The sequence below is a fragment of the Nuphar pumila genome, chromosome 2, assembly GCF_984573655.1.
Source record: "Nuphar pumila chromosome 2, dmNupPumi1.hap1.1, whole genome shotgun sequence".
In the NCBI taxonomy this organism is placed as follows: Eukaryota; Viridiplantae; Streptophyta; class Magnoliopsida; order Nymphaeales; family Nymphaeaceae; genus Nuphar; species Nuphar pumila.
This window is the reverse complement of record NC_143250.1, coordinates 42,899,933-42,972,021: the sequence shown is the minus strand read 5'-3', so window position 1 is coordinate 42,972,021 and position 72,089 is coordinate 42,899,933. Positions and strand designations below refer to the sequence as shown.

Sequence of the window (72,089 nt, the reverse complement as noted above, 5' to 3'; positions counted from 1 at the left end):
AAAATTTGTGTCTCTAAGGCTCTCTATAGAATGTCACCAGTGGAACTTACAAAATTGAAAAAATAATTACTCGAATTAATGGAGTTGAGATTTATTAGACCAAGTATGTACCCCTAAAAAGCATCAATATTGTTTGTAAAGAAAAAAGATAGGTCATTAAGATTATGTATAGATTACATACTACTTAATCAAGTTATAATAAAGAATAAATATTCATTGCCGCGCATTGAAGATTTCAAAGATTGACCTTGTTTCATGAAGTTACGTAGACTTGTAACTGAGTCTAACTTCATGGTGCAGCATTTTAGGAAAAAATTTTGTTTGGAATCCTCTTAAGGCATGACAGAAAGTCATCTCCACTTAGAGACAAAATATAGGGAAGAAAAGAATGCTGCAGTGCCAATGATACATGTAGGAGCGAGAGTATACCCACAGATAGAATAGAGCATTCAGTTCATGTAGTCTCTGTTTTCTTTCTATGCAGTAGCTTCTTTGTATAGATAGTTGGAAATCCTATGAATTGTTCCACGTAAAGATTTAGAATGCAGTGTTTTGAGTATCAACACTTGAACTAATTAATTGTCATCTTCATTGCAACAACTTTAGTGATATTAAGTACCTCCTGCAATTGAAATTTTTTTGCACTCTAAACCAGAGCAGTAAGTTGTGACTTTTCAGCTAAGAACCAGTTATAACTTACGAATAGAAAGTTTTATGGTTGTCTTTTATTATTATTTTTTTTATTAAGAAAATTTTGTGGTTGTCACCATGATGATGTTGCACTTGCTTAGGAATTGTAAATAATATAAAACTTCAGTCTTTGTAGTGCAGTTGTTTGAGTGAAAAATGGACCTGTTTTGGCATATTCATCAATCATTGGCAGCCTTTCTTGCACTGGAAAAGTGTGTTTCATGTGCCTAAATGATCTATAATTTTTTGTTGCTTGCTCACCGTTTCCTGCTATGGTGGTGAAGAATTTACTCACTAAAAACAATTACTTGTAGGGGGTGTTCTAGTGCACAATGCATTACAAATCTTTTCCTCTTTTCTTCAAAGATTATGCTTACCTCCTTGTTAAATCCTATAACACTCGGGCTTTTTTGTATACATGGCAGCATTAATTAATACCATCTTGATTTTAAGATTATTTCTTACCTTATCAGTTATCGCTACCCTTATTTTGGTACAAAACGCAGTATTCCCAAGGGTTTATATATGTCTTCATGTTCGGTAGTGTCTTCTCTTTCATTGTTGTTTTGAATTTTATGTAAAACGCTAAAAGTGTAGGCTTGCTATTGATGACAAAACAAGGACAAATTTTCTTTCTAATAAAGAGACACAAGTTTATTTACTATTTATGCTCAAGATATAGGATCCACAGATTTCTGTACTAGTTGCACTCAGAGATATATATCCAGTTTTAGTCAATGCTCTCAATATACTTTGTAGGCAGATTTCCAAGATGTGCTCAAGTATTTAAAAAAAAAAACAAGCCAGTAAAAGTTTATCTTTACTGGTGCAGAACTGCGCCAGTAAAAGATCTTTTTAATTTTGTGAAAGATCTTTTAACAGCGATGTCTTTTCTGGCGCATTTGTGCCCCAGCAAAGGTTTTCGTTGGTGCTATTTGTGCGCCGGTTTTTCTTTGTAGTTAAATAAGTTAGTTGGGGCTTGGTTCAGCGGCTTTACGGTGCAATTCTATTAGCTTCAGCATTGGGTACTCCCTCGGAGTTTACGCTGACAGGACAGCGACCGTAAGTACGGCAGGCTGAGCCAGCACGGCCAGGTCTCTCTGCCTGCGGCGGTTTCTGTGAGTAAAAAAAACGTATTCTTTTTTTGTAAACGAGTCAGCTCCTGCTTGGCTCATTTAGCTTGTGCTTATCATTTTCTTAAGTTGAGCTCAGGTAGGCTCAAGAATGAACCAAGCTTGAATACCCTTTGTTCAATTCATTCGGCTTGTTTACCAACCCCACCCCGCCTCACGTGGCCTACCTTTGAAAGCTAGCACCAAGGGGGTTTGATCTGCTGATGCCTTCATCTCAGCATCCTCACAACAAGCGAAACTAGGCCATTTATTTTTCTTCTACAAGCAAGTTGGGGGCACAAACGCAAACTAAGCTCTCTCTTTTTTTTTAAAGTAATTCTGCTATTAGATCTAAACTTAATATATCAACAATAGTTGGGTAATTGATAAATTATCTTTTCCCAAAAAAAAAAATGATAAATTATCATTTCGCAACTGAATTTTTGCAAGGATAGATAAATTAGATAAGGCACTTTTTTTTCCTTTTTTGCATTTAGAAAATCCCATGGTATATATTAAATGTGTCGATGAACCCTTACTTATCAAAGGATGACAATGGCTTGGCTAGGTAATTAAGACATATCTATGGGTGTAAATGAGCTGTCCCAAACTGTGGGTTATCAGGTTTGGGGAGCTTGTCTCAAACCTAGCAACTCCTGCTTGGTCTTCGTTTGGTTTTGTTCGCCAAGCCCTTGCCATGGGAATTAATGGATACATATTTCTAAAAAAAAAAACTGTCAGAGTTTTTTGCGAGGAGAACATATGAATGGATTTACATATAAAAAGTAGTAGGTGTGACTAAAAAAATAGGTTTCACTTGTGCTAGCCCAGCACTTTTTCATGTAAGTTGCATGAAACAAACTGGGCTTAAGTTTTATATTGGTTCAATGTTGTTAAAAATTGAATCACAAGGTGAATCGGTTTCTTTAAAAAAAAAAACTGAATCAAATCGAATTGGAAACTTTTTACCACCAGATTGACGTGTTATTAAACAATAAAAAGTATTTAAACAATGTTTTTAAACTATTAAAAATTTAAAAAATTAGATTGAAGTGACAGGTGAATCCCCCCTTCTGAATTGGCTAAGGACCTGTTTGATCTGAATCGGCCGATTCTGACAACATTGCATTGATTAACTAAAGCTTGAAAATTAATGGCGAACCAAATTAAAGGAAGCAAAAGATTTTGACAATTGAATAATGGCTGAGTGGCTGGCTTTAAAGAATAAACATGTCCACGAGCAAAGGATACAGGCTAACATGCCTTAATAACCAGAAAATCCCAAAAGGTCTGTACAGGTAGAGGGAATCCAGGATCTCTTAAGTGATAGAAACCGATCACATGACATCATTCGTTGAGTTCCACAGCAAAGTCACGTGATCGGCCGTGGCATATAAGGGATCAGTTAAGAACCCTTGATCTCAAGTGCTCCAAAGGAGGGTTTAATACTTGATAGGTCAACCTCACATCATTATTTGGTAGAAACAGTCTATTTTTCAAAGTTTTCCTTGTTTACTGGTGAATCAAGCCCAATGGACATATTGATAGAGTTTATTTTAGTCAAATATGATTGTATTGCATAAGTTTTTATGAGGTTCAAAAATCAGTTGTCCAAAATGCACGAAAATTTCAAGTTTTACGAAAGCATACTTTCACGTTGAGAACATGATACATGCTGAACACATCAGTGAGGTCAGATTGATTGGATAAAGATTGCAACCACGACTTCCTACTAGAGAGTACGTACATGAGTGCACTAAGTATAATCACTTAAATGGATATGCGCCATTAATATCAAAAATTCATAATGCAACACTATTTGTACTTCTTGTTCCCAAGTGATTGTCATAGACATGCATCACTTCTATCGAAAGCCAAAAGGTTCATCAATATTTGTCCTCCATTATATGAAATTCCTAAAATTTCATGTTTTTAGTTTTAGATAGCACCTTCAAGCATTTCATGAATATATAAAACAGAAAATGATCGTACTATACGACAAAAATGATATGTTTTTCGAAATGCTCTACAATTTTTGAAATTTGCCTGATGTTTAAGTTCATAAATTTTTAGTTTTAAAAAGACTTTGTTACCCTTCACACGAATGAATTTCCTCCCAAATATGTGAGCTTTTTTTAATTTGCGAATATGCAAATTTTTTTCCAAATATGTGAGTTTCCTCCTAAATATGTGATTTCCTTATAAATATATAATTTTCTCCCGAATTTTGTGTGATATGTCACTCCGCTCTATAGTTCACAACCTCTCACTAAAAACTATATTTGCATGATGTTTTCACAGAATTCCTAAATTTCGTATAAACTATATTAAGTATATGAACTAATAAATTTTTAATAAAAGTAAATTTATAAATAGAGTTAATATATATATATATATATGTGTGTGTGTGTGTGTGCATTATCAACTCCTTGAGGCCCATCTTTATCATGGAATGATTTGGCAACTGTTGGGTGTCCGTAAGTACATTCTCATGGTGATGGATTCTCATGGAATACAAGTTGATGTCTTTGTAATCATTGTGTCAGTTTTTCAGTTCAAAGGAGAAAAAATATAGGGTATTCATTGGACCTATCCTTTAAATAAGAATTGCTTCTGCTAATGATGGGAGGGTGACGAGGTTGTTGTTGAGTATATCCAAAATTATTGGACAACTCAATTAGTCATTTGTCATTCAACTTCATTCATGTTGTGCAACCAAATATTTTTCCTTGCAAGGTCCATGGCTTAAATAATTATACAGGTGCAGAGCAGGTTCATGATCACCCAAGAGACTCTAATCCAGGTATGCTTGATTCAACTCTGTTAGAGGATGGTAGGTCCAATTTTCAAGTGAACTAAGTTACTGATCGAGAAACCAATCGAGGTGAGGGCACTCCTTGGAGGTCTGTCCAGAGCCCGACAGAACGATAGAGGCTTGTCTATAGTCTGTCGGCCTAGCCTAGTTACTTGGGGCCAAGATAGTGGTCCAATCAGATCAGATCCATAAGCTTACATGGAGATCCATGTCAGATCCATACTCAAATCCATTAGATTTAGCTTTTCTTTATAAATAGATGGTTTGAGAGTGAGAGGGACAATTATTGATGAAACCTGATTATGATTTTTGTTTCTATTATTTTTCTTGTGTTCCTCCTACATTATTTACATTATTAAATTTCAAGTTGCTTTCATGTTCCTTTGTTTGCAAGTAACATAATTTATTTGTAGTTGTATAGATTTTTTATAAATTATGATTTCTTGATTTACATCAATTGGTATCAAAGCCAAAGTCTTGATGATGATTACGATGTCAAGAAGTGAAAGTGAATAAAACATGAAAGAGATCAAGGTTGAAAGCAAAGATCGATCAAAAAAATGTTTGATGTCATTGGAGGTGATGGTTTCCCAAATGAACAACGATTTTTCATTGATTGTTCAGTCATTGCAGGCTGAAAGAGGGTTAAAACACAATGAATCATCAATATAAGGAGATAGATTAACGAATTAAGGGTTTTGAGCGACGTCTAGAGAAGCGATCAATGGAAGAGGAGAACCACCCAAAAGAGATCGATGATGTGATATCAATGTTTATTCGTCTGCAGCCAGTGTTCAGCAGGGAGGGAGCTCTGGTGAACAATGACTTTGTGTCATCGACCGTCACTGTGCCAAGTGCAAACTTGTTATCCTTTGTGGTGCAAGAGACCAGAGGAGGAGGGTCTCAACCCTTCCTCCCCTTGTTCCTTCCCCAACCATCTATCCAACACGGTCCAGCCTCCTCTGACCAACCTGGCACCTCACTGCCAGTGGGCGCAGGCCAGCAGGGACCCGCCCCACCATCGAGGGTGGTGGACGGTGGACCTTAGTTTGTGGTTCTACCAGCTTTAGGGATGATGGATGGAACTTCCATGGGAGACCCCATCGATGGCCAACCACCATCCGTCAGGTTTTTGTCGGACATGCAGGTAGGCCGGCAAGGGGCACTCCTTCTCGAAAATCCAACTGGGTCAACGACGGTGGATGGGAGCCATTGTCAGACTGGCTGATTTCAAAAAATGGTAGGGCTCCACGTGATCCAGCAACCTAACGAACCAGTTATCATAACCAATTAATCTCAGGAACTTGTAATCAACCTGGTTTTTTAGTAAAGAATCTGGTTTCAGGCATTTTGGGTCTAGATTCAGGTCCGACAAATCATTATGTCCCCGATCTGGGAGCGATCCAACCAGAACCTTACAAAGTCTATTATCATGGCTACCCAAACCCATTTCAACTTACAAACCAAACCAAACCCATACCCAAACTCACCACAACAACCCTTAGACTACCTGCACCCACCTGTTTGTCTCATGATTCCCCCACCTAAGCCTACCTAAATCAACCCAAACCTCATTTTTGGACCCAACCAGAACCATCATGCTCACATCCCATCATGGTGCTCTTCCGCGACCCATTTTACAAGGGGTTCATTTGGACCAGCATGCTCACATCCCAGCAAGTGTACATCGAGATCAAAGGCAGGTAGATATTCCTTATGGCCATGTACTTGAGAGGCTGCCCCAAGACACGTAGTTTGAGGAGATCTACCATATCAATTTTTGGATTTCGATGATGATGAAGATTTTTGGTACGATCACCCTCCAAGACCAGTTATGTGTCAACAGGGGCATATGACTAGGTAGGTAGACACTTGCAGGACCAGGTTGGATCTCCCTGAGTTTGCAGGCCAACTTGACCCCGGCGCTTTCTTTGATTGGAGGTTGGTCGTGGACGTGTCCTTTTCTACTCGCCGTGTTCCAAATCACTAGCAGGTAGAGCTTGCAACAACTCATCTATGAGGACTAACCTTATTGTGGTGGAAGAATCTATTGCAGGTTTGAGAGGGACAAGGTCTTGGACCCATTGGGACGTGAGAAGAGATGTGGCAGGCCATGGAGAACAAGTTCATTCCCCTTAGCTACTCACAGCAGGCATATCACTGGTGCTTCTTACTTTGACATGGTTCGAAGTTTGTGACCGAATACACCTCAGAATTCTATCACCTAAAACTACAGAGTGGACATCAAGAGATCGTGGATCAACGCATTACCAGGTATGTTACTGGCATTTGTTATGTAATTTATGATGAATTGGCTTGTTTTTCGATATTGGATATAGATCAAGCAACACAACATGCCTTGACTATTGAGCAAAAATTAAAGCAAAAAAGTAAGTCATGATTTCCTATGCAAGAAGCATCTGAGTGACCTAGAGGTGCCCCTCCAGTCAGGGGAGCAACCTCTTCTAGTGTGGGCAGTGACAAGTCTATTAAGGCAAACCCGAAGGCCAAAGCACGTCCTATGACTGATTGGCCTATAGCCCATACTAGGTCAAAGACCCGTGTAGCAGAAGAGGCAACTCGTTTTTGTTGTCATGGACTCGGCCACTTGGCAGCTCAATGCCTGAGCAAGAGTGTAAATTTTGTAGACGCGGATTCTGAGCCCGAAGAGTCTTGTCATATAGAGTTGTTTGGAAATGGGGAGATAGACGGGTATGTTCACGATGATGAAGAAACCATTGAGATCAGTCCTAACGATGTCAAAACATGCTTATCGATTCAACATGCTATGCTTTCTCCTAAATCTTTCTGAACCTAAAAGTGGTTCAAGAACAATATTTTTTGCACACAATGCACTTATGAGGGTTACTTATGTAATGTTATTATTGATAGTTGTGCATACGAAAATATGGTTTCCTCTGTGGTTGTAGGCTTGCTCAAGTTAAAGACCGAAAAACATCATCACCTTTACCAAGTGTCTTGGTTCAAGAAAGAAAATAAAATCCCAATTACTACATGTTGCCTAGTCAAATTTAATATGAAACAACATTACCACCAAGATGAGGTGCGGTGTGATGTCACCCACATGAATGCTTGTCATATCCTGTTCGGCCACCCTTGGCAGTTTGATATAAAGACATTGTATCTTGGTGACAAAAAGACTTACACATTTAGGTTCAATGATAAAAACATGAAACTCCTCCCACCTTAGAGAGACTTTCCAATATAGTGTTTCTTAGTCAGTTAAGTAGACTGTATTAATTGGCCTCTCTTACAAGAAGTTTCAATAGTCTTGTCATGAGGATGGTTACTGCTTAGCCCTTGTGGTTAAAGAGTTTTGGATTGAACCCAACCCATGATGGGTGTGAGTTAGGTTGGAAACAAATATGTGTATGAGAGGGTGGGGGTTAGGATTTAAACCCTCAACCTCTCATAAGAAGGGAACTTGTTCTAACCAGTAGGCCAACCTAGCTCTGTTGGCTAGAAGTAAATTAATTCTACATATACCTATTTTTGAATGAATCTATGAGATGCTGATCAGGGTTGGATCAGATCTAGAACTGAAAAAAACAGACTATAAGGGCTGAATGGAACCTTCGTAGTTTTTTTTATCTAGATTTAGACCATTGAATAGGTGAAAAGGCTATTTTGCCCTTGATATGCCCAAACGATAAATTAGGCATAACTCTTCACCCCAATATCAAATTCAGATGATTTTTGGACCCCTAACTTCTCTTCTTGAGAGGGATCCATTGGCATAGTGCAAGATAGAAAACTCTGAGAGTGTGAGACCAGAGTCTGGCAAAGAGGCTTAGGGGTATTTTTATAATTTTTTATAAGCAGGGATTGTAATAATATTTTTAATGATTATTGATATTTTTGTATATTTCAAATCAGGATTTACAAGAAGACTAATGTTGAACTTTAATTGAGATTTGGGTAATTTGAGGTAAGTTTACATTTATAAATAACTCTTTAGATAAATAAGATACAAGTTTGTTTATAAATGCATCATGTTATGTGATTCCATGTGCTTTAGAAGTATGTAGATTATTTCATGTATATAAAGAGATTGACTGAATTTCATGCTTAGTAATCTATATTTTTTATGTTTTCAATAAAATGCATGAAGATTGTGGCATATATTACATGTTTATTTTTAGTACTTGATCATGTCGTGTAAATGTTAATAGATGATATGACTTGTATCATGTTTATGCTTATTATGAAAATGAGGATATTGGTTGGATATATGTAATATGTTGTGGAAAGTGGAAATGAATGATAGGCTTTAAGAAAAAGAAATTAGAGTTTCAGAGTTCTCAAAAAAATGAATTATTTTGAGAATGTCACACTTATACCTTAGGAGGGGTATTGTAAGTGTCATGGCATAAGTAATTGATGATGTGTATTTGTGATGGATTGTTATCCCTAGAACTATAACAAGTATATGTGATTACTTGCCGAACATTATTTAGTGATTATATATTTAAAACTATATAATACACTAACACTGTAAAAGAAAAGTAAAGGAAAAAAATAATGCACCTAGGATAACAACATAGAGAGTGATAAATAACTCTATTATAAAGGATATGGTCTAAGACTTTGTTAGAGGTGTGTGTACCTCGTTTATGCCTGGGATTTTTTGAGGAATTCTTAGGTAACCCTTAGGGATTAAAAATAGAGCCTGTTAGACACATGTAGGAAGCAACATGAACCACAAACGTTGTACGAAGGTATAGCATATCAACCTCTTTGGCTAGCTATCGATAGACATATTGGGCTTTTTGGCTTGCAATTGATGAGCAAAGCTGTAGAAATTGAAAGTTCATAGTTTAGATCGATTTGGACTATGTTGTTGTAGAGTGGTTCATATGTTTGGCCAATAGTCATTGTAAGACCCATGAATTTTTAGGTATTTTAATACAATATTGAGAAATTTTTAAATATAAAAATATTGATTCTATATGATTGCTTATATTTCTAGGATATAAAATTTTATATTAATTAAATAGAATTATTGATTTAGTATTTATTTGTTAAATCTAACCTAATTAGTTTAGAAAAGCTAGTTATTTCTAAATTATGCCTTAAACCATGCTTTTATTTAATCACAATATTTAGGTAAAGTTTTTAACTTAGCAGACTAGAACAAGCTAGAAGGTCTTAAGTAGAAATAAAGACTTGAAATAGAATTTTAGAAAAATATAGACTTAAAATGAAATTTTAGAAAAATATAGACTTAAAATGGAATTTTAGAAAAATATAGACTTAAAATGAAATTTAAAAAAAATAAAGACTTAAAATGGAATTTCAAGAAATAAAGACTTAAAATAGAATTTCAAAAAAATAAAGACTTAAAATAGAATTTCAAAAAAATAAAGACTTAAAATAGAATTTCTGAAAAATAAAGACTCAAAATAAAATTTCTGAAAAATTAAAGACTTGATATGGAATTTTGAAGAAAATAAGATCTAATATGGGATTAGCATTAATTGAGGTTGCTAAATGAAATATCTAAGAAATAATAAAATAATAATTAGTTAAAAGACAACTAAGTAGTAATGATAGTTTGAATCTAACTAAATAAAATATCTAAAAAATAATAAAATAATAAATAGTTAAAGTAAAGAGAAAAGACAAATAAGTAGTAATGATAAGTTTGAATCTAACTAAATAAAAGTATAACTAAAGGGGAGAGATTTTTTATAATGATTAGATTTGTATTTTTAAATCCAAGTGATATACACCCAATCTCAAGGTGAATCTCCAAAATATCATAGGTAGGACAAATAAAGTAGAGAAGCTAGAATCTCTAGCTTGAAATAAGTTTCCATATTAGAAAAATTCTACATGTGATATAGAGGTCAAGGGTTATGCTTGAAAGAAAAATTTTGAGAATTGAGTTGATTAGATCTATCTCTTGATTCCTTGTAATTGATCTCAATCATACATCTTGGATGTAATCATTACCTTCATCCTATAAATACCTCGTCAATTTGTGAAGGAGAGACATCCAAGAGCTCATAAATTCTTTCTCTCTCTTGTTTTTCTCTTTATTCATGATTTTTGTGTTTTCCTTTTCCTTTACTTAAGAGTGGTGAAGGGTGTCTATTTGGAACTCTTCTCTACCCTCCTAGTCACTTCAGAGATTCAAGAGAAGAAGAAGATCAATGCCTAAGTTCACAAGTCAAGGTAAGTGAATTTATTATTTATGCATCATGATATTTATTCATTCTCAAATCTTTCTTCTTCTATCATCTCTTTCTCTTTCTTCAAACTATATAAACATGTGTTTGCATAACATATGTGGATATGGCAAAGGAATATTCACATTACTATTTTTTCCCTCTTATATCTCTTTCTTGATCTGCACGATTTTGACAATGTTCATGTTTAAAAGAGAGAAGCACCAATTTCAATGGTGTTTTCTCATTTCAAGAACCATGATCAACCTAAAAAATTAGTTGATTTCATAGAGTTCTCATTTTTAAAAGTTTAGGCATCTCACGATTTTTCAATTTCACCTAAGCCTACTTAAGAAAATCATACTACTCTCTAATTTGGAAGATTCTTAGAAATTCATGTGAATATGGAAATTAAAAACTTGATTTCATGAAAATTCATGTGAAGATGATGAGATTTGTTTATGAGAAATGCTTTCTTGAAAATAAGGAATGTGAATGTGAAAATGGGGTTTGTGAATCTCAAAATTCATATAAAAAGGATGAAACTCATGTGAGGAAAGTGAATTAATGAAAATCCATATAAGTATGATTGAATTTATATATATTAAAAGATGATGCTTTGAGTAATTCGTGTGAGTGGATTAGATTTGCATTTAGTTTCTCAAAATCTTTAGATAAATATGATGTGAAAAAGTAATTCTTGAAGATTAATAATTTGGAAAGCTTTCTTGAAGAATTTACAAAAAAAGGGAAATGTTATTTTTAAAGACCTTGAGGATCGCTTGAGAATATAGTAGGATTAGAATATGTTTCACTCAATGAAAATGAATCTAAAAAATTTGGAGGATTATGATTCAATCAATGAAAAATGAATTTAGAAAAAATTGGATGATTATGCTTCAATCAATGAAAAATGAATTTGAAAAAAAATGGATGATTATGCTTCAATCAAAGAAAATGAATTTGAAAAATTTGGATGATTATGATTCACTCAATAAAAATGGATTTGGGAATTTGAATGATTGTGATTCACTCAAATGAAAAATGAGTTATAGAAATTCGGATGAATGTGATTCACTAATCAGAAAATAAATTTGGAAATATAGATGAATATGATTCACTCAAGAGCAAATGAATTTGATGAATATAGATTTCCAAAATGAGAAGTGGTGGTTTAGAAATTAGCTACTCGTATTTCAAAATTCAAGTTAAATAAAAAATGAAGGTTTCAAGAGATGGAAAAAGTATTCAATATATTGTTCACAAGACTAAACTTAAGTTCTTATCTTTGAGATTGCAAATATGCAAATAACTCTTCAAAGGCTTGGACGATTTTCGAAAACACCCAAATTTACCTACACTGCTGAATAGACCAGTCCAAGCCAACATGGTCTAGACCAGGTCTGCCCCAATCAGACCACACAGGTATGAACCAAACTCCATTCAGACTTGGGTCACAAAAAGGTCATCACAACCAACCGAACTGGGTTCGACTGGTCTACGCCGAATCTAGCTAGAACTGGTTGGATCAAGTGATTCGGTTCAGCCATGGTTCAAAGATGTGCTGACTATCCCAGGTTAGATTAGACAAACCAGCAGCCTCTTTGTTGTTCTTGAGGAAAAAAAAAAAGGAAATAAAAGAAAAAATAAAGAAACCAATTATTTAGTTTTTAAGAAAATCGCATTTATAGTATATAAAGGTTTCATTTAAAAAACATACACAATTTTAGAAATTGTAGCAATATGAAGCTCACACACACTTTAGGAATAAAGTGTTAAAAAGGTGGTACAACCACAAAGAAAAGGAAAAGTGTTTGTATTCAATACTCAATTAGGCCGAGTAAATCAATATAGCATGATTCAAGACTTAAAAGGCTTATGAGTGCACAATGTGGTTGCCTTAGAAATACTAGACACGTCTATAATTAGACTCTAGTCAATACAATTCAAAAGAATTCACAAGTCTATACGTGTACAAGAGGCATGACCAAAACTCTACAAAGCTTATGACATAAGCTAGGCAACAATGCGATAAAAATACTCATGAGATTCACCAAACGCTTACGAGAATAATACATATGCTCACAAATGTGATAAATGCATATTGACATAGAATAACGTACTTATGCTTGATATCAATATGCAAATGTCTATGCATAGGCTGAGTGCCACGTATATATAAAACTTGCGTAATAGTGTGTTGTATTGCCTACGAAATGAAAGATTAGGCGAATAAGAAAATACATATGACATATACATGCATAAGTAGCATATGCTGCATAAAGGCCAGTGATTTTGATCATGTTTCTTATGAATTTTCTCTATATGACTATGATGCCTGCATGAAATGATATTCACATCTAAACTGTAATGCTATAAATTGATGCAATGAGGCATGATGAACATCTCTTAACTTATGTGTGGAATGAACTAACTGCCGAAATAATTAGTGCTCTAATGAGAGCTTGGGTGGGTTGTGACCCCCACGTCATGATAGGAAGTCTCACTACAAGTACTAACTACCACACATTAAATCTTGGATATATGTCTTCACTAGTAAGGTGATTATTTAAGAAGCACATGATTTGGACTAGGCATAGACATTGTCATGACATACTACCCTGCGGAGAGTATGGGGCTATTAAGCCTTAACATCTTATATGAAGCGAGAGAATGACTACTAAAATGATTCATAATGAAGATGCGGTTGCCCATGTCACCCATTCACAAATTGGCTCACCTAAGAGAGGGTGGATGGTACAACCTTGAGTAACAATTATCGCATGTAGATTTAAATATGTCATACCAACTTGAAAAATGAGGAGCACTATGTCAGACTTCCATCACTCGAAGTAAGAGAGGTCCAAATCACCAAACAAAGGGTAGACCTTAGTTGTTGTAGCAATAGGGATTACAATCTGAATGTACCCATGCACTGATCACCTCTCGGTTCTTTGGGTTGGGATCCGGTCAGCAAGTACTACAACAAATATATAAAGTTACATAATGAACATCATAGTATACTCTAGCTGACATGATGACATATTTTCTCTGCGTACTCAGAAAAGTAAGCCTATCGAAACTTAATACTAACCCTGCTAACTCACTAACATAGTTAGTTGAGATTTATTTGAGATTATGAGCATGTTGTTATTTCTGAGATTATGATCTTATGATTCTTATTGATATTTCATTATTATGATCATGCTATTCATGTTGTTATCAAGATTGTGAATATGTGATTATATATCTATATTATAATCATGCTAATCATACTGATATTGCATAACTAAAATCATGATAGATGCTTTTGATTACTTATCATAATGCATAAAGCTTTAGTTTGTTTACCGACTCACAAGAGTTTTGATCCCATTTCATGGGGCGCAGGTGACGAACAATGATGTGGTGTGAGAGCTTGATGTGCGGCGATGCCCTAATCCAACCTTCCCTAACTACGTTCCTGATCTTGGAACCAGTTGTCAGATGTCTCATTTTCATGGGATATTTTACTAAACCTTTGAAGTTGTATAAACTTTGATCTATTTGCAATGCATGGAATGATATTTACTTCTTTTGGTTATGTGATGGATTTCTATTTTAACTATAAAATTCAATTCTGTAACCCACCGAAACTGTTTGACTTTTCAAAACCCAAACTATTTTCGCTGTGCTATTTTAAAAAAAAAAATAGGGTTAAAATTCTACGTTTTTAAGTTAAACATTTTAAAGCGTTATAGTCATAGACTCTCAAGTTGTTTACATGGGTTACTATGACTCGTTTGGCTAGTTCCAGAATAGCCGATTATGACATTGGGAATGTCTACTCTAGGAATGAGGATGATTTCAAGAAAGGTAAGGAAAAAGATAAAAAGAGAAAATAAAATATGTATACATGTGTGATAGTTAGAGGACTAAACTTTGGCTAGGAGCTCAGAGCTCACTACAATTGTAACGGTCATGCCTTATATTTGTAAATGGAATCTTACTGAGTTTTAGACTTACCCCCGTTTGGTTACAATTGTAAGATCAAGAAGCATGACAAACAGACTTAGACTCAACTACCGGTGACCTATAATACTCTGGAGTACTTCATTTTATTTATGCATTTTCTATTATGAACATGTATTTGAAACTTTCAGTTGATGAATATAAATGGTTTGGTATTCTTGTATGGATGAATATGTTGGATATTTAGACCTTATTATGACATATATAAAAAAATGACTTGGTTTTTTAGGTTGTTTTGAATTTTTTTCTTCAGAAATTAACGTCCATGAACCCAGGCTTGAGAGACCTCAGTTTGGGTCGTTACAATTGGTATCAAAGCCAAATTATCAAAAGACTATTAAAGAGGATTGCAAATTATCAAGTTCATAAAAAAACGATTTTGTACCATCCAAGTACGATCCACCCCTGCATCATGCCTATAAGTTTACCTGTGTTAGCAGGTATGGATGCTAACAACACTAACGAGAATCACCATGGAGACAAGATGAACACATAAATAAAAGAGCATCTGACGACCATATAGACAAATCAGATGGTAATGATCCTGGCTTCCTTTATGATGGCCCTGATGGATGTGTCTATGGCAATTAGACACATGATACCTCTCATTCCTCTCCCAGCACGAGTCATCACTGTAGTTAATGATGACGATTATGGGAGGTAGAGATTTGAACCAATAATGTAGCACCATGCCATCCTCTTGGTCACATTAGAAGAGAATCAATGATGAATCGTGGATGCAAGGGTTCAGTGGGTTGTGGTAGACCCCGCTACAACCACTGTGGAGTAGGGCCAAATACTATCACACCAGCCAAAAGTAGTGGGAGTTCGGAACAACGAAGGATACCAAGTCACCAGGATGTTAAGTGGGCAGCGGTGCAGCAGGTCAGGAGTGAAAGAGGAATGACATAGCTCTCACAGGGCGTGCGTCTCTACCTAAGAGAGGTAGATGACATATGAACAAATACCTATATCTTCATACAATTCATACCACAAAAATAGGAAAGAGGATTGACACAACCCTCACAGAGTGCAGTGTTATGACATTTATAAAAAAAAAAATTGGCTTGGTTTTTTAGGTTGTTTTGGTAATTTTCTTTCAGGAATTAACATCCATGAATCTGGGCTCGAGAGACTCTGGTTTAGGTTGTTTTAATATCATTATAATATAAAGTTGGGAAAATTTTCAAAGAACCACCATAAGTTTGGGCAATAATAAAAACACACCTAAGTTTTCAAGTGTCAAAAACACGAATTTTTTGTGATTAATGAAATATATGCAAGTTTACTTTTATCATAGTTGCCATTGAATACTCATGACCGCATGCTTTTTTAATATTAAATACATAGCAATTTGACAAAATTTCTCATATATCAAAAATTTTGATTCTCGAATTTTTAGAACAGTTTTACCTCTCTCTATATATAGCATGACCATCACAATTCTTTACTAGTGAATGCCCCAAAAATATGTAAACCTCCATTAAAAAAAATGACACAGGTAGTAGGACATTCGCAACTCATGGTTGCAAAGGTCGTACTGTATTTCTGAATATCCTCATGCTTGTACCATTTTTTTTCCAAGCATGCAGACATTAGCAAGTACAGTATGACCTTCACCAAGGTGGTATCCCATGTGGTAAGCGGGGTTCTGCGCCAAGTTGAAGGCCCAAGTTTGAATCCTTCTGCTACATTGGGCTTAAGAGATATCTGATAGGGGTCTGCTTAACCCCAGCTTGTCTTAAAAAAATATACATTATGTCCTTTGCAACTCATGATTAAAAATGTTTCCAAAATATGTTTACTTTCATTTACTAAATGCTCCCACATTTGTGAATGTACTCACACATTTGTGAACGTCCTCTCTCCTATGCCCTTATACGATTTTTGTGATGCCTAGGATTTCCAAAACAAAACTTTATCCAAAATTACATTGATTTTTTTTTTCTTTGCAACAAAATTTAGAAAAGGTTTTAGCAATGAAATTAGATGATAGTTAGTCATCGGTTTTAAAAGATGTCGGGCAAGTCATATGTATGTGGACAAACACTCATTGTCCATCAAAGTATTTCATTTAAGCAAACCAAAACAAGTTATTTATTACAAACACTACTGCTTGGTAAAACAATACTAGATAAAATTGAGTTTGTAAATGAAATGTCCAACACAGTCTGAAGAAACCCCAAATCTCAATACCACCCTACTCTACATATCACACCATAGGTTCAGTACCTATATCCCTTATAAAATGAGGTAAGAACCATTTCTGGTTTGGTAGAAAAGCATTCCAATTCTAACAAGTATAATACTTTGAAAACATGAGAAGCTACTTCAGGGCTGCAGTTGGAGACAACGTAGCTCAAGTCTCCATTACTTAGCATATCAATATCCCATGAATCGAAGCAAGAGCTCCTCAAGCTTAGCTTAGCCATGCAGATACAATTTGGGACTCTTGCTCGATCGGTCCAACAATATACATAAATCAATACTTTACACAAGGTGAGGCATGAGTAACACTAACACATATTCATTCATTGTTGTACCTATAACTAATGCATTGTTTTGATATTAACCGTTCAACCCCTGGTATGCGAGAGAAACTTGACTTTGGCATCAATGAAGTCATTTGGGTGTTTATTATGCTATGTATTTTTGTATTCTCAGAGGCCTGAATGACCCTGTCCATAGTAAGGCAACAATTTTCATGCTGAGATAAACCCCACTAGGCTATTTCAGATGCATCATTCTACTGCAGTAGCGGGGTTGAATCCCTAGATTTTAAAAATAATCTAGCCTCCTAAACTTCGAGTGACTGCCTGAACTCTTTGGTCCATAAGATAATGTATGTCACTCGAGGTGGTACCATCATCGTCTGCTTCAATGAACATAAAGTTCTAATGGAGTTCAAAGACAAAATCTTTTATATTCGAACATCGAGTGCCACATAGACAATCTAGTGCATTATGCACGAGGAGAAAATGAACCCAACTCCAATTAGTTTTTTGAAGCACGGGTCCGTTCTCGTGTGGTCAGGGACTACCTTTATATTTTGTTTATATGCATGCAAACATCACTCTTGACGTCTATGATCTTCACGAGCGCTTTTCCCCTTGTAGGTAGATAACCAACTCTAACACAATGACGCTTACGAGTGTTATTGTTGTATCATGTTTTACAGAGACATGCATAAACAATGACCACTTTGGATCGACTGCTTGGTATATTTAGCCGCATCGAGCACTAGCCGAACAAGGCACACTGACTACTCTGGTATTGCGGCCCTTACGAGTACAGTGCCCACGAAAGCAAAAATAAAATGAGACATCCAGGCAAGGTTCCAACAATGAGGGCATCATCGTGCCATCCATACTAGCTTAGGTGAGTATTTTATAATAAATTTTGGCAGCATCTCTCTTATTTAACGGGGAAAACACAACATTTCATTTAGCTCGAAGAATATCTTATAAAAAAATTCAATAGCATCTCCCCTGTTTAACAGAAAAAACGTGGCGTTCCTTTTAGCTTAGAGAGTATTTTGTTAGAAATTTTGGCAACATCTCTCCTATTTAACAAAAAAATCACTACATTCATTTTTGGATAGATGTATACTTTTGAGCGTACTTTGCATCTTTCATGGTTTATTGGAAACCTGAGCCTTATACTGGTGACTTAGATGTTTTCGTAAATGTGGTTTTGAGCAAATTCGAAACCTTTTCAATAAGAGTTTCTTTGCCAAACAATGCTTTGAATGAGACAAGGCATTTGACATCATTTTGGCTAAAGAAATTAATCACTATTTGTATGTTTATTATAGCACAACTATATTTAGTAAAAGTAGGAGCCTATACACATAACAACGTGATGACAAAGTAAAGTGCATAAAGCAGGGCCCGGTGAATGAAACCACACATCGGGCCAAGTAAAGTACGTAAGCAAGACTCGGTGAATGAAACCACACATCGTGCTAAGTAAATTGCGTAAAGTAAGAGCCTATGCACGTAATATTGCGATGACAAAGTAAAGTGTGTAAAGCAACACCCAGTGAATGAAACCATGCATCAATATAAGTAAATTATGTAAAGCAACATATGTATATTTATATATAGTAAATAAAGAAGTAGTTGTAAGGATACACGCGTAGACACCGAAGCAAACTTCTGGTATCGTAAAGGGCATAAACCAAGGACTAAGATTGTATGATACTTAATTCACCATAAATATTGAGCGATAATCGCAAGCGTACATGTGTGGACACCGAAGCAAGCTTGCAGTACCCTAAAGAGAGTAAACCGATGACTAGGACCAAATATTATTTTAGAAATGTGTATGGTAAGAAAAATCTCACCATGCACGATAGTTAATCCACCAAATAACTTGAAAGAGAGAGAACAATGTGCAAACCTAGCAAAATTTGGTAGCGGTGGCTTAACGCAACATTAGAGATGCTTCTAGGTCGTGGTTGGCACGTCCTTATGTCCGGTACGATCACAACCAAGAGTGTCTCATGCAGAACTTGTCGGATTGATGAAACGGCGATGTATAGGCAAAAAATGAATTGAACCTAGTTTAGGTCTAACTGAGTTCAAGCCTACCATAAATGGTCTAGACTATGTTAGATAGGTTGGACTTAATCAATGAAAAGGTAGAGGAGGTCATTCTTTTAGGGCCAAGGGGTCTCTACCTAACTGGGTTCAGTCTAGGTCAGGTGGGTCCAAGCTCACCTCAATGAGCTTAGTCTAAGTAAAACGAGTTTGACGTAGGTTAAGACAAAAAACAAAGAAAGAGGAGAAAGGCTAACCTAGTAGGTCAAGTGGACTTGACCCAAGTAGGCTCGATCTAGGCTAGGCATACTCAAGCTCACCTTAAGTGAGTTTGGTCTAAGTCAACTAACCTAGGTTAGAACCAAGAGAGAGAAGAGAGAGGAGAAAGAGTGAGGGCTGAACATTTTTTTTAAAAGGAGGGGTTTTCTCTTATTTATAGCCAATCTATATAGATCTTGGATGTGGGTAAAAACTAGATCTGATCCATCCAAACCATCTGATCCAAATCTAAACTTAAGGCTAAAATAACATCATGACATCCATATCTTTGTGGGACCTACTAGATATTTTTATGTGGGGCCAATAAGATATTTTTGTGAGATATTTATGTGGAGCCCACCATATATTTTTGCGGGGCCTGCGCATTTTTGGGGTTTTGCTGATATTTTTTACAAAAAAAAGTGAGTACCATTCTCTTCGTCTCGACGAGATGAAGTGGATTGGCTATGCAAAATTTTTTAATTTTGCCCAGGGAATGAGATATGGCTCCTTGACTGTTTGAGCGTATATCCCTGAAGATATATACATCCTAAGTATAATTGGCTCTGCAAAATTCCTTCGTTTCACATTCTATGTTAATACGATAAATTTACATAAAAATATCTCTTATTTTGTTCAAAATTTATTGAAAATTTTTTGATCTTATAATTTTAGTAAAAGGAGGTTTACACATTTTGGGGACCTTTACAATCCATGGTTGTGAATCTCGTACTTTATTTGCGAAAAGTCAGGCAGGCAAATGCCCTCCTACTTAGTATTTGTAAAAGTGCAGCGTAAGGTAAAAAAACCTTTATTGACGCTTGTAAAGCATCATTAAAGCTTTTAGTGATGCTTTAAAAGCCTGCTAAAGGCTCTTTGCCCATGCCACACAAACATGCACACATATATATGAAAACCTGTTCGGCCCTTCACCCGAACAAGGTCAGACGCACAGCTGAGCACTGTGTGTCAAAAAAAATTCAAAAAGAGAGATTTGCAATTTTGGACAGCCACTAAATCCCCTTCCGCGCAAAAAGCATCCTATTTGCTTCCAAATTTGTGTGATACCGACTTTTCTCTCTCTCTCTCTCTCTCTCTCTCTATATATATATATATATATATATATATATATATATATATATATATATATATATATATATATATATATATATATATATATATATATATGCTAACAATAGTGTTAGCATCTTTACTCAAATCCATTTGGCTTGGTAGCGGCCGATCGTGTCCCAAATTAATCAGGAAACACGAGTAAACTTTTAGTCAACGTTGATTGCATTTAAAAAACAAACGTTGATTGCATTTATGATTATTACATATAGGCAACAGAAAAAAAATGGTGTTAATTATGAAAACATGAAACATAATAAACCATGATAAGGATCGCATATTTCTCGACAATTATTTTAAACAAAAATATGATTCGATGATATAGATAAATAGGCAAGTCTAGGTCTAGACTAAGTTTGGAGTTATCCCAAGCAAAACCCAACTAGATTTCAATATTTAAATTAAAATCATTAGATATTCGAGTGCATACAAGTCGAAACTTTATTTGGTTCAAACCGTTGAAGTGGCTACTAAGACACCACAACATGCACTAAAATCACCCAGTTAAATCCAACGCAAATCTCCATTTATCTTCCTTTCACATTTCAACGCTGACTCGGCTGAGACAGCCGTCTTAGCCCAAGTGACATGATATCTTCTTTCAATAACATCGCACAACACCCAACTCCATCTACAATCAGGGGTGGCAATCGTGTCGGGTTGGCGGGTCGACCCGACCGGTTGGCGGGTCAGCATACCTCAACACGAACCTGACACGTTTATTAAACGGGTCGGCTGTGGCAAACACGAACCTGGCCCGTTTAATAAACGGGTAACCCGACATGACCCACCAACCCATTTAATAAATGGGTTGGGTCGGGTAAACGGGTTCTCAGGTTTGCGGGTCAGGTTGGCGGGTTGGGTTGGCAGGTTGACGGGTCGGGTTGGCTGGTTGACGGGTCGGGTTGGCGGGTTGGTAGACGGGTTGGCGGGTTGACCCACCCACCTAACCCATTTATTAAACGGGTCAGGCGGGTTGGCATACCCTTAACACGAACCCAACCCGTTTAATAAATGGGTTAGGCGGGTCGACCCGTTTATTAAACGGGTTCGTTTTTCCAAACCCGAACCCGCCTAAGAGGCGGGTTGGTGGGTCGTGTCAGGTTTTGCCACCCCTATCTACAATCACCTACACCTTTATGCATGATTGTTAAGACTAGAGGTGGGCAATATTGGTCCGGCACTGGGCCCTTAAATTCGGCCCTTAAATATTGGATTTTTATCATTCAGTAAGTGAGGCTTTATGTTTTGGAATATAAATTTTTGATGTTTAAATGCATTTTTGAAAGGCTAAAAATGAGCCGCCCATAATACTTTGTATTGTAAAGTTTTAAATGCACGGTGAGACATTAATTTTCTACATTTTTGAAAAAGATGCCTATAAAAATGCACAAAGAGCAGAGCTGGCTCATCTCAAACTCGTTAAAAAATAAATAAGCCAAGCTTGAACACAAGTCCAGGCTCGGTGTGCATAAACGAGCCGAGCTTGCTCAAGTGTTCAGCTCAAAAAGCTCGATAATGCCTGCATAAGAGTGTATATATATATATATATATTTGCAAAATAAAACTCAAATAGGGTGTTAGTCTTCTATCCCAAGAGGCGCTGAGTTCTAATTTCATGCCTTAACTTTTTCTCTCTTCCACTAATGTAGCAGGTTTTTGGTATCTGTAAATTTTCTTGGTCATAATAATTACAACAGTGTTTGGCATAATGGTGGGTCGTTTGGAGAGATTGGTGATCAAATCCCACCTTTTTGGTAAAGTGTTTTTTGGAATAACGGTCAAGCTTGGCTTGGCTCAAGCTCAGAACCAAGCTGAGTCTGGGCAATGTTGAGCTTGAATACATGCATTTTGAAGTGAACCGAGTTCGAACAGCTCTAGCTTGGATCAAACTCGGCTCATGTGCATGCCTATATGTTATAAAGTCTTTGTGTAAAACATATTTTTTACTAAATAAATTATAAAAAATAAACATATTAACTCTGATCGATGCGATGCTCAAGCATTGAAAAAAAAGCGCCCAACGCCATTGGTTGTAGAAATAGAACCTTCTTTGGTTGGACAGTTCTTTTTCCTTTTATATATATATATATATATATATATATATAGCTTCTCACACACGATAAAAAAATTTAAACGTTGCATTTAATCAAGCATACATTTTATCCAGATATTCTTTTATATCACCTTCTTACACACTTACATTGTTGTCACTTCGTATTTGCGTTTCTTTATGTTTTCTACATGCTTTATACTTCACATTCAACGCATTTATTGATTAAATATTAGCTTGTCATCCACTTCTTTAATGACTGTCGTTACCCCCAATTTTTTTTTACCATGTCATAAATATCTATTGACTTTTCAAAATATTATATGTATTTTGAAAATGTCACATTTTTTACCATACTAATGCAATAAAAAACACTTTTTTGCTTAATTTATTCTAGTATATATATGTAATATTTGAAAATCTCAATTTTCAAAATATTACGAGATTTTTTCCTTGTCCATATTTTTTTCCAAGAACAAGATTCGTGACTATGAACTCTACCACACGAGGACTTGGATCTGAGGGTCAGCCGGGTCAGCTCAGGCGAACTGAGTCTAATAAGATTCCGAATCACCGGAGACAATACGAACCGAGTCTGTAATAAGATTCCGGATCAGCCGAGACAAGACGAACCGAGTAGGCAAGGCAAGCCGGTCAGCACCGGGAATCTTTCAAATCACGTTTTTCGTTTTTAAAGATTCAGTGGGTAAATAACTGCGGTTAAAAAGAGTTTGCCCTAATTTTGCCCTAATTACCTTTCCCCATATCTTTTTGCGAGTCTTAACCCTAACCCTAGGTGGGGCTTCAAACCTCTGGTTAAGGAAACATACCCAGGGCATGCCAGCCCTTCCCATTCCCCTTTCACCCTCTCCCCTTCTCACACTGCAAATCTCGTGTGCTTCTTCTGCACCTCTGCACATCTCCGAAACTACCCACAAGGGAAGAGGAAGAGGAGGGAAAGAGCGAAAGAGGCAAAAAATTTGAAAAGGGCCTAAATATCTTCGGGAACATGTTTGAATCTCGGGAAACATCTCACCCATTATGAAGAAATCCCGGAATTTCATGATTTGGATGGTTTTGTCAGGATTTTGCGACTACCCACTTGGAGAAAACGAGTGTCCCGGTTGGATTCCGAAGCCCTAGTTGGTGAGCGGTTTGTCGGTTTTGGGACAACTATGTGTTATTTTCATGGGTTCGATGGAGGTTGAGCTGATGGGCAGTGACGATTTGATCAGATCTATGTGCATGTGAGGTTTTTTTTCTGGGGAACTAGGATTTTTTTTGTTTGTGGGTGTTGGTGGTTTTGATCGAAAGGATGGGAATTCCGGAGGACGAGGCGGTGGATTGTGGCGTGGGCACCATAGTGTGGGTGAGGAGGAGGAACGGGTCGTGGTGGCCTGGAAGAATTCTGGGGCAGAACGAGCTTTCGGCGACACATTTGATGTCGCCAAGGTCGGGGACGCCTGTTAAGCTTCTCGGAAGAGAAGACGCGAGCGTGTAATCTCTCTCTCTCTAACGTTTTCATGGGGTGGTTGAATTTGATCATATTTATTTGTATCTCTGCTTTTTGTTTCTGATGCATTTTCATTAAATTTTGGCTGCGGTTTTTACTCTCTCTCTCTCTCTTTCGCTGTCGCTTGCATGAGTTCAGGCAGATTGTATATGGTTTGTACTTTGTATTTCTCTCTCTCTATGGTTTGCATGAGTTCAGGCAGATTGAATATGGTTTCTATGTATTTTTGTCTCTCTGTCTCTCTCTGTGGTTTGCATGAATTTAGGCAGATTGTATATGGTTTGCAGTTTGTATTTCTCTCTCTTTCTCTCTGTGGCAGATTGTATATCGTTTATACTTTGTATTGTTGGCCCAATTCCTGAATGTTGTGTTGGTTGAATTCTGAAAATGGGTTTAGATGCTCATTTTGTTGCCTGTTGGAATTGGGTGTCATCTTTAGCATAATTTTCCATATTTTCGCTTGATGTGTGTATGCGTGAAATAAAAAATGATGTGAAAGATGACAAGCTTAAGCAACTAACCCTTTTCTGGATATCATGCTATTTGGTTTGAATCATAAGATCAGCAATGATTACACTACTGGAACATGATGGAGGTTCTGCTATTCTTGTAGTTTGATGCCGATGTCAAGATATTTCTCCACAGCATTCCAACACATTGAATTGGTTGCAGAGAAAACTGTACCATACATTCTTTCTTTGTCTACTTGTTGGAATTGGATGTACTGAATTTCTTGTTTTCCAGATTAGTTGGAGTGGGTTATTGTGGGAATAATTATAATGATGCTGATGCAACCATGTAGTTGTCTATTTAAGAAATGATTCTAAAGTCATTCGAGCTTCATGTGGAAACACTTAGATGCTTCTGCCACAGCTCTTGGGTAGTAATCTTGAAAAATGAAACACAAGGACTTCACAGTTGTTGGACTAACTTGCTGATTATATGGGTCATTGAGTGAAACTTATCTGTTATTTTTAAGGTGTTGCATGATGCTTTGTGAAGAATCATAAGAACTGCGTCCGAGTGTACAATTTGGCTCTGCTTGGCTTGGATTGTTGTGGGAATCATTCGAGCATGGATGACCTGTTATTTATTGGGTGTCTATTCTGCGGTTTTCCCTTTAACTAATGATTCATGTATTTAATCATCCTTTTTGTTTTTTTCATGAAGCCAAACACATAGTAAAAACTTTCAAATTGACTCCGTGAACAATCACTTATATTCTAATCTTTTTGTACCATGTATATTTTCATTTTAAGTAATGCTATATTATGCATGCATGACCGTGTGGATTGATGAATAAGTTTTCCTTTTAAGGAAGTTGGAGTAGACCATATTCTTGATATTTTTTTGGTGATCTTTTCCCTTTTCTATCTACTACCAAGAATAGTTATGTCAAGGTTTAGCTAGAGCTGTTGAGCAATATTGCATATGTGCTATTCTCGTTTTTTGTGCTCAGGGATTGGCCTTCTTGTAGCTTGTGTAGCTATATCCTTTTCTATTATTAATGTAAATTTCAGCCTTGAAAAATTGGTGGTTCTGATAAGAAGATCCGTATTTTCTGCTTTTGAATGTTTTTATTTGTCTATCTCTATTTTCGTCATTTGGCAGCTTTGAATTTGTTTTCTCATTTTCAAGCTCAGTTTCCATTTAGTTTGGCTTTAAAAGTTTCTAATGTTTTCAAAAGATTATGTTGCCTGAAAGAAAAAAGGCCAGGCCTTGTTTTCCAGAGGCCTACAGGGATAACTTTCTTGCTCCAGAATTTTGTTGAGGTGCACATTTGATAAAGTCTACTACTGAAATTCAGTGTCAAATTTTTTGAAAAGTATGACATTTATAAAACCCTGTTTCTTGGGTCAAAAATTTGGCAAACACTTCATGGGGTAATTGGATCAAAGAAAGAATGTCAAAAAATAAGTCATGCCTGAACATTCAAAAGCAGTTATGGTAAAAAAAGTGAAACAGTTGTGGTATCTAACCAATTACTATTTCTTCTCTTAATTATTTTGTTTACAAGATTTTTTTTTTCTATGAGACTTTGTTCTCATATGTCAATACATTTTTGTTGAGCATCTGTTGACCTGCCAAAATCAGCAACCTTTGTCACTGCAAGTTGTCCATCTTGAGTCAGTTGAACCTTTACAAGCACAAGATTTGGATTTAGTCCATCGGTCAAGTAGCCTTGATGAGCTGCGAAGTTATGGGTTGACTATGTCACACAGATACTCCATTTTTCCTTGATCAAATTTCAAAATCAGATACTCCATTTTTCGTAATATTCAAAAGTAGTTACCCATGTCCAACGTTTCACTCAATTGGATCAAAGAATGAATGTCAAAAATTTGAGTATGACTTATTTGGGAATTTATGATTAACTATGCTTATGATTCGGTTGAAGTGTTTGAATTCCTTGGGTTTTCTTGAGCTCTTCTGGAATAGTGTAATGTTCATGAGCAAGAGTTGGAGAGATATGTCAGTTACCCATATCAACATGATGCTATTTTAAAGGAGCTTCCTTTAATTTGATCATAGTTGTGATTTTATGCCTCACAAGAAGAAATTTTAATTGCATTTGGTGGGTCTGGAAGTTAATAATCTACTAGGCTGCACCCTAGGCTAGGGACAAAGAAGAGATGTATTCTTGGGAAACCAAACTGGTGCCTATGCCATGCAAATATGTGTGCATGTGTGCTGAAAGATTGAAGGGGTTTCACTTGATCCAAGCAATTTTCATCTGGCCATTTTCCCCCAATGGGGATGACCGAAAAAATGCATGGTATTACTGTTGCTAGGCAATGCCATTTTCATTTCCAGTGCACCACTTGTGACCCAATCGGTCGCTATCCCCCCCACACCCTCCAATCATTTCTCTTTATCAACCTGTTCCTCCCCTTGTATGAGAAAAGGGGAGGAACAGGTTGATAAAGAGAAATGATTGGAGGGTGTGGGGGGGATAGCGACCGATTGGGTCACAAGTGGTGCACTGGTGAACTTCACCCGTGTGTGTGTGTGCACATTTATATGAAGTAATGTAGCATTGTGGAGTATTTGGAGTTTCTTTTATTCAAATTAAATTTTCTATAACTTAAATGTTAACGTGTTTCAGGGATTGGTACAATCTGGAGAAGTCCAAGCGTGTGAAGGCATTTCGATGTGGTGAGTTTGATGACTGTATTAGAAAGGCTGAATCTTCCCAGGGCCTTCCACCAAAGAAAAGAGAGAAATATGCCCGTCGAGAAGATGCAATTCTTCACGCTCTTGAGCTTGAAAAGCTGCAACTTGAATGGAAGCAACAGAAATTTGGTGGTGTATCTAACTCTATGGGTGATAAGAGGTTTTCTATTATGAAAAAGGATTTTGGGCATTCTTTTCCTTCAAATACTAAATTCACAGAAGATGAAGCTAGAGGTACCGGTAGATATATGAATGTAAAATCACAATCTCTTTCTAGAAAATTAGGTTCATCCATGAATGAAGAACATAGGTCTAGCCCTTTAGCCATACAAAAGATTAAACAGGGAAACCAACTACACTGGGAAGATGATAATACTGAAACCATGCCTCGGATGAGGGGCCTGCAAGATTTTGGCCTTAAAACTGCATCATCAAAGAGAACAAATTCTACGTTCACAACATGTGAAGGTAACACAAGAATGCCTCCATCTGAATATCTCATTCGTGCTATTTCTCCCACTCTTCGTGGCACTGGAACTGCAAATCAGATAAGCAGCAAGAAAAGTTTTTTTTCTATGAAAAGGAAGCGGTCGCTTGGTGTCTCATGTGAAGAATCCGTTGTTAAAAGGCGTGACAGGCGGCGTACTCTTGTCCAGGTATTGCAAAGTAGTGCAAAACTACAAGCATGCCAATCATCACAATCTGATGATATGGGTTTCACTATTTCAAGGCCAGGAGAAAAAGTGCAGATGGGTAATTTGGGCTCCTCAACAAGGGGAAAAATTCCATCATATGATAGTATGGACCATGCAGAATATTTTCCAGATCAAATGCAGACATCACATTACCAGTTTGGGATGGATAACTCTCTTCTCTACCCCAGTTCTTTGACAGAGGATAGGTTGATGGATGAGGGAGAATCTGATTCTTGTGAGCGAGATTCATTTAATCATGGCATGGAGGAAGAGGGTACAATGCTTTCAGGTTTGAATTATTAACTTCTTCTCTATCGTTTGTCCAAGAAAAACTTTTTCGTATTAATGATCCATATTTCCTCTTTTTGAAGGCTTCAATGTTTATTAGTATACAATGACATTGCCCTTGATGTCCCAAGTGTTTGATTTATTGTTACATGCTTATATGTGTTCATAGTTGTGGTATATATGATTTAATATAAAATTCATGGGCCTCCTGTGTTTTAGTTGTTTACTTTGTATGGTATATTACTGACTGTGAACTGCAATCAAGACATCTGGATGCTTATACATTACACATTGGAAATAGCTGGTTAAATTTGAAAATGGTTTTAAATGTTTATGTTGGATGTCTTTGTTTATGTATTTTATCTATTATTTAAAGTGAATTGGAAATAACATATGACCAGTATTATAGTTGCTTTGGAAACTATATATGGAGCTTCACTTGTATAGCTTGTGTCTGTGTATATATATAGGGCGCTCCTATGGTGGTACTGTACCACCATAGCTATTGGCGGTACACACTTGATTTACAAAGATCTAATCTTGGAAAGCAAAATCTAATCATTGGATAATGTTTAGTATATTCTATTTATTATTTTCATGTGTTAAAGTTGACTCAAATACGATGTTTTATACCAAGGTTGTAAAAAGCGTATCATAAACTGTATCGGTCGGCCCAAAATAAGATATATATTGTATTGTAAAAAAATCATAAATTTTCAATAAAAAATCCAAAAAAACCCCCAAAAAATCAGGAAAAAAACCCTCCTAAAAATTCATAACATATGAAACAATGATGAATTGCATATGATACAACCATAGAATCACATATCAAGCATTTATGATACGGGTGCGACACTTGGACACAACTTCCTTTGTGTTAGGTGAAGTCAACTACACTGAGGTTCATTTCTATTCAAAAGTAGATTCACTTAACCCTAATCAAGTTAATTTTTATCTATATTATATATATACAAATACATAAATGCAGACAAATACACAGTGTTAACTTAAAACTGTTAAAAATATATATATATATATATATATATATATATATATATATATACACACACACACACACACACTCCCCGCAACCCCACACCCAAGTTTTTTTAAAGTGTTACTTCCTTACCCGCACCTATGTGACATAGTCGAAGATCAAATACTAAAGATAATATCAAATACTAAAGATAATAATTCATGCATATCTCACAAGAACAATGCAAAATATGAAATATTATGCAATTAAGAACATGTCACAAGACTCATAGTTTCATAATACGTAAACATCTATGTCACCTGGGTGCGGGTATAGCTGTAGGTATGTGTACTGATACAAAGGGTACAACACGACAGTTACAAAAAATGTGGGTACAGGGACACATTTGTATATGTATGTATATATTATTAAATATCACATAAATAAAAAATAAATTCAAAATAAACTGAATATATTATATTATATACTGAATATATTATATATCTAAAATATATTATATACTAAAAATATATAATATAATATAATATAATATAATATAATATAATATAATATAATATAATATAATATAGGACACTCAAAATGTCGTGTTTGGTACCCGTACCTGTGTCGACACGGGTATGCCACCTAAAGTGGTGTGTCCAGGTAACATAGATAAACAAAAGCAAAATAACCAAGTTTGTGAGTACTTAAGTTTTACATAACCAAGTTTTTCCAAAATATAAACAAAAGCAAAATTTTAATCATCATCATTATCTTCCTGTTCTACGTCTTCTCCTTTTCCTACTTGTTCATTATCCACATTTACATTCTCCCCAATAGGGGTGGGCAACGGGCCGACTGGCCCGATGGGCCAAGCTGGCCTGGCGTGCCATGGGCCAGGTTTGGGCCAAGATTGTAGGCCAGGGGCCGTTAAATACTGGTCTGAAACCTAGCTTGTTATATATGTCGGTCGGGCATGAGCTGGCCAGCTAGCTATTGGGCCCGCCCAATGGGCCTGTGTTATTTATTAATTTTTTAATAATATAAAAAATAACTATTGCATAGTAACCTTGTAACTATTTGCCTAATTAGTTGCATTAATTTTATCAAAACTAGAAAGATAATTAGTTGGGTATATGGGAAGTTGGTAACTTATTAATTATTACTATTTACAAATGGATTTGGGTCGGGCCAGGCCGGACCCGACCTGACCCGCTTCACATTGGCCCAACCATGGGCTGTTCTTCAAACCCGAGTCCGTTAAGAACCGGGCCAAAACCCGATCAGTTAGTAAACGGGCCGAGCCATCTTCGGGCCAGTCCTCACTTAAAGCCCGTTGGGCCGAGCTATAAACGGGCCCGTTTCGATACCCACCCTTACTCCCCAATATATGTAGGCACTTCATCATCTACCTCTTATTTTCTTCCACGTTGACCTGTTGAATGTCCTCTTCATTTTAAATACTTGGTTCTTTTTTAACACATGCATTCTCAAAATGTTCTAGACTAATGAAATCAAATTGCTCCTTATGCCTCCTTGATGATACCTTCTTAATTTGCCTAAATAGATATAAAAAATTGAAATTAGTTGAGTTTTGTATAACAACAAAAACTTTAAATAAACACATGAAAATGATAAATAAACTTGATAGTTTTATATATTTTTGCCTAGGGATGGCAGTGGGGCGGGGCGGGGCGGGGCGGGGCGGGGGACAAGGTCTCCACCCTAGCCCCGCCTCAAGATTTTATCCTCCACCCCTGCCTCCATCCCCGACGGGGATGGATTTTATCCTCCACCCCCGCCTTCATCCCCGTTTCATGTCCTCCATCCCCGGTTCAAACGGGGATGAGGCGGGTCGGGGCGAGGATATTGCGAGGAAAAGTGGTCGGGGCGGGGAAAAGTGCACGTCCATCCCCCGCCTCCACCCCCGGATGGGGATGGATTTTAACCTTCGTCCCCGCCTCCATCCCCGGTCCAAACGGGGCGAGGCGGGGCCCCGCTTTCCCCCGGTCCTTTGCCATCCCTACTTTTGCCTTAGCAGTAAGTTGTAGCGAACGTAAACGAGGTCATTAAGCCTTTTATGCTCCAATCTATTTCTTTTTATATGGATTTGCTCAAAGTCGCTCCTGTTTCTTTGACATCCACTTGCATTACATGTTTGACTAAGAATGCTAAGGATAAAAACTCTCAATTTTGCAACATCACTTGAAAATCTAGTCCACCACATGTCTAAAAATACAAAAAAAGGAAATATGAAAATAATAGATACAAAACATCATAAATAAATAATAAAATAAAATTGAAATAGACAAAATAAATTACTTGGATACATCATGAAATAGTTTCGCATTGCTACAGGTCTCGCCATTATCATACATTGCATTGTCATACATCCTTAGTTGTCATAGGCCCTAGGTGGAGCCTAGGCAGTGAGCCCTTAAAAAGGCCTAGGCGGGGGCCTAGGCGGTGCCAAAAAATAAATAAATTAAAAAAACATAAAGAAGAATAATAAGAAACATGTATACAACATAAAATCAATCAATAATAAGCAATAGACAAATAATATGTTGTTAAACACTATAAAACAATTATATTACATGACTTTAACCTTTTCAAACAAATTAAGAATAAATTAACAATTGAATAAACAAACCATACAACTAACAATGTGAATGAACAATACACAAAAAGTAAAATCATGTATACAAAAAAATTAACAATAATAGACATAATACAAACAATAGATAAATAATGTCTTCTTCTTATTCTTCTCAACAATAGACATGATACAAGCAATAGACAAATAACGTGTTCTCTTTCTTTCTTCTCCTCCTCGAAGAAGAAAACAAATGATGTCTTTGAAAAAAAAATTCAAAACAAAAATTCAAAAAAAAGCCTAGGCGGCAAAATAGGGCCTCACTGTCCTGGAGGTGGGGCTGTGTCTATGTCGCCTAGGCCGCCTTTGACAACTAAGCATACATCTCAATTTTTTCGTGAATTTTATCTTGGATGCAATGATAAGAGATCAACCTCTCCATGCAATAAAAATTTCTGTTGTTCACTTATCCAATTTAAATGCAAGAGAGTATCTAAATGCAATATTCAAATAATATGTTGTAGCATAAAGAGGTTGATGAAGCTTCCCAATCCACTTATGATCAATGATGCGTCATATAGGTTTGTAAAGTTTTTTCTTTTTATTCAAATTATCTCTAATAGTCTATTCTGCTCTGTCCATGGCTTCTTAGGGGATGACCCATAGCTGGTCAGTCTTCACTGTCAACCAATCTAAGCACCTTCACCAAAGGTGTGGTGATTCTCAACTTCACGCAAGAGTCCCAAAATGAACTTCTAAATACAATATCCACAATTTCTCTTGGCTTTCATTATGTTGCATTGGGATATACATTTCACTCATGATGATTTTTTTTAGGTGCAGTTCTATTCTTTACTAGACTTTGCACACTCAAAAAGTTCGTAGCAAATCTAGTAACTGCACTACGAATCAACTCAACACCAATAGTGTATTTTCTTATTAAGCTGAAAATCTATGCATGATTGTAAATAAACTTGGCAGCATTCAACTGTTTGTTTTTTCTCATCCCTCTTGCCGATGTCCTCAAGCATGCGGTCTATGGAGTGGGCAACACATGGGGTCTAAAAGAATGTCTCATAATTTTCTGCCAATTCTTTACTTGTTGGCCTATAATTTGCTGCACTATCAGTGATAAATTGAACTATATTTTCAGGCTTCACCTCTTCTACAACCTCATCAAACATCCTGAGCAACACATTTGTTGTCTTAGGAGTATTAGATAGATTTCAAAAACATAGTTCCTTTCGGGCAATAAATAAGAAAATTTATCAAGGTCCTTGTCTTTCTATCAGTCCCCTCATCTGCCATGATGCTACACCCAGTTTTCTTCCTTGACTGTTTCATCTTATCACAATATGCCTTCACTTCATTCACATTAACATCTAGAAATTTTCTTCTCAAATGATGATATTAAGGCATTTTATATCTAGACCCGATACTAATTATGACATTTGCCATGGTTTGAAAGTAAAATGAATTCGCTACATTGAAAGAAATGCATGCATCATAAAATCATCTATCAACTACGACATTCGCTTTCACGACTAAATGTTTGTGCGAATGTCGGACCGAGACCCAAGGGCAGTCTTAGGAAGGAAAAAACTCCTAAGAGCCTCCAACTCTACCTCCTCTAGAGGAATTCCCTCCTCCTCCTCTTCTCTTTCTACTCGTATCACCACTACTGCTAGAAGTAGCTACACATTTGTCCTTCGTTTCAGAGCTTTCTACTTTTGATGCTATGCTAGGGTTTGTAGGATTAGAAGTAAGAATATCATTATCTACATCAAAAACATCATCCCATGGATGCAGATACCCCATTTCCACTTGATTCATGTCCTTCTCTTTCTTTTTTCTCTCAAAGTGGTAAGCAACTGATGTCTTTGTGATTTTATGGCCTCCGGCAAATTCCTTGACATGCATGGGACAGCATTGTAATGTCTCCCAACCAAATGATGCTTTAACCGAGAGATACCACCATAAGAAGTATTACGACAAAACTTGCACTCGAGTTTCAATTGGTTTCCACTCGTTACTTGAGTGCCCCATTGCCATTCTGGGTCATTTGATGCCATCTTCCTCCAAAAAAACTCAATAAGAAGAAAAAAACAGATAAATTTTCCTTTAACCCACTTCCTTGAGCGGGGACGCTGAAAATAGGCATCTCCTTGGTTCATGTAAAATGATCTAATTTTAGGAAATAACAAGGAAATTAGAAAAATGTGCGACCGCATGGTGAACTTGTTCCTTAAATAGATTTGAAGGACAAATAACAGGGCAAAAGAGTGGGATTGCTCTAATCCAATTCTTAATAGAATCAATGTGGACAGTTGGGTTATTTTGGAATCATCTTGAAGGGATGCAAAGATGATTAACAACTACATTCAAGGAAGGGGTAGTCCAGGATGGTTAATCATCATTTTACATGTATAAATTCAATGATTTAGATTTAATCATGTTGTAAAGATAACAAATATGCTAGGAGTCTAGATTGGCTATGGACCTTGTGCCATGATAAAATTTGTAAGGACAAACCATTTCAGTGGTTTCCCATTGTAAATGATGTGTAACATGTAATATGTATATTAATGTACTTGTATGGTTTTGCATAACCCTGGCTTGCTTACCTGAGAAAGAAAAAAGGAATCATTGGCTTCAATTAAAGATACGAGTATCTTCATATTTCATTAGTGCAAGTTGATATTAAATCCCTGATGGGGTCTAAAACAAAGTCATGTTAGTTGGCCTCAGGGCCTATAGTAGAAACCTGAACTACAAATTTAGTTTTAAGCTTTACTTAAGTGAGCCTAAGTAATGGATCATTATTCTCCAATACTTTTCCTGATTTTTCAGTCCCTCCAATGCTGTTCCAAATGAAACTCAGATAGTTCATTATAGATGTATGAACATCTGATTACTTGCCTGGTGAGAAATTTGCTATAGCATACAGGTTGTTTCATGAAGTACCAAAACATTGTAAAGTGTTCTTTTGTTTGAAGACTTAACCTGATCACAGTGGTTTTGCTCCAGGAATTCTCACTGAGGCCAAGTTGACATGGGGGTGGTGCCATAATATGATAATATGCTAATGTATTAGTCATAATACAATTTCCATGCACACACATGTATGTGGTAAATATTTGGTACTAATGGTAGTATAATACTATCTTTCATAAATCATAGTTGCATTTGTTGTCTACTTTACTGGGCCCTACATTTTTTGACATGTTTTTTTTTCTTTACTAGGAAACATGCTTTGGAGTTGTTTCAACATAAAAAACCTTTTTTTCTTGTACTGTGAAGTTTTTTGTGTATTATGCCAAAAATCTGTCCAATTATCGAATATCACAATCTGAAATATGTTTTTACTAAACTATAGAGGTCACGTTTGTATGGTCTAATCCATCTGTCAATAGATTGTTAGAAAACCCAATGGGGTTTTACTAGATATTAGGTACTTTTGTTACTACCCCCTGCTACATACACCCCCACACACACAATACTTTTGTTACTACCCCCTGCCACATACACCCACCCACACACACGTATGAGGAATGTGATGCTACTTTTTCAATAAAGTAATTTTAAAAGATAATTTTTAATAAAAGTGCCTATGTAAACCGTGCATCAAATTATAAAAATCGGCTCACACTAGTGGTGAAGTCCGGGTCGAACTCAAGGAACGAACTGTTGTACCCTACACAGAGATGAACTTTATTGCCTTTCAAGAAAAGAAAAAGACTAATTAACTAATTACAGGAGTTACCCTATGCAGAGGGCTTAAAAAAAATAAAATGGCCTTATTACAACCCAATTAATAAAATGACCCTCTGCCCCCCAAAAAATAAAGATAAAGAAAAGTAAAAATTTGCAGGGCTTCTTTTCCTCGCGCTCTAGCTTTTTTCTCGTAATACGTGCACTACCCTGAAAAGAAGTCATCATTCACAACTCAAGTTTTATTTAAGCACATGTTCATTAATGGCATATTGTAATTTTAACTTGTTGTGCAATGGGTATTTTCGTACCCTAATAATTGTACCAGCATATACTGAATGAGAAGACAATACCACAGACCCCCTATTTTGGGTTTTTTTGCAGCCACCAGAGTCTCTCTCTCCCTTCTATGCTTCTTCTTGTGATTGAATGGTAGAATACCATTTTCTAACATGGTATCAGAGCTAAAGATGCAATTCTGAAGATCATATTCTTCTTATGAGCCTCATATGCGTTTTCTTCTATGGTATCTCTCAATCAGATCTTACCTATTCTTCTATTTTCTTTATTCCTTTTTTAATCCATTTAAGCCAACATGTTTTCTTATTTCTAAAATCCGAATCTTGGATTATCCTTTCTCCCTTTATCTTTCTTGTTCTTCTTTTCATACTGTTGGATGTGATCTCACCCAACACTCTTTCTTTTATAATCATGCAAGATCAAATTTGATCCTTTGCGTGATTTCATAAGTCCATATCACGTCCATCCCTCTCCTTTGCTATTTTCTTTAGATTAACGTCAGATCAGTTTCAGATCTGAATAAAATATCAGATCTGTTTTTTATTAGCTATTTCTGAATTATTCTCTTTCATCCTTTTCTTCTCGTTTTCTTTGCATTTTTCGAAAAGAAAAACACGTTACCTTAAAAAAACGTGTTTCTTATTGGCTGATCTTCATTCAGAACAGTTTACTGCATAGTCTAGGTTTCTGTCTCGGGTCTGCAGATATTAAAAAAAAGGCAGCCGAGTTCTCTGAAATTAAACTATCAGTTCTGAACTTGATTTCTGAATTTTATTTGTTGGATCTAAAGTGAATCTTTTGGTCCTTTACTTTTTCTTGTTTTGCTTCTCTCTTGTCTCTAATTCTATCATGTTTTCGCCTTCCATCAACTATGAATTCATTTTTTTCTTCTCAATCTGGCATTTCTTCCAACTTCCTTAGTCAACTTGTATGTGAGAAACTGAACAATTCTAATTTTCTAACCTGGAAGAGATAAATCATCCAATTCATAAGAAGTCAGGATCTTTCTGGACATCTGGATTACTCTGTTCCTGTTCCTCCAAAGTTCATATCACAGGAAGGAAAGAATGAGGAGGGTGACACCTCTATTACCTTTGTTAGAAATTCAGAGTTCATATCCTGGATGAAGCGAGATCGGTCTTTGGTTGCCTACATCACTTCCACTCTATCACAGGGAGGTGATTGTGGCAATCCCAGATGACTGCTCAGCCATATGATTATGGCACCGACTTGTTCAGACATATTCTCAAGTTTCTCAGATCAGAGTTCTATTTTTAAAGAAAGAGTTTCAAATGCCGAGAAAAGATTTCATGACTATCATGGAGTACTTAAACAAAATGAAGACTATTACAAATCAGTTGGCGTGCAGTCAATGATAAATATATGGTGCAACAAACTTTGAGCGGGCTAGGACCCGATTATCATATGATGGTCACTTCCTTATTGTGTTTGCCAGACTTACCTTCTTTTGAAGATCTTCGTGCCAAACTCTTACAGTATGAGATGACTTTGAAGGGATTCTCTCAAGATACTCATACTCACATTGGATCACAAGACGTTCTTGCCACAGGAGTTACTTATGGTCGAGGATGTGGCAGGTATGAACCTCGGGAAAGGGGAGGTCAAGAGAGGAACATACAAGGAGCTTGTGGAATATTGCATGCACCCAATATTCCTCCTAATTTGCAGAGGCAAAGGACAATACCCACCTGCTTTCTAAGTCACATGGACTCGGCTAAAAGGTCGACGCACCCGTGTCGCCCGTACCCAACACGGGTGCGGCTTCAGACATGGGGCGAACACGGTCAACGAAGTGTCAGACTTGGTCAACGCACCGGGGGCGAGTCTGTTCACATTTTGGGCTCGGTCAAGTTTGACCAAGTCTATTTTTGTCAATTTATTAAAATTAATTTTGGACTCGGTCAACTTTGATCGAGTCTATTTTTGTCCATTTGTGATTGTTATATATATATATATATTTATTGTTATATATATTTTGTCAACTTTGACTGGTCAACTTATTGCTTTAAAATTTACAATCTTATATATATATATATATATATATATAGCCGTGTCCAAAATTTTTGAAATTGCTCCGCACCCGTACCCGCACCCATGTGACATAGCCCTCTTTCTATGTAACAAAAAGAGGCATATCAAAGCTAATTGTTGGTTTTAATCTTCAAACTAGAGGAAAGCAATCATAAACAACAAAGGGAACATATAAATTGAAGGATAGTGGAAAAGTCAAAGAGTTGTTATTATTTGCCTTAGCTGAATTGAATATGAAACAGAATGATCAAGGCACCTGCTTTTAGAATTTTATGTTTCAGAGACATGTTTAGTCCTAAAATCATCCAGTTCACCTTTAGTTCTTAAAAAAAGTGACTGACTTTCATTATTTGATTTGTGTAACAAAGACCATAAGATGAGTTGTTTTGTAAACAAAGGACAAAAGAGTCATTTTATACAGCAGGCAGGTATTTGAAATGCATTCGAAAAAGTAGGCAGTCGAATGTAATAATGCTAATATTGGGCGGCTTTCTCTGAATAGCTGATTGAGGCAGCTTCTTTGTAAATTATTCAGTCTTCATCTCTTTTCTTGTTATCCTGGCTACATTTCTTATGATCTATTGTGCACAGATACCTCTCAGGTACTCACTGGACCAGGATCCAGAAACACAGACAGATATATCAGATATGGTTCCTCTTATTTTCGAGCTAAAGGGCAGTCTGCAAAGATGAGCAATGAGGAAATTGACGATTCAGGATATTCACGTTACCCATCTCAGTCGCATCCTTTCAAGAAGCGTGCAGCCAATGGCATGGATGGCATGTCCAAATGGCAGCTGAAAGGAAAGCGCAATATGCGGAATCTAAGCAAGAGGCATATGGATGTAGCTGATGGATGTGCTGATGAAGATTTCTATGAAGCAGAGGAGAGTGTAATGAGCATGAATCCAAGGCCTTGGTTATCTCAGGAAGCTTTGGGTGGGTATTGGGAAGAATCTGATGATTGTGTTGATCCAAGGTTTTATGCATCTGAACTTGACCCGATGTATGATAATGGTCAAGATGGTGTGTTTGAATCCATGCTAGTCAATGTCGACCTGAAGGTCCAATCAAGCTACCAAGGTGAGCATGTCCCTCTAGTTTCCTTAATGAGCAGACTGAATGGAAAGGCCATAATAGGACATCCCGTGCAAATTGAAATCCTGGAGGATGGTTCTTCCGAGTTGCTTCTTGCTAACCCTGGTTTCCATGATGATTCCAGTGAGAAAAATGAAAGCACACCAGTTCCACCTGTTTGGCGAACTGCGAGAAGAACAGCCATGCAACGAGTACCCAGGTCGCAGCCCTCTGTGCAGGAGAATGAGAGCTTGGTAAACTATTCATCTCTTGAGTCTAGACCTCCACTGAAGAAACTCAACAATGGAAATGGTCATCACAAGAGTGGGTCAAGGAAAAACAATAACCATGCTCGTCGTGTTCCTATTGATAAGTTGTCAAGAAAGATCCTGAAGAAAGTATGCTTATCTAACCAGAAAATCAGGATGCTTTCTTCATTTGCTACTGAACAGAAAGACAGTAGTAAGAATGGCAAAGATGAGTCAGCATCTTTAGTAACAAGCATTCCTGTGAAAGCTGTTTTCGATAGGTTAAAGGAGTCCTTTAACGTGCCTTCTGCTTGTGTATCCGTGAACAAAGATGCAGCAACACAACCTGATCGACGGAAGGATATAGTAGAGTACTAATCCATAATCACTTTCTTGGTTTGGCCTGGTTCTGTGGCTTCCACTATATGAATAGGGTTTCCTTCAAAGTGGAGTCTGCCTCCCCTTCTGGGGTGAAAGAGGTGCATCTCCCATACTACCCTTTATAGGTGAATTTTGATGAATCAACTATTGTAGATGGAAATTCTTCCATGTTCTGAAACATGTTTCATCTCCTAATACCATTCTGGCTTAGGAAGAGTGTTGGTGATTTACTCCATTTGCATAAGCCTCAAGGTTGGTGGCTGGTGGCTATAGCTGGATGTTACACTGCATCAAGTACAACGCCTTTCTTCTGTATAATACTTGTTGAACATGGAGGGGGAGGGTCCAAAGATCAAGTTTTACATGGATTATGGACTAACTGGCTCCTTGTAAATTACTACAACAGTTTTTAGCATATTGATCTAATCTAATCATGCTTCCAGTGCAGAGTAAGTTTGAACAGAATTCTGTCATCCAACAATGGTGGTAAGGGGCTCTTTTTGTATTTATAGGAAATGTTATGACCATTGATTTCCATCACGTCTTCATCTCAATAGTTGATCTGTTTTTTTGTCGACCTACTCATGTAGGTGATGTTTAAATTCACGTAGTTGCGATTTATTTGGTGTTAGTTTTGCAATTTGTTAAAAAAGGAGGTTTATTCAACCTACTAATTAGGATGCATACGTGGGTCTTCTATCTCTAAAAGAGAAAGAAAAGAGGATATACACTTGATTGGTTTGAAGTAACTTGGCGTATCTCCATTGTTATGAACCTGCCACATGAAATATGTCCCTTTTATTGTTATCAAAATGATAAAATTCTGTAATTCAACTTTGGTTCGTTACGTATGTGCACATGCGTGCATGCGTTTTCACTTGCTTACCACCCCTCTGTTGGTTCCTTAGTTTATGATAAAACCATAAAAAACCTTCTAAAATTTGAAGCGACCAAGGATTAATTTTAATTAACTGTATAGGTTGAATGACGGCCTTTGCAATTTTGATTTACCTGTATAGGTTGATTACAAAACAATCCTCGATGCAATGAGACAACATATGAATGAGAGAGAGAGATCCCCATTCTTATAGGAGAAGTTGACCTACCTTTTTATTTTTAAGTGGGGAAATCTAGTCCGATGATTCAGTATTTATCGTATTCAAACCATCACAACCGTGGCCTCAACCTCTAAAAAAAAGAAGAAAAAACAAACCTATATCCAAAAAAATGTCAATATGCATTCAGGGGATTGGTTTCCTTTTATGTATGACAGTCGATTATATGCTTGTTCACCGTTCGAAAGATTCAGGTCATTCACCAGCCTTTCCTTTATATTGATTTTGTCCTCTTGCATAAACCTTTCAATACGTAAATGAAACCCGCAAAGTCTGCAAACTTGTTGCTATTTTTTCACATCTAAATGTAGCGTGGTAACCAACTTCTCTATTCCCCATTATAAAGCCCGTTGGGTCATACGTGACCATGAATGACTATGTTCACTCGTGGATTCATGCATTGAGTAGAGAGGTGGGCCTACTCTCTCTCTCTAACACATGAACCACCCAACAGTGGGCCTATTCAAATAAGGCATATTTAAATATGCCTCATCACATGGAGTGTGTTACGGTTACCGCTCTCTCTAAGAAGAGAAAATCAATAGAATCCTTATCTTTACTGAGTAACCGCTACCCAGGGGAGGAGCAGTTCCAGCAACTCTCCTACATTAAGGAGAGGTTCTCGCTCAAAATAAAAATAGATAGAAAAAAAAGATCGCCCTTTAAGAGGGCCTTACACCATTTCTAAATCTCTTACTCTTATTCTGGTGGACTATTTGCACAAGACCCGATCCTTCAATGGTATTAGAACTCGGGTTCTTGCTGCATGCAGAGACTCGTCCATATCGCTTATGCTGCAACTCAAGTTTGTTGGTCATCGTTCGGGGTTGCATATCGTCGTTCGAGGCCATCATTCATCGTTCATGCGAACACAGTGGAAATCAAAACAGGAAAGCAAAAGAACGATTAGTATTATTATTTTTGTTTATTGAGGTTGTCACCGAGAAACCAGCCACGTTCTCGCCAGAGTCCAATAAGCATAAAGAAAAAAAAAGGGAGAACTAAATAAAAAACAAGTTTGGATTTGGCCAACAGTGTTGGGGAGCCTATTCTTGCTGGACTTCAGCTGTGACCTATCGGCATCTGAGCTAGAGGGAGAACCTTCAAGGGGTTGCGAGAACCCCTTCAAGGTTCCCACAACCTTCAACATTGAAAGAACTGCCAGCTCAGCTGAAAATCGAGCAACAACATATGCAGCAGATAAGAAGAGCAAATTATATTTCACTAAAGATGCACCTAGTAGTAGCCATAGTCATTCCAGGCACCCACATTTCAAAAGAAAGTTTTTCAAAAATAATGGCGAATTTGATAAGAAAAATGGTCCAACATTCCTCAAGCCACAGGCAACCGCCTCCCAAGTGAAATTTTTAAGTGTGAAAAACCTGGACACTTAAAGAAAGATTGTTGGAGTCGCCCGAACAACAACAACAACAACAACAACAAGAATAACAAAAATGACATGCAAAAGGAGATGCGTGATATAATATGCATGATATCGGAATACCCATATGTGGACCAGACACTTTCTGGATGGTGGGTGAATTCTGGAGCGACACGACTTATAGCCAAGAGAAAGGAAGGAATGGTGGACATGGTTGAGTATAAACCCAGGAAACATCGGGTGTACATGGGGAACGATACTTACTATGATGTTATGGGTGTTGAGACTTATGTATTGAAACCCCAAGAAATAATGTTTTGTTATCAAATGATTTGTTTATACCATCCATGAGATGAAACCTAGTGTCTGTTTCAACATTGGTCAACAAGAGGTTGGAAGTTAGGTTCTTACCTAAAAAAGTTATTATGAGCAAGCACAGTCAGGTTTTGCTTGATGGGGGTTTTTGACAAAGAACATGAATTGTTTAAAATTTTAGATTATGAGATGAATAAAATTTCATCTGTTTCTGCCTATATTGATAATGTTCTTAATGTGGATGTGAATGTATGACACTAAAGACTCAGACATATTAATTTAAAGAGAATGAAAAAACTTGTCAAATTAAATTTAATACTTAATTTTGAAGAAACAACTTTTCACAGATGTGAATCATGTATTTATGTAAAAATGACAAAAAAACCATTTCCAAATAATGTAATTAGAGCATCTGGATTATAATAAATTATCCATTCAAATATTTGTAGTCTCTTGAGGACCCAAACTCATAAAAGAATGCAATATTTCATATCTTTTATTGATGATTATTCAAGATATAGTTGTATATCTTATAACATATAAGTATGAAGCATTAGAAAAAATTAAAGAATATCATCAAGAAGCTGAAAGCCAACTTGATAGAAAATTTAAAGTTTTATGGTCTCATCGAGGAGAAGAATATACTTTAAATGAATTTTCTGAATATTGTAAGACTAATGGGATCGAACCTCAAACTACAACTCCATGAATGCCTCAACAAAATGGTGTGACTAAAAAATATAATAGAACCCTTCTTAACATGGTTAGATGCATGTTGTCTAATACTTCGTTACCCAAAGTATTTTGGGGAGAAACAATACATACCATCAATATATGTTCTAAATAGGGTTTTATGTAAGGCTATAGTCTCTACACCTTATGAGTTATGGACTTGAAGAAAACCTAACCTAAGTCACCTTCGTAGATGGGGTTCAGTAGCTCATATAAATGTTATAGAGCGATCAAAAGATAAACTTGATAGCAAATCTATAAGGTGTATTTTTATTGGATATCTCAAAGGATCCAAAGCTTATAGATTTTACCATCATGATGAGGGTTTAATTGAAGGCAAAGATGTATTATTAGAAGATCAAAACATGGAACCGGTCATTTCTGAAATAAATAGAGATGATTCACTTGATTTCTACTATGATTATGATGATTTATAAGAACAATTGGGTAATGATAAACCAACTGTTAGTACTCCTTTTACTTCTCATCAGACTCAGGTTGGCCATAAAAGGTCTAGAGCTCTCCTGTTATGCTTGGATGGCTATTATGTTTACTTGTCGAAGGAACTATGTTATGCCTTAGACCTTGATGACATGAAAGATAACTTGTCATATAATGAGGCAATAAAATCACTTGAGTCAACAAACTAGGTAAAAACCATGGACGAAGAAATTGAATCTATTAAGAAAAACCAAATATGAAATTGATAGATTTACATAAGAAAAAAAAGCCATTAGATATAAATGAATTAAAAAAAATTTTCAAATCTGATGGTAATATTGATAAATTTAAAGCTAGATTGGTAGCTAAAGGTTTTTCTCAGAAAGAAGGGTTAGACTATGTTGATACATATTCACCTATTGCAAAATTTGGCTCAATAAAGATAATCCTCACTATTGTAGCTCATTACGATATAGATCTACATCAAATGGATGTTAAAACTGCATTCTTAAATGGTGAGATTAAGAAAACCATTTTTATTGAACAACTTGAAGGCTATGTTCTTAAAGGCCAAGAAAATAAAGTATATAGGTTAAAAAGATCCTTATATAAGCTCAAGCAATCACCACGTCAGTGGTACTTAAAGTTTCATAAGGCAATTACTTCATTGATATTTGTGACAAATAGATTTGACTATTGTATTTATGTTTGGAAAAGTGAGCAAATTCTCTATTCTCTCACTGTATGTGTATGATATTCTTTTGATTGAAAACGATAATGATATGATTGTCAAACCTAAGTCATGGTTAAATTTCTAATTTGAGATGAAAAATATGGGACAAGCATCCTATGTTCATGGAATTAAAAATCACTTGAAATAGAAAATCTAAACTTTTGAGGTTGAGACAAGAAATGTATATAAATCATATACTCAAGAAATTTAGAATAAGTGCATGTAAGCCTGTTAGAACGCCTGTGATAAAAGATGTCAAATTAAGTAAGAATGATAGTTCAGGTGAAGGACAAGAAATGCTAAATGTCCCTTATGTACAAACTGTTGAAATCTTGATGCAAATGAAATACTCTAATAGTTGTAGGTAAAATCCTGCATCGTGATACTATTCACATAGCCAAGTGAGAGATGTTGGTCATACATGACCATGGATGATCATGTTCACACATGGATTCATGCGTTGGGGAGAGAGGTGGACCCACTCTCTCAAATGCATGAATCACCCACTAGTGGGCCGATCCAAATGAGGCATATTCAAATATGCCTCATCTAGATAGACATGGAGTGTGTTATGGTTACTGCTCCTTCTAAGGAGGGAAAATCAATAGAATCATTATCTTTGCTGGGTAATGGCTACCCAGGGGAGGAGAAGTTCTAGCAACTTTCTTATATTAAGGAGAGGTTCTCGCTCAAGAATAAAAACAAAGAAAAAAGAGAAAGTTTCCCCCTTAAGAAGACCTTACACCGTTTCTAAATCTCTTACTCGGTGCGCATAGCACTCGATCCTTCAGTCTCAGCCCATTAGCGGTAAACTAACCAACCTCATGGCTTGGACTTGTTCATCTCACATCAACCTCATTCGGCTCATCAATTAGGCTCAGAAGTTTGAGGCATGAGCTGCTTATTAGGATAAACAAGTTTAACGAGTCGAGTATAAATGGAGGGTGTTCGGCTTATTAAAATCGGGGTGCGTGTGTAACTATAATTTTGCAGAGAGAGAGAGAGAGAGAGAGAGAGAGAGAGAGAGAGAGAGAGCACTGAATGCACCTATGCTACCCATCTGGCTGGAAATTATAGCTGTAAGCCACATCTACTAAATCCAACCAATAAATAGAACAATGTTAAACATTATAGGCTAACTTTTTGTTTTGGAATTTACGCCCATACAAATTAAGGTTTGCCACCATAAGTTATGGTGGTTCAATGCCATAATAGACAACAAAATGATGGCCAGAAAATTTTATAGATTTACATTTGTCAATTAGGTCTATACCGAACAAAACAGCAAAGCAGAGCAATTCTTTTTAAGCGTGTATATGTGCATCAAATGATACAAAGTTTTTTTGCTGGATCATCAAAACAAAGCCTCATTTTTTAGTGGATTGTCACGACAATTTTGTTCTCGAATTGAAAGAAAAAGAGACTAGGAATTACAGTCACCACATACACAATTGCATACAAGAAGTCAAAGCTGCAGAATAGAACAGACTCGGTAGCACTAGTACCACAAAAAATGATATTGTAGGAAAGCTTGGTTAAAGTTGGTCCTTGTAATTTGAAATGTAACACTGACTGCCTCCTGCATATCCTTATTCATGGTCCACAGTTCATGGACCAACCTATGGCAAAGAGACGCATGAAAAGATGGTGCATCATGGCCCAGATCGATACATCCGGATCTTGGTCAACTAAGGGTAGCACTGCATTACCGGACATGATAAAAGCCAGCCTATAATGCAAGGAGAGCATAAGATTGCAATGGTTCTTCAAAACTAGCTGCCAACCAATTGGTTGTTTATGAGTTTATGTCTCAATGAAAGAGTGTATCAAAGCTGCCACGGACTTGAACTGCCACCATCACAAGAAAAGGTAATTCAAGACATACATAAATAACTTTGTTAACAATGCAAAGCTTAATATCCAAAAGCCAATAATATTAGCCTATTTTACCAGGTGGAGGGTTGAAAGCTTGAAATAGACAAACCAGAAATCAGAAACCAAGGTACATTATCAGTCAACAAGTACCTTTTGTTGGCTATACTTCTTTCTAATTGCTTTAAGAGAGATATTGGTCGTGGGACCATTGGCATCCATTTGCAGACGATGAATTTCAAACACTACATGTTTTAGATCCAATTCCTTGTAATTGTGGTGCTCCAGGGTTGAATTCTACAGAATATATCGAACACCAAATAAACAAATTTTAGAAGTTGTGGCTTGGCCAAAATTACGAAGAAACAAACATAAAAATGAAGAAAGAAGAGACCCAAGGTTGTGATAATTGGTCCAGCGTCCATTTGGCTAGGAACACAGAAGATGCAGCTATAAGAGAAGGGAGGAACTTCAGGAACCCATAATCAAGTAATGTAAGTTCTGCTAGATAATTTGCCAAGAACTCCAATGCATAAGCTTGATCCATCTGAACCAGGACATCAACTTCAGTAAACATGATCCATGGTCAACTGTGACTAGAAATTCAAGAAATTCCATATCGAAAAAAATGTGACTAGAAAAGAAATTTCATATACCTTATGTGAAGCTTGTGCTGCTCGCAGAAACCACCTGAAAAAATCACCATGATATAAAAGACAATTCAGGTAGTTGTTACTTCAATAGATAACCAAAATAATTGCTGTTAAAAACTGTAAAAAGATCATTCACCTGAGAAACGTCTTTGTAGTGGGTGCAGTCAACTCAAAGCACAAATGGTTCAAGACATCAAACTCCATCTTCAAGACCTGTTACATTTTCACAAGAATGAGGGAAAGCCCCTTAAAGGTCCTACCATTTGTAAGGTAGTAGCAATTTGACTAGGCCTAGGCCAATCTCTTGCGGAGCCAACAGACTAACAGGTCCTGCCAAAAATTGGTGACCATGCTGACTAATTTTGCAATTACAGATCCGTCAGAAACAGTCACAAACATCAAGTCATAGATATTTACAATCTTTTTATTTTCTTGAAAATGTGAAAATATATTTGCCACATTTTCCCTGGTGTATATGCAATATTTTGAAGAAATCTTACAAACTGATTTTTTTGAATAAAACGTGATGAAAATGCTACAAGCATTTGACATCAAATGCTTGGCAAAAACCAAAACATTTTTAGCTCCCCTCATGGGCAATCTAAACATTAGCTGCATCCTGAATCCCTCTGATAATTAATTGATCAATTTACTTATTTGTCAAGATTATCAGCCTAGCAAGAAAACTTATTCCCAAGCCCATGACTGAAAAAGTCACCCTTTTCTTCAATGATCAAGTGATCCAAAGAGCCAGCTTCCCTAATATCAATTTAAAAAGGACTCTTATAGTGTTTGGTTTTGTTAGTCTTGAAACTTCAAGCAAAAGGCAATAGCAGTTGCCTATGAAAAATTTTGCATGATTAAATATAAAAAAATGTTGTTACTGTGAAAGTATCTTCAACAAGATACTATGATCAAGACCTTAATATTATTGATAACAAAAACGTGCACACATGCACAATAAGAACACTTAGAACACTTGTGCACAAAAGCACAAATCAATCTCACAAATGCACTAAAAGAATAAAAAGCTTTATTGAATGCTTGGGATTTGACCCAAAGCCATGGAAAAATACATGAGAGAATGCCCATATTTATAGGGCTTAGTGGGCCTTGGAAGGGGCTCCACACATAGTCATTGGAACCCCTCCAACGGTCACAAATGTGACCATTGGAGGGGTCCAACGACTAGTGTGTTGGCCCCTCCCAAGGTAAGTACATCATTAAATGCAAAAAAAGGAAAAGAAAATACAAAAAATAATTACAAGCTATTTCACGAAAAAGAATATGCATAAAAAGACTAAACTTCCCCTACGGCTAACAATATATATATATACACATATATATATATATATATTATATAATGAGTAGATACATATACATATGTATTACCTTATATATATATATAATATATATTAGATTACATGGTTGATTATACATAATTTAACAGTTACATCATAAAGGAACAAATGATGCAAGATAAACCCATCAGTCTAAATAGAAATTGACTAACTGATGAGGATTTTTTTTGGATCTGCACAATAATATTTTATGGCAAGAACCCCCATTTGATACTTGAGGAAATGCTTCATTTGTTCACGGTTCATTCTTTGTAAATTGCAAAGATGAACTAAAAAAAATAAGTTAAAAACTTTGGTATATAACTGCAACAAGAACATGTTCAAGATCAATGAAAATGAGCACACCTGTTCCAGACTGTATGTGTTATCCGTAATCAAGCAAAAATCCTCGACATGAGGTGCATATCTCTTCATACTTACTAAACACCAAACATAAAACAATTGTAATAAAATCTCAAATAGAAACTCACAATGCTACTAAGAGCATACAAGAAAGTGCTCAAGCACAAGGCCACTACGACACACTAACATAGCTCACAGTGGCACACAAAAGAGCAAAAAAAATATAAAATAAAAAGTATAAAATTTTACACAGTAAATTGCTTAAGAAAAGCATACAAAAATTATGGGAGAAATCCCATATATATAGAGAATAGAGGGAGCAAGATGGCTAGCCCAACTAGCCATTGGGCTAGTCCCATAGAAAATATTTTTTCTCAACCTAGAGTATCTTTAAGAGCCTGCAGAGAGAACAAAATAAAGGTTTTAACTACATAAAGAAAGATATCCTAACCAAATAGTTATTAAAAGAAAATATTTTAACCCAATATTTTTAAAAATAGATATAAAATACATATATATTTTTAAAACATATATATATATATATATATATATATATATATATATATATATATATATATATATATATATATATGAATCAAGGATGGTTAAGTTCCCTAACAAGACATAGAGGTACTATAAACTAAACAATTTTTAAAAGTGAGTCAAATATGCACCTTAAGAAATAATTTTAAGATTTTAGAAACGATAGTAACAATTCAAGCAAGGTATAATAGCTATTAAGAGAAACACAAGAAATATACTTCAAAATCAATTTTTAAGAATTTCTTGTTTAGACAATAACCATAAAAACAACAATTTTTTTTATAAATTCTGAACATAGAATTTTGATCACTAAAATTCAAAAAACAAGAACATATCAAAAACACAAGAGAGTGTCTTAAAGGCTACAATGAGTTACAAAAAGTAAAGTGGTCACTTATGGACCAAGAACACTCTCACAATGAAGATACACAACTCACTAAGAGTCACAAGCAAAAAATATAAAATGTTCTCATTAATAAAATGCTTAGAAATATATATATATATATATATATATATATATATATATATATATATATATATATATATATTAGACATAAAATATCAATAAAAAAATTTTGCAATAATGTCTCAAAGGCTTGGGTAAACATTTCAATAAGATACCACTCATTACTTACACTAGGCAAAATGCGACAACATGTATATCAAACGTAAGAACTCAAAAGAAATTATAATAAATGAAAAATTAATTAAATTCATACAAAACATGCAAGACAACCAACATGAAAAAAATCTAAATATCCTAAACATATATGTCCAACATGCAATTAAAGCATATTCAATGCACATAATAATGCATAAATTTTTTTAATGATTAAACATTTTCCATACAAAAAAATGAACAAAAAAAGATTAGAAAGTTCATGGATAGATTTTAAAATCACATATAACAAAAAGAATGATATTTGCAAAACACCAATTTGCTCACCACGAGCAACCACCTCCTTGATCTCCAACTCAAAATTTAATTGTATCATCTCATAGGACAAGCGATCAAACACAAATATCAGCAATAACCATACCAATGACCTTGCACTAACAATATTGACTATTTTACAATACAAACCAGCTACAACTACAAGAGGTGCACATCCCTCACCTCATAAATATTTGTAAAACTGCAAACAATAACATCAATTACAATGGGTGCACATAACTCACCACAACCATGGTTGTAAAACTAATAAACAAAAATCTCTTATCCAAAAAAAAAACACTCAAATAAGAGAGAAGAGTGGAGAAAGCAAGATAAAATACTACAATGAAGACAAACTAATATTAATAAGCAATCATATGACAAGATAAAATATTCACCAATGAGAGTCTTTAACATGAATGTCTACCAATAGATACAAAATTGACAAGGACAAAAGTGAACCACAAAGGGTATGCTTATAAAACCCACAAAGGGAAAACACAAGGAAGGTTCCCACAAAAAAAACAAGTTTTGCATGAAGAAATCATGCTCAATATCTTATGCACAAATAGACAAACTCATTCATTAATGTGTTTGCAAGACAATCATAAGTGCATAAAAATCATATATTAATATAGAAAAATCATTTATTCAAATTTTAAAACAACAACAACAAGATATCCACAATCACTAGGACCCTAACCAAATGTAATTTTAATACTACATAAAGTATTCTAGGTTTCACATAAGAGTACATCAAAGTGAAAAGAAAGAAAATCAAACACAAGTTAAGCAAAATCTCATAAGATCATACTTGTGAATGATGCACAAAACCATTTTAAAATAAAATGTTTAAATTACTTTGAATTATTTAACAATATTAAAAAACAACACTAATGAGTTCAACAAAGTATAATATAACAATAAAAAGCACAATAAATTTGAAGTCATACATAAGGTTATGTTTTGACATTTATAACTATGAAGTGATCAAATAAAGCATCTAAGTGCCAAAAACACATGCTCTAGAATAATGCACTTTGTGCTTGTATAGTGCTTTAGTGCTCTTGTATTGTCCCTTAGTAGGACTTGTATATGTGCTTGTGCACTTTGTTTTTTATACTTTCTCATACTTCATTACATGGTCTCATAGCCAAGAATTTTTTCTTACTATTTTGTCTTTTTGGGTCGTGAAATTCTTTGGTTCAAGTTTGTACTTTGTGAAGAAATCGTGATCGATGTATGGCTTGGATTCAAGAGAGATCTTGACCCATTATGTATCTTAAATCTTTTGTACCTGAGTTGTCTATCTCATGCATTATTCATGAGAAAGCACTCATTTTTCTCATCTTTGAAAATTTATTTGTTATTTTTGTTAAAGCTAAACTTTTAAATGCTTTTTAAATTTATTGTTGGATTTATTTGGTTTTGTAAAATGATATTTATATATGTGTATGCTTTTTTGAGATCTAATTTGAATCCTAGGTTTTTGAACTTTATTTAATATGTATGTATATGATCTAAACACATCTAACGATTCATATCTATCATAAAACACTTAAAACCTATATGGTAGAACAAGAAATAGGGCCTAATATGTTCATTTCTCTCTCTCTCTCTCTCTATATATATATATATATATATATATATATATAGAGAGAGAGAGAGAGAGAGAGAGAGAGAGAGAGAGAGAGAGAGAGAGAGAGAGAGAGAGTAATGTGTTGGTTCTGCCCCCATTAGGCCCCTTCAAAAAGCAAAGTTTTTTGGTATTTTTTCTCACACCTAACACTATAGATGTGATCTATAAGTTCTTTTAGTGGAAACCAACTTTTGGATCACCAGAATTTGGCTTGTATACAGGTTTTTTTGGTGATAAAAAATCAATGTCTATAAAGGCATCAAATTTTTTTGGCTCATAAAAATATATTTTTTGTTAAAAAACATGATCCAAGAGTTGATTCCTGCAAAATCGAGCATGCTAAACACATCTAACAGTTCAGATCTATCATAAATACTTCAATCTATGAGACTTAACGGGGCAGAACGAGAAAATAGGGCTTAATATGTTCAGTTTTCTCTCTCTCTCTCTCTCTATATATATATATATATTTTGGATTGTTTTTAAATCAGACCGTGTGATAAAAATGTTTGTTTAATAGGAAATGAGTTTTGAATCATCTTACTGTCTTTTAAGGGCTTCAAAAATCAATGGCCACAATGCACTAAAATCTCATGACTCAAAAAATCATATTTTAATACGGTCCAAGGTTGGATCCTTAACAAACAATCCATCCTTAACATCTATATGTCAGATTGAGTTGATAAATCTTGAAACAATTATTTCCAGCTCAATTATAGTTCCGTGCTTTCCAAGGCACCAAATATATATATATATATATATATTGTCACGATAACTAACGTGCGAACCCCGATTTTTTGTTATTTTATCTTGAATCTAGTGATCTACATGCTTGATTTTATAAGAACCCGCTCTTAAATCATTAGTTTTGATGCATAAACGAGATTATTTTTTTAAGGCTTTAAAATCAATGGCTCATAATCTTCATTAATATTCAAGCATTCAAAAATTGTATTTTTTTCATAGAAAAATACACCATCGAATGGTTGATTCCTAGCAAATTCACCGTAATGTCGAACGGGTAGATCGTTGAACGAAGATTGGATGTGCCTTGCGCATTAATTTATCAAAGCATGATATGTAGGACGATTTATGTGTTGGATGATATGGGTTTTCTCTTATACAAGCCTATCATTTTTTTCACTTTATAGTTTGTAATCAACAAATGTCAACGGAAGGAGAACTGCAAATTGTAAGTCCAGACGTACAGCATTGTTTTTTCTTTTTCACTATATTAGACAAAAAGAGAATTGTTTTTTTCAGATGTACTACGTGACCAGTCAAAATTCCCCTTGAGATAGCGTTGTGAGTCTTTTTTTAGACCCAAGGGGTTTGGCAAAGTGGGATGGGGGCTTTAGACCGTTTGACAGGTAGTCTAGGTTCAAATCCTATGAGCATCATCCCCATGTAAGCCGAAGCTTGGTGACTCCCTGTGGTCGAGAGGTAAGCTCTCATAGTAATACCACAGGCTATAGAGCAAAAAAACTTGAAAAGAGATGGAGATCTAAAAAATTTAACTAACAACTGACTCGACGCCTGAGAGATTCGAACTCTCGCGGGGAGACCCCATGTACTTAGCAGGCACACGCCTTAACCACTCGGCCAAAGCGTCGGTTGATGACACATAGCCTCATAAAATTGTAATCACAGTAAGTTTCAAGTACCGTGAGCCCAACAGATTTAACGCATGCATTTCACGGCTTCCTCATGCTTTTTTCTTCGGCTTGAACCCTGCGTGGCTACACCCACCACGCTCGGACCATCCCTACACCCCATCGGACCCCACCCCGTCTTCAAACCATTATCCCCTCACCACCTTCCCTTCATCCTACAGAGGCTAAATGTTGCAAAAGCCATGAAGAGCTCAAACAACTCCATGCCTCCATACTCGAGTCCAGGTTTGCTCAATCCACTCGTCTTGAGCAAACTTGTCTCCCTCTGTGCCATCTCAAAGCATAGGAACTTGGACTATGCTTGCATGGTCTTCAACCAAATCCACTGCCCATCCATCCACATCTACGACTCCATGATTAAAGGCTTCTCTCTTAGTGAAAACCCAAGTGGGTCCATCTTGTTCTATAGAAAAATGGCGTGCCATGGGTTGTTTCCTGATAATTATGCCTTTCCTTTTGTGTTTAGAGCTTGTGGCCAGTTGAGAGCTTTGAGGGAAGGGGAGGAGATTCATGTTCATGCAATTAAGCATGGGTTTGAGTCATACCCTTATGTTAAGAACACTCTTATTAGGATGTATGCAATGTGTGGTGATTTAGGTACTGCACGCCAAGTGTTTGATAAAGTTGGTGAGCCAGATCTGGTGTCTTGGACCACCATGATTGGTGGGTATGCAAACATGGGGGGTTTCATGGGCTGGCAATAGGGGTGTTTCTTGAGATGGAGAGGGCTGGAGTTTTAGGGGTGATGAAGTGACCATGGTGATTGTGTTGAGTGCTTGTTCACAACTAGGGGATTTGGAAATGGGTAGGAGAGTGCATCGATATATTGTGGATAGTGGTGTTAAGTCGGATGTTTTTGTTGGGAATGCGTTGGTGGATATGTATGTGAAATGCGGGGACGTGGATTTTGCGTGCCAATTGTTAGACAAAATGCCTGAGAAAAATGTAGTTTCTTGGAATGCTTTGATTGCTGGCTTGGCGCAACAAGAGCAGTTTAAGGAGGCATTAGCAGTGTTCCGCAAGATGCAAGCTATAGGGCTTTCACCTGATACTGTTACCATAGTCGGGTTTCTAAGGGCCTGTGGCCAGCCTACGGGCACTTGAGTTGGGTAAATGGGTTCATGTGTACATGGACGAGTACAACATAGAGGCAGATGGGTATGTAGGGAATGCTCTCGTTGACATGTATGCTAAGTATGGCAGCATGGAACAAGCACAGGATGTCTTCAATGGCATGGGTAATAGGGATATCTTTTCATATACTTCAATGATAGTTGGGTTTGCCATGCATGGGATAGGGGAGAGGGCTTTGGCCCTTTTCAAAGAGATGTCTAAGGTTGGGATAGACCCTGATGAGGTCACATTCATTGGGGTGTTGTCAGCATGCAGCCATACAGGGTTGGTGGAAGAGGGTCGTCGCCATTTTGATGACATGACCAAGGTTCATGGTCTTACACCTCAAATAGTTCACTATGGTTGTATGGGTCCAATCCAACCCAACTCGAATCCAATTCCAAAAAGGGATTAGCCATTTATTTTATTTTTAAATGTTTATAAAAATTACACATTACGTTAAATTCTAAATTAATTTATAAATCAAGTGTAATAATTCACTTAATGTTAATTAAGCATAGTTTCATTTAAATGCTAGTTAATTATGAATTAAACACTAATTAATCCTAGTTAATGAATAAATATTTAAAATTTAACAATTAAATGCTAATTAATTCTAATTAGCCAAGCAATTACCACGCCACTATAATTGACTAAAATTGTCAGATAATATAAGTTAAATCTTCCATAGAAAAATTCTCTTTTTATTGATTAAAAATTTGCAGATCTTACATTCAGTGTATTAGACATGATAAAACCTTCTAATATAGTAAATAAACCATACTAAACACATTTGGATGGATAGGTTTACCATTTGGTGGCTAGATCTATACAAACAAGAGTGTGCCACTATATGATATCGTGGTACTATTGGTAAATTATTTTGAATTGAGAAGGATGGGACTTTCCCGGATTATGCAAAACCCTTTTTAAAATTATGAGAATGTTGTTTGCAAGCTTTGACCATCCTTCACCTGACGGGAAGGTAAGACGTGGAAGGTTTCTTGATCTATGTATGTTGAATTGCACAACTGCGAATTCTAATATGCAAATAAAAATAAGAAACATGTAAAAGCACCTAATCCAAAGAATAAATAAAATTAGAATAAACGTATTAGGGATCTGAAAAATACTATTTTCAGACTTGAGGGTCTGTTTTATCGCTTAAGCTCCCTTTTATTTGCTAGCACTTTTATGTAGGTATGAATGTTCTTCAATAGAGTCAGGGCAACGTGTTGGCAGATCTAGAGTAGGCTTGACCTTGTAGGGCCAGCACTTGGGTATCTAATTTTTAGATTTTTCGATAATTTTCAGATGATTAGGGTATAGGGGTGTGCCCTTATTTATAGATTTCAGAATAAGACATGGATCACCATATTTTCTGGGTCTACATCTAACCCAAATAGATCTGAGTCTATCCCTAATGAGGATAAGACTTATCCCAGAAGAGTCCTCTCGAAAGAAAAACTCATACAAGAAGAGTCCTCCCGTCCTAGAAGACGTGTATGGCATTGAAATTGGATAGGGATGAGTCGTTTGACTTATCCACATGTTCGGTGCAGCAGACGACGTTTTGCTCTGCCATCCTGCAATGGACAACACTCTGCTTTGTTGTCCTGTAATGTATGATGTTACATTTTGTTGCCCAGTAGTAGACGACGTCACATTTTGTCGTCCAGTAATGGACGATGGCCCATTTTATTGTACGACTGTGAGGGGTGTCCAATTCTCGCTGGGTACCTGTAAACACTTGTCTTCAAAAGATATTATTAATTGGGCATCATAAAATTTTGGTGTTGACAGATGCCCCTCTTTATCATTAATCGATGTGATTCAATTTATGACAAGGAAATAGACACGCCAACATTTTAAAACATGCAACTGGGTTGTCGAGACTGTGCTTGATCTCACCGAACGAGGTCGATGCCAGTGTTTGTTTAGAGGAAAAATGGGTTGTCGAGACTGTGATTGGTCTTGCCGAATGAGGTCGGGTGAGTTTAAAAAACCATTGGATTTTGGAGACCATTTGGATCCCAACGAACAAGGTCAGGCTAACATTTTTTCAAAAAAAAGTAGATTGTCGAGACCGTGATTGGTCTCGCTGAATGAGATTGGGCCAATTTGAAAAACCACTAGGTTTTGGGGACCATTTGGATCCCACCGAACAAGGTTGGGCCAATGTTTTTATAGGAAAACCCAGTTGCCGAGATCGTGATTGGTCTCTCCGAATGAGGTGGGGCTAGTTTGAAAAACCACTAGGTTTTGAGGACCGTTTGGATCCCATTAAATAAGGTCGAGCCAGTGTTTTTGGAGGAAAACTAGGTTGCCAAGACCGTGATAGTCTCACCAAATGAGGTTGAGTCAGTTTGAAAAACTACTGAGTTTTGTAGGTCATTTAGATCTCGTCAAACGAGATTGGGCCAGTATTTTTGGATGACTGGATTGTCGAGACCATTTTGGTGGTCTCATCAAACAATGTCAGATCAGTCTAAGCACAACTGGATTGCCAAAGCCAATATAGGGACAACTGGAGTATCGAGACTATTGCCACCGAACAAGGTCGATGCCAATGTCGAAGGGGTAAGGAACTAAGATGTGGAGACCATTATGGGTCTCACCAAACGAGGTCGGGTTAGTTCAGAAAACACTTTATTTATAATATAGAGAGAAAATGTTGGGCTTTAGGCAGAGGTGGCACAAGAGGAATGTGGTTCCCTTTCATGCCTTTAGGCTCATTTTGATTTTTGATGATTTTTTTTTTTTAGAATTTGTTGGAGGCAAGCGCTAGGAGTCTTACTCCTCTTGTGGGTTCATAAATAGGGTAGAGTTGCTTCAATAAGGCCTTAGGGTGAATATATCCTTCCTAAGATGATCAATTTAGACATGAGACTTCCTACCTAATGAGCAGAGTCAGGCATACTTCAGTCAGGTAGCACTGAACAAAGGGCAAATCTTTTTGTGTACTTCTTAGACTCAAGATCCCTATGGCTAGACTCTTCGATATACATAATGATTTTTTATGGTATGCAGTGTGACTCATGTATTTGTGATAGAGTGGATAGCCTATGACAGCCATGAATGAATAAATGATTGATCATATAAAGCCACATATGTTTATTGTTTCTTCAAAAATTTTGACCTTCCTAACAAATTGATTCTTGTACTTGAGATTCATATACTTTAGATTTTTCTCATCTCAAGTTTGTGTAAGATAGTGACACTTAGCTTCACTAGTATTTTTCTTCTCTAATCCTGCCTTGGTTTTTAAGTGACTAGTTGTAGGGATATGAAATTAAGTTTTAAGGCATTCCTGTTAGGTCTGATGGTCTCCACTAAAGCTTGAACTATGAAGGACTAGAACTTAATGAGAATGCATTTAAGTGCACCTCTTGCTCCTGGGCAAATTCTCTAGAGTCTTTGTCGTTAGCTTAGAAGGGTTTTATTCCTAACTTTTATCACCCTTTGACCTGATGAGGCCTAACAACCATGGGTCTGATGGCTTTCCGGTTCAGGAGGTATGCCCCTAGCTATCCAATATTTGCCTCCAAAGGTTGTATGACTAAAGCATGTCACATTGCTATAGGTCAAGAAATAGGTATTGACTTTCTCCTACCTCTCAGCTTTTTTATTTCATTACAACCTCTGCCCCTGAGTCCATCATATGACCAGAGAATGCCACCACACCATAGTTTTAGAGGTAAGTATTATATTTTTAATTTCCTTTTATTTTTTGTCTGCTTTTTTTCATCGAGATAAAAGAAAAGGCTCCTCAGTTGACGAACCTATAAAGCTGATTAGCATTGAAGGTATTCAACACCCAACCTCTTTCCTAAAGAGTTGGTTGCCTAGGCGGGTTTTCATTGGATCTATATTCATGCATCGATAATAATCTTATGCCTCTATAATTCATCTTTATATATTCATAGACTTAAATTATTGGATTAAAATACCTTAGCCTCATTGTATTGATGTCTTATGTAGTAGACTCTCGGATGCGGAGACATACTTGAGGAGAGAAATATTTTAAAGAGAGCTAGAATCCATTTTTTAAGGAAATCTCTAACCTTTAATGATTTTTTAATGCTATGCTTTGTTTCACGATAAACCTTTATCCTCCTTCTATGATTGTTAGAGTCAAGGTAAACTGGATTATCAAGACCGTTCTGAGTCTTGTCGATCGAGGTCAGACCAGTTCAAGGACAACTGGGGTGTGGAGATTGTTATGGGTCTCATCGAACGAGGTTGGGCCAACATCCAGGACAACTGAGATATAGAGACCATTATGGGTCACACCGAATAAGATCGAGCCAGTGTTCTGAGGTAAATCAATCTTTCAAAACCACTCGGTCTTGTCGAACGAGGTCGAGTCGATTTGGGATTTGTATGCTTGGCTGCTAAAAGTTCCTTCTTGCCTAAGAGATTTGAATTTTTAATGATTTTACATTGCCCTATCTTTGGATTTTGTATAGGTTCAGACTGCTTTGAAATGCCCCCACGTTGTTTTGACATAAAGGCATTATTGTGAATGATCAAAGAAAACAAAGAAAGGGGTTTTACAAAGGCTTCCTTAGTCTTGCCTATACGAATAGTATGATCCTGCAACGACGAAGATAGCTTGAACCCTGAGAGAAGCAAATATTTTTGAATTTTCTTGGCTTTTTTCATTTTTTTGGATTTTTAGAATATTTTATTTTTTTTGGATTTTCAAAACTTTTTTATTTTTATTTTTTGGGATTTTTTGTTTCTTAAAAGCTATTTACAAAGTTCAGGTTTTGAAAGCTTACCTGGGGCCTTGGGATGATGACTAGTGCAAGATGTTATTTTTCTTCCATACTGTTGTGACTCTGCCTCGACCTGCGATTGCAATGTTTTAAGGACAATGTCTTCCTTTTGTTGAAGGAGAGACGATGGAGTCCAGGCTGGCTTTTAGTCTTTTCTATCCCATGCTGAATCCTTGTAGGGGAGAGTCAGTCCCATGCTATCTGCTCCTTTCACTGATCTTATGAAGGTGGTCATTTTCTTAAAATGGTCTTTCAAGACCCTAAAGAGTTTTTCCCTTTTGCCCCTTTTCTGTTTAGGCCACTTATGGTCTAGACCCTGGGTTTTCATTTTGGGTGCAGTTGAAAGAGGCTCTCTTATGACCTTGAACCTTTTGGAGAGGTTTTTAATTAACACTTTGCCCAAACTAGATAACGCCACATTCACGACTGAGCTTGTCGATGGGGTCGTTTCCTTCTTTGATAGCATTGTTGATATGTTAGCTTTCTCCTTAGATTTAGACAATGAAGACTGTATAAGGAGACCGTCCTTTTTAGTAATGGATGTTAGGGAAGGAACCTGGGTGTGATTATTGTTTGGTGGACCTAGATTAGTCACATTTATCTAACTAGCTTCCTGGTTCGCTCATGTAATTCCTCTTTCTTGTACCATTCTCCCTCCTTAATCTTGGGCACTAGAGGCATCAATCAAGAATAACGAGGGCTCGTGGAACACAAACCATTGTGTTGTTAGATGGTCCTTGCTCCATACATTTTCTCATAAACCAGTTTTTTCTTGCTTCACAAACCTAAACCACTTCTTCTATGATATGGTTAATGTTGCTCGGCTTTGGCTATTTTTCATTTACCAGCAACTCTTCACTATCTATGTAGTCTTGGATGATGTGTTTCAAGATAAAACAGTCTTCGGTGTTGTGATCGATAGCTCTATGATATCGACAGTACTTAGTCAGGTCATTTCCTTTCATTTATGGTAGGTAAGACACATTAGGTAACTTGGTTAGGCCATCCTGTAATAGTAGATTCAGGACATATGACTGAGGTTGTTCAAACTTGATGAATGTTCGGTCTTTGGTCCACTTGGGATTGCTTCCATATCTGTTCTCATTCTACTTCTTTGGAGAGACCTTCTAGTTACCTGCCTTCTGTCCCTGATTATTGTTTTTTCAGGAGTTTTGTCCTAAGGTTCTCATAGGGTTGACCTGGCCTTTAGATGAGTTTGACTTTCTGTATATATTATTTTCTTTGTTATTCTTCAGAAACCCATCATATACTCCTCTCTTGATGCCTACCTCAAAGGTGATAGCCTTCTTGATGAGTTCGACATATGTTTTAACTTGAGCCATATTGATTAGGCTCCGTAGAGATTGAGAAAAGTTGTACATTAGGATGACCAATGCATGAGAGCCTGAGATTGACTCATTCATCTTAGTGGCCATGGACAACCATCTATTTATGAACTCACGGGTGCCTTTTTCTTTTTTATGTTTTAGGTCAAAAAGCTAGTTTATGGTAGGAAGGGCTGCAACATTAAATGTGAACCTCTCCATAAACATGTTGATGACCTGCTGGTGTGAGTTTTATGAAAATGCCTTTTAAAACAATATTTTGTATGAAAATCTAGTGAAAGCTAGACATCAAAAATATAAAAAACCCGGTTTGCACGAGTGGTGGAGTCCGGGTCGATCTCAGAGAACGAAAAATACTTGTATTCAAACACACAAGCTAAACTACTCTTTATTGCCAAAATAAAAAGAATTAATTCAATGATTAACTAACTAAGGGAGTACGGCCCTACGCAGACGTCTTAAACAAAATAAATAAATGGTTTTATTACAGACCCAATAATTGAATTGAATTAAAAATGAAAACCTAATCTAAAAATAAAAGCAAAAGTGTCTTCAGTGCTTGAGTCCTTGTTCCCCTTGAATTGATTTGCTTTCCTTTGTCCTTCCCTCTTTTTGTTCCCTCAATGAATGCATGTTTTCTTTTGCCCTCTAAGAGCTCACTGAGGGCACTTTTGAGGGCTTGAGGGGACCTCAGAGGGTACTTCAAGGGCACAAAAGGGCTTCACCGCCGGTCCAATTGTTCCCAGCAAAGAAAACCAAAACACAAAATGCAGCAGCGACGAAACTAAACTAAACAAAAACTAAGGTTAATTCACTAGAAATTCATCGAAAGAATTAAATTAAACTAAACTAAACTAAAAGACGAAATAGCCTAACTAACTAACTAACAAACATGAAACAAGAAAAGCACTGATGATTGTAAACAAATAACCAAACTAAAAATTAATCCAACTATTATTCTAGACTACACAAATTAAAACTAGCAGAAAATTAAACATCTTATTGGTAAAACACTAAAGTATATTAACTATGCTCAAACCAAATTAACTAAAACAACTAATAAAAATAAAACACATATGCTGTAAATACCAATGCAATACACTAATAATGTGAATGGTAACAAAACTAGCTGGTCAATAAAACTTATAACTCTACCTTAAAAGATAAACTAACAAATAAAAGTATGCAGCTATTACAAATCAAACTACATCAACTAAAAACAAAACGCAACTATGATAATTGAATATGTGAGCTATGTAAAGGCATTTGAAATAGTATATGGTCAATCACAATGGCAATCAACATTCAAGCTTAATCTATAAAACATAAAACAATGTGAATACCTAATCTATGAAAAGGAATTAACTTCAATACCTACAATGAATTATGTACCTATCCTAGATAAAATAAATTAATTGCTAACCTATATGAAAACATTATTTGCTAACCTAATAATTTAAGTAATAAAAAAAACTATAAGAAAAAAGACACTACTACATAATTTTTAATTCTCAAAACGTTAATCACCTACCATGTGAACTACCCACTAGTGCACGCGTGATATAAAGAGAATCAGCGTTTTCATTAACGTCCACCACACTATATGTGATTGGCGTTAATGAAAACAAACGGCTCACAATAGGCATGAATTAAACTACAACAATATCGTGATTCAGAAATCACGGTATTATGCTCTTCAATACTTGATCAGTCAGGCTTGATGATGGATCTTGAAAACGCTGGCTCATGAAGCTGTAGATCCACCCCACACAACCGATTCACACAACACACGTTATGCCTCTATGGTGTGAACAATATCTGATCATATTGTATTGAAACAACGTGCACAAGCCACCACCCTAACTACAAAAATAAATCGACTATTTGCTAAAAAAAAGATTTTCACTACTCCTACGACAAAAAAACAAGAGAAATAGCCGATGTTATATGCAATGCACATGAATGATTGTAATATGCTAAATACGATAAAAAAAATTCAGATGATGCTATATGTGATGAATATACAGAAAACCCAGATACATGCATGCAATGATCCTAAACAATGGAGATGGGGGAGGAAGAAACGAATTGTGATTTGCCTCGAATGGAGGGGTTGAGAAGAGAAGATGGTTGACCCAGCTGCATCCATGCGGGACCGATGAAGAAGTTGTTGCCAATGATGAAAGGATTCAAAGCTTGAAGAAGAAGAAGAAGAAGAAGAAGAAGAAGAAGAAGAAGAAGAAGAGAAAGAAATCAGCAAAAGAGAGAGGAGAAGCAAGGGAGAGAGAGAAGAGGGGGAGCAAGAAGGAGGAGAAGCAAGAGGGCTGCTGGAAAAATATCGTCTCCATCCCTCTTAATCCTATTTATAATCCCTAATTAGGTTAAAACCAAATTTTCAAAAGAGATACGAAAAAATTTCCAATAATTCCAAAAAGGTCTCTTCTTGAAAAATGAGTTTTCAAAAGGGGTTTTTCCTAAAGCTAATTAGAAGCAATTAATTAAGTTCTAATCTAATCTAAATTATAAATTAGAAAGGTTTTATCTAATAAAAATACCGAAAAACACAGGGCCGAATAAAAAAATATGGTTTTTCCTGAAAATTGAGTTTCAAAGCAAATTCTCGAAAGCAACGATAAAGACGAGTTTTTAATGTGATTTTATCATGGATCATGCATAAATAAAGATGAATAAAATACAAATATTATGCATGATCACCTGCTTAAATTCTCTGATATTTTGGAGGTTCAAGGTGGCAAATTATTCCAGTGCCTCTCCTTTTAAACTTCTAGAGAATCAATTAATTAGCTTTCTATCATTATTTTGATATTTGATCATACTTATCGTAAATAAGGATAGATGAGTACTTAGATCCCTCTTTCCACTAAACTTTAAGAATTTTGGAGGGGTCCCATTATCTTCATCATTGTATCTCTCCAACAAAGTCATCTATGGAGTATTCTCTCTGATCCATGTTCATGTATTTCATTCTTGAGGTTAGTCAACAGAAACTCGCCAGCTAACGTAATCCTGCTAGACATGACTGAGTTTGATGTCATTCTAGGCATGGATTGGTTATTCGAGTATCACGCTCAAGTCTTGTGTAGAGAAGGCAAAGTTGTCCTAACTCAGCTCAATCGTCTGATTGTGGAGATCAGACTCTCTCGACCAATGCGAAACAATCGTTTGATTTCTTCTTTCAAGGCTCAAAAATATTAATGGAATGGGAGTACTGCATTCTTAGTCAGTATTGCCCTAGTTGAACCAGAAATAGTCCCAATCGAGAACCTAGATGTGGTTTGGGAGTTTCTAGATGTGTTCCTTAAGGAACTACCTGGATTACCTTGAAAGTGAGAGATCGAATTTTGTATCGAGTTGTTGCCTGGAACCACTCCGATTTCTAAGGCACCGTATCATATGACTCCAATAGAACTCAAAGAACTGAAGCGACTGTTGCAAGAGTTGATGGAGTAAGGCTTCATCAGACCCAATACATCTCCATGGGGTGCACTAATATTGTTCATAAAGAAGGACAAATTCATGAGGTTGTGTATCGACTACATGATGCTCAACCAAGCGATGATCAAGAACAAATATCCGTTATCGAGAATAGAAGACCTCTTCAATAAGTTGCAAAAGGCAAGTATATTCTCAAAGATTGACCTCAAATCAGGTTATCATCAACTCTTAATCAAGGAGGAAGATGTCTCGAAGACAACCTTTCAAACTAGATACGGATTGTATGAGTTCGTAGTGATGCCATTTGGGCTCACTAATGCACCAACAACATTTATGGACCTGATAAACCAGATCTTTTGTCTATTCATGGATACCTTTATGATCGTATTCATCAATGACATCTTGATCTACTCAGAGAGTCCTGATTAGCATCGAGAGCATTTGTGAATTATCTTGAGAGTACTTCAGGAGCATAGACTGTTTGCCAAGTTCTCCAAATGCGAGTTTTGGCTCAAGTGAGTCATGTTTTTGGGTCACATGATATCCAGTGATGGAGTGTTAGTTGATTCAATGAAAGTTGAAGTCGTGTTAGATTGGAAACAACTTCAAAATGTCTCAGATATCCAAAGTTTTCTTAGATTAACTGGGTATTACGGATGTTTCATTCAGGATTTCTCTAGAATCACGCTACTGATGATGAAACTTTTACGTAAGGGAGTCAAGTTTGAGTGAACTGACTCATGCAAAGATTGTTTTCAGATCCTAAAGACGAAGCTAACGACATCTTCTGTCCTGTTTTTACCTTCTGGTAGAGGTGGCTTTATGGTTTACATAGACACCTCAGGAACAGGTTTGGGTTGCATGCTAATGCAACATGTCAGAGTTATCGCATATGCATTAAGGCAATTGAAAGTTCATAAGAAAAACTATTCAACTCACGACCTAGAGTTACCAGCAGTGTTGTTTGCATTGAAGTCTTGGCGTCACTACTTGTATGAAGATACATTCAAGGTCTTTTCTTACCACAAGAGTCTCAAGTATTTATTTTCTCAAAAGAAATTAAATATGAGACAACATCGTTGGCTTGAGTTTATCAAAGACTACGAGTTCACTTTGTCTTATCACCCTGGAAAGGCAAACGTCGTGGTTGATGAACTTAGTCGCAAATCAAACAATGTTTTGGCTAGTCTTGTGAGGAGCCAAAGGTTGATAGAAGATTTCATGGCTTGAAAGCCATTTTTGCTTGGAGGCGAAACCATCCGAGTGTCCGGTCTGACCATTCAATCAGAGATCTTCCCTAGGATCATTGGGGCACAGAAGCAAGACACACATTATGAGAAGTTCGCAGCTCGAGCATGAGAAGAAGGCTCAACTTTTTGCATAGAGGATGACAGTAGTATTCGTATGGAGCATTGACTTTGGGTGCCAGATAACCCTGAGTTGAAGAAAGAGATTTTGGATGAGGCACATCTGTCGAAGTACACTGTTTATCTTGGTGGTACTAAGAGGTTCAAGGATCTTCAGTAAAAGTATTGGTAGAATGGTATGAAGCAGGAAGTTGCCGTTTACATCTCAAGGTGCTTGACTTGTCAGTAAATCAATATTGAGCACCAACGTCCTAGAGATTTCATGCAAAGGATCGAGATTCCTCAATGGAAATGAGAAGATGTCACCACAGATTTCATGATAGGTTTACCGCAAACTAGACGGAAGCACGATGTGATTTGGGTGATTGTGGCAGACTCACCAAGTTTGCTCAATTCTTACCCATCTGAATCAGCTAGTCTCTTGAGAGTTTGGCCGAATTGTACGTCTGAGAGATCGTAAGACTACATGATGTACCAGTGTCGATCATTTCAGATCATGATATGAGATTTACGTCATGATTGTGGGGACAATTGCAGTCAGTTTTGGGGACAAGGTTGAAGTTCAACATTGCCTTTCACCCTCAGACCGATGGACAATTAGAAAAAATGATTCAGATGTTAGAAGATATGTTGCAGACATGTATGCTTGACTGGTAAGGTGAATGAGATACACACCTGTGTTTAGTCAGGTTTGCCTACAACAATAGTTATCACACCAACATCAAAATGGCTCGGTACAAAGCTTTATATGGGAGACCTTGTCGATCATTGTCATATTAGGATGATATCAGTGAAAGATCCGGCGAATCACCGATCATTCTTCAGCACTATACTCATCAAGTGCAAAAGATTCAAGAGTGTTTGAAGGCAACTCAAGATAGACAAAAGAGTTACGCCAACCAAAGACGGTGAGAGCTTCATTTCGACGTTGGTGGTATGGTCTTCGTGAAAGTGTCACTGACGAAGAGTGTGTTTTATTTCAGAAAGTTGAGTCCCAGATACGTTGAATCGTTCAAGATTCTCGAACGGATCGGAGAAGCCGCATATCAGGTTGAGCTACCTCAGCAATATGCCTAAATTTATAATATTTTTCATGTGTCAATGCTAAGGAAATACATTCCTGATCCATCACACATCATCATATATGAGGATATGGAAGTACAAGAAGACTTGACAACAACCGAGAAACTTGTGGAAATCATTGATCGTCGAGATCAAGTCCTGCGTACCAAGACCATTCCTCTGGTCAAGTTGTATTGGCAACACCATGGCATCGAAGAATGCACATGGGAGCCTGAAGCGAGTATGAGAGGAAAATACTCTGACCTTTTTGTTGATTGATGTTTGTGATTTTGCGAATGAAATCCTTTTTAAGGAGGGTAAGATGTAAGACCCTTGAATTTTCTAAAAAAATTTAATAAATGATGGAAATTTTATATATATATATATATATACATATACATATATTACTTCTTAGATTAAATGCATATAACCATATGAATCGAACCTCCAAAAAATTGTAAATGCTTAAACCCATTGCATTTAGACATTTTTGACAAGAAATATGGGTTTTGAGAAAATGCTTACGTTTTTACGGGAATTTAGAAAGATTCTTTCAAAACCTAAACGTAGTTAAAAAAATAAATAAAATAAAGTAAAATGAATAAAATGATGAAGCATAGAGGGTGCGTGCATGAATAGTACATGAATAGTGTCCTAGAGGGACATTATCGAAAGTTTTTTAAAATTTTTTAAAGAAAAGAACCTCATAAGGGGCGTGTGGGACTGTAGAGGTTATTTACAAGTGTGTCACCGCCTAGAAGGGTGTGACACTTAAGTGAAATAACCATGACCATCCGTTTTATAGATTAAGTCTCAACCGTAGATCTAAAACTTAGGTTATAAAACCCTAAGGAAGAGAGAGAGAGAGAGAGAGAGAGAGAGAGAGAGAGAGAGAGAGAGAGAGAGAGAGTTCTCTCCTCTCTCTTTTTCTCTTCCTTCTCTCTCTCCCTCTCTCCCAACCATGGAGCTCTCCTTCCCCTTGGGCGCAAACCATACCACCCTCACCCTTCTCTTTCCCTTCCTTGCTAACGTGTAGGGTTGGGTACCATCCGGGACTCCCCTCTACACGTCTAAGCAAAAGGGAACTCGCCTTCTCCACTATTCTGGAAAATCACAAGGTGAGATTTCTTTTCCTTCAATGGCTGCCATTTTTAGTGAAATACGAGTTCCTAGCATGAAGCAAGCTCCCTAAATGCAATTGTGCATATACGGGAGCTAGGCAGATTTAGAACCCTCAATGGGTTTTGTGCTTTTGATTACTTTGTCCACGTTGCATGTTCACCCACGCACTATGTTATTTTTTTTCTTACTTCGTTGTTTTTGTTTATGGTATTATAGCCTAACCTTGTGCATGGAGGTCTAGCCTTGTGGAGTGTTGGCTGGAAGTTCTATTAGACCTCTTCCTTGCTGCGTTTGGGTGCAAGGGATGTCGGTTCCAACACCTTTGGCTCGCCTATTTCCTGCCCAAACCCCTTATTTTCTCTTTTCCTTTTTTTGATTTTCTTTTTCCTTCTTCCTTTATTTATTTCCCTGCTCATGTGTTGTGAGTATGGCAAGGCCAGAATCCGACAGGACTGATGCCGATCAGGCCTGGGTTCTGCCCGACCATGGCAGTAACCCTGGGTCTGTCCAACTCTAGTTGGTGGGCTACCATGATGTCTATAGCCTAGGGTCGTCTTATAGCTCAAACACCCAATCTTGGGGGTCGGCTTTGGCCGGACTGCTGTTGAGATGTCCCAGGCCAGACCAAAATTGGTCTTGCAACCTTCACGTGGTGGGTCGATGGGGAGTGACAAGTCTGGACACGAGTTCGGTCCAGGCCAGTCACTGCCCTGAACCACCCATGTCTGACTTCTCCTTTTCCCTCCTCGGCGCCCTGTGGTTCAGGTGTTCTCATTCCTGGACTACAGTAGTCTTGCTACAGCTGGAACTCCCACGGTCCAGACCCGACCCTACTACTGTCTAGTTGGCCTCACCATTCAGTCCTATATGCGGATTTCAACAACCTCCCAATTTCTGCAATTTTGCTGCAGAAACCTCGCTTGCGACAACACCCCTCTTGACCCTAGTTCCCTGCAATTTTGATGTTTTCGACAACACACTTACTGTTGCAGAAACTTTGCTTCGTGGCAGCATCTTCCCAGCTGCATTTGTCCCGCATAATTGATGCACTTTAGACAATGCTTACTTGCTGCAAATTTTCTGACGAATACCCAGTTTTGCGGCAACACATTGTTGGTTGCATCCTTTGCAGAAAAGTAGTTGATGGTAGCCCCTTGTGCGCTGTGTTTTCTTGCAGAAAAATGCATTAGTTGGCAGCACTCTGTTGCTGCAAATTTCTGCAGTAATGGCGCGACATGGCAGCATTGTTCTTGCTGTATTTTCCTGCACAATTGATGCCTCATGGCAGCATGTTTCTTGCTGCGAGTTTCTTCTTGTTTGGCATTGCGTGATAGCATATTGCTGGCTGCAATCTCCTGCAGTTTTGGCACCATGTGGCAGCGCCCTTCTTGCTGCAGATTTGAATCCTACTGCAACACTCAGAATGCTCTGATTATTGACATAGTTAAAAGCGTACGACCGCACTTAGTAGGCGGCGAATCATGACACACTTGACATATATTTGGTAGCACATATGACTTGACAAAATGGAATAGCTTGAACTCCAAATTTTTGCAGCATACTTAATCGATTTCAACAAATCACATGCCTTACTCGCACAACTTGACACTGATGTGAATTGTCTATAGAAGCATGTGTAGAACAATTATATCTTGCTTAAAATGATACAATGCGAACATTTGAATTTCTGAAATTTATGGTAGCGTGCTTGATAATGTTGACAAGTTCACATGCACTGTTGGCACATCATGTCACTGAACTAAATTTTCTAAGTTAGCATGCTTGATATTCAAGTGTCGTAGTTTTGTAGCTTGATATGCCATGTAACGCTTTGAGTGAACTCACATGCAATTTCTTTATAAATCATGTTGCGCATTACACATTGACACTTGGTTCATCCCAAAATGAAAATGGGACTTGGAGCACCACAATAGGGGTATGAAACATGTGTTTGAGATTTTGTGGCATGTTGAAACTCCATGGCAAGTTATGTTGGGCATTGGACCCATTTCGTGAGTTAAGCTTATTTGTTCATAATTTTCAAACACCCATAAAATAAAGTATGTTGATGTCACCTTTACTAGTGAAGTGCTCCTCTTGGCCTAGTTATGCTAGAGTACGTAAATGGGTGGGCTTACCTTGTCATGTTGTTCGTGTTGTCCTGCGGGAAACACAAGGCAAATATGCCTAAGTACCTTGAAAGGAGAGAGTGTTTTACTAACTAAGCCTAAATAAGATAAACCACCCAGTAGCCCATTCACAAACGGTTCACCTTGGAGATGGTACAACCCTGAGTGACCGATCAATTTTATGACACATTTTGAGGAGGAATGGCGTCCTTTGGCCTCCAGTCACTTAGAGTTAGGGCGATCGATGTTACCTATTGAGGTATTCTTCAGCTACTGCAATAGTGTGGATTGCAATCCATTGCCTATGCGATATTTCTCTTGGCCATGGGCCACTTGCATGAAGTTGTTACTTGGTCTGTAGGTACCTCGGTTATCACACTCAATAGAATAATAAACACTAGCGGTATTTTTCACAGATGCGAGGTTTTTCTTCACGTACCCGAATGAGTAATCAAGACAGAACAATTAAACTAACTTGCTTACTACTAACTCATTGATGGGATGATTACCGTATTTAGTTCATTGCTTAATTACTTAACTGCACTTGATTATGATTTTAAGAGCATGCTAGTTACGTAATGTTGTCACTCACTGCTTATATTTATCACTGCTGTAAATGATACTCTTCATGCTTATAATTATAATGCTTAATGTTAATTGCTGCAAAAGAATAATGTTCATAATTGCCTATGCATGCTAGGTACTCGTATTTTTCATTAGTTGTAAACATGCTTACCCATGATCACAGTTGTATTAAATTTCATGTAAATGTTTTTAACTGTTCCATCATGCTAGCTTTGCTTATGTTTTTCATAAAATGGTTAGTTATGGATTTATCTCACCAGCTCGCAAGAGTTCTGACCCTGTTTTATGGGGTGAAGGTAATGATTGACAGATGGTGCGATGGGGGCCGATGTGTTGTGAGGATTGAATCCACACTTTTAAACTTTTGTGATTCTGACAGTCATTTTGAGGGAAATGTCCCAACGAGAGAGACATTTTGTAAAAAAGAAATTGTATACCATGTTGTCTCATTTTGTATTTAAAAGAGCATATGGCATTTCCTACATTTGATGATTCCTGCCTGTAACCTGCTCAAGAATGTCCAACTGTTTTTCCCTTTGATTTCCTGCTTTGCACAAACTTACAAATTTTTTTTCTAAAATCAACGATTTTCAAGTTGGTATTTTTGGGGCGTTATAGCAATAGGGTTTTTTTGCCATTTGAACAAAAAAAGCTTGAAATTTAAAGGTTTTGGGTTCGTTAGAACCCAAATCCTACCGACAATATATGGAAATTGAAAAGAATACGATGTTCCATTGTGATCGCCAAAAACTGTTGGTAAATTATTTTGAATTAGGAAGGATGGGACTTACCCGAATTTCATAAAATCTTTTTTAAAATTATGGGGACACCGTTTGCAAGCTTTGACTGTCCTTCGCCTGACGAGAAGGTAAAGATGAGTTAGGTTTCTAGATCTTCGTAGCTTGAATTGCACCACCGCAAATTCTAATATGCAAATAAAAATAAGAAACATGTATAAGCACCTAATCCAAAGAATAAATAAAATTAGAATAAACCGATTAGGGTTCTAGAAAATACATTTTTGAACTTGAGGGTCTATTTTATCGTTCAAACTTTTTTTTGTCCATTAGCACTTTTACGTAGGTATGAGTGTTCTTCAATGGCGTCAGGACAATGTGTTGGCAAAGCTAGAGTAGGCTTGATCTTGCTGAGCCAACACTTGGGTATCTAATTTTTAGATGATCAGAGTATAGGGGTGAGGCTGTAGCGCCCCAAAATTTTCAACTTAAAAATATAGAATTTTAACCCCAAATTTTTAAAAAAAATAGCACATCGAAAATAGTTTGGGTTTGAAAAGTTGGATAAATCCGGTGGATTACAGAAATGAGAAATATATTTAAAACAGAGTTTCATTGCATAACCATAAGAAGTAAAGACTATTCCATGTAGTGTAAATAAATCAAAGTTTATACATCATTAAATGCTTAATAAAATATCTCATTAAAATGAGATACTTGATAGCCGGTTCCAAGACCAGGAGTGTAGTTAGAAAGGTTTTTATCAAGGCCCCACAACGCATCGAGCTCTGCACTGTATCATTCTTTGTTACCTATGCCCTATAACAATGGGGTCAAACTCTTT

At 36.6% G+C, this 72,089-nt stretch overlaps 2 protein-coding genes, 1 non-coding gene and 1 pseudogene across 5 annotated transcripts; 2 read left to right on the top strand and 2 right to left on the bottom strand.

Moving 5' to 3' along the window:
• Window positions 1–23,672: 23,672 nt before the first annotated feature.
• On the top strand, window positions 23,673–40,354 carry LOC149845355 (uncharacterized protein At1g51745-like). 3 transcript variants are annotated; one of them, XR_016430434.1, is made up of 4 exons: window positions 23,673–24,299; window positions 27,422–28,473; window positions 38,699–39,911; window positions 40,025–40,354. XR_016430434.1 is itself a non-coding variant. In XM_089997583.1 (4 exons), the coding sequence occupies exons 1-4, from the start codon at window positions 24,118–24,120 to the stop codon at window positions 39,440–39,442; spliced, it is 1,839 nt and encodes a 612-aa protein (XP_089853709.1). In that variant the 5' UTR covers window positions 23,680–24,117; the 3' UTR covers window positions 39,443–39,552. The 3 variants fall into 3 exon arrangements, 2 of the variants coding, with proteins under 2 accessions (XP_089853708.1, XP_089853709.1); XM_089997583.1 differs by lacking the exon at window positions 40,025–40,354 and having other exon boundaries at window positions 23,680–24,299; window positions 38,699–39,190; window positions 39,330–39,552; XM_089997582.1 differs by having other exon boundaries at window positions 23,674–24,299; window positions 38,699–40,354.
• Window positions 40,355–46,333: 5,979 nt separating this feature from the next.
• LOC149845353 (cyclin-A2-2-like) lies at window positions 46,334–53,821 on the bottom strand. Its single transcript, XM_089987678.1, has 7 exons — window positions 53,691–53,821; window positions 50,419–50,437; window positions 47,192–47,268; window positions 47,059–47,092; window positions 46,797–46,949; window positions 46,556–46,699; window positions 46,334–46,378 (listed from the first exon to the last, which is right to left on the bottom strand). Exons 1-7 carry the CDS (start codon window positions 53,819–53,821, stop codon window positions 46,334–46,336), a joined length of 603 nt encoding a protein of 200 aa, XP_089843804.1.
• TRNAS-GCU (transfer RNA serine (anticodon GCU)) lies at window positions 53,405–53,486 on the bottom strand. Its single transcript has one exon. It is a non-coding gene; the product is annotated as a tRNA-Ser (tRNA).
• A 482-nt stretch (window positions 53,822–54,303) lies between the features above and the next one.
• On the top strand, window positions 54,304–54,651 carry LOC149845352 (pentatricopeptide repeat-containing protein At1g05750, chloroplastic pseudogene; annotated as a pseudogene).
• Window positions 54,652–72,089: the final 17,438 nt, after the last annotated feature.

Bases quoted from the DNA above. Each gene is read 5' to 3' on its own strand.
- LOC149845355 (XM_089997582.1), top strand. From the start codon at position 24,118: ATGGGAATTCCGGAGGACGAGGCGGTGGATTGTGGCGTGGGCACCATA. The intron at 24,300-27,421 runs GTAATCTCTCTC...AACGTGTTTCAG, and splicing joins GGAAGAGAAGACGCGAGCGT to GGATTGGTACAATCTGGAGA. The intron at 28,474-38,698 runs GTTTGAATTATT...TATTGTGCACAG, and splicing joins AGAGGGTACAATGCTTTCAG to ATACCTCTCAGGTACTCACT.
- LOC149845353 (XM_089987678.1), bottom strand. From the start codon at position 53,821: ATGGCACAGAGGGAGACAAGTTTGCTCAAGACGAGTGGATTGAGCAAA. The intron at 47,093-47,191 runs GTGAATGATCTT...TGATTTTTTCAG, and splicing joins ACTACAAAGACGTTTCTCAG to GTGGTTTCTGCGAGCAGCAC. The intron at 46,700-46,796 runs GTCTCTTCTTTC...TATATTCTGTAG, and splicing joins ACCAATTATCACAACCTTGG to AATTCAACCCTGGAGCACCA.